The sequence below is a fragment of the Vanessa cardui genome, chromosome 13 (assembly GCF_905220365.1).
Source record: "Vanessa cardui chromosome 13, ilVanCard2.1, whole genome shotgun sequence".
In the NCBI taxonomy this organism is placed as follows: Eukaryota; Metazoa; Arthropoda; class Insecta; order Lepidoptera; family Nymphalidae; genus Vanessa; species Vanessa cardui.
Genome location: NC_061135.1, coordinates 13,640,967 through 13,713,055, shown reverse-complemented (window position 1 = coordinate 13,713,055; position 72,089 = coordinate 13,640,967). Strand labels below are relative to the sequence as shown.

Here is a 72,089-nt window from a genome sequence, read left to right as displayed (position 1 = left end):
CATTAAAGCGCCTTAAATATTCATTCGTTTGCGTTCTATCGACTTCAAAAATGACTTTGAAATTATCTGTTGTTTCATTTTCTAGAGCAATATTGAAATATCTAACTTAATTAAGCGATGACTTCTCGATGATTTGTAGTATTGAACATCGTCGATTAATCTCTTTTTCTTTTTTTAAATTTGCAGAAACTGGGGATTTTCTTCAGATACTGGAAAAATGAACCAATCTGATGATATATTTGTCCTTAATTTTAAATGTAGACGCGAAATTATTGTATTGTTATTATTTGTTGCTCCAAAGATGTCACTTGAAAACATGAAATGTATTTTACAATATGCTGAAGGAAATATTTAAACTTCTTAGTAGTTCCACGGTGTTGGTAAAATAGGTTCTAGTGGATCAACCGGTTGTGATAAATAAAATTTGCCAATGGAGCAGTGTACTGTATATATACTAAATTCTATGAACCAATGATCACATCGGGATGCATCTTGTTATCAGAATCTTAAACGTTATTTATTGAGATTATTTGTTCTAGTTCTTGACTTAGTCTGTTTTAATCGTTGGTCATCTAGTCGTTGGACTCGCTCGTCAGGTTTTTCATTAGCACTTGATGAAGATGCTCTTGTTCGAAAATCTGAAACTTGATCATTACGTTGACTAACTGTTTCGGCAGCTCTCAGAGAAGAAATTCGGATTCTATTTGCTTCTAAACGTATTTTTGTTGGTGTGTTGTTTTAGTAGGTCTTTTGGTTCTATGACGCTGTACGTATCTTGTCGATGTTCCTATATTTTGTTTCTTCGTGGCATTTTAAATAATTTGAAGACTATAGCTCTAGTTTTCTATTTATACAAATAAGTTATTGTTTTGGTTATTTGTCTTACGTTTGCATTTTAAACTAAAGATTCATTGTTATTTAAGTTATGAGTATACTTACCAATTATAAAATAGCTAATCACTTTTTCCCGTACATGTAATTTATTATTATCTCATTTTAAAATGAAAATTATAATTGTTATGATTATTTTATGTTTATTGATATATGAAGGAAATTAAGTTCCCTGTTTTGCTTTTTGAATTGATTTCATTTTTTTATTTCATTATTTTTTATCGGTTCACCAAATACAAATACTTGTACGTACTCATTTTCATGACAATCGGTTGAACGGTGTAGAAGTCTTTTTATCGCAGCGCCATCTCGTGGTGAGTTACATCAATGGGGATAGCATAATCACTTCCTATTTCAAAAAGCACATATGCATAACAATTTTCATAATGATCGGTCAAATAGTTTCTGAGTCTATAGATACAACAGCAGCAGACACACAAACGCATCCTTTTTTAAATATATAAATAACCTATAATTTGCGCAATCACGTGTTTCTTACTTTATACCAATTTTGTAAAGATCGGTTCTGCCGTTCTCAAGTTATAGCGGGACATACAGAAAGACAAAAATTAAAAAAATTGTAAAACTGATATCAGGCAGTCATAAAATGAATACTTATGACGAAATTCGACAAATAAATTGAGTGTACAGACAGACTCTAGAGATTTGTATAGTAGTATAGATATAGATGAGTATTAATACGCGTGATGCCATAGATTCACTTACTATTCAAACTGAAATAGCAGAAAGACTAAGTATTGTTACAAGGTGGTAGAATAAGTTATAAGTGGGTTTTACCTATCTAGACTGTATTTGAATAAAGTATAATAAAATATGGGCAATTGAAATTAACTTGAATGACTAATACTTATGGAACTAATTTCTTGTTCTAATATTAAAAGATGCAATGGTAATAAATTTTATTATTAACAGTATTTTTTCCCAGGAATATATATAATATTCGTGTTATGACTTTTATTCTGTAATATTGCATATACCTTACTATTAATTTTCTCTTTTTAAATGACCTTGGCATTCGGACGGTCAAAATCCTTCGTGTTCTCTTATTGTCTAGTCTACTCCAGCCATTTTAAAGTTTTGCTCTTGTACTTTATTAATTATCATGGTGAAACACCCTTTGAACGAGAACTGCATTTAAAAAGGTGTTCTGAAGGTATCAAAGATATTCGTGGAATACAAACAGTTCTCGGTCTCTTCGGTTTCTGGGGGTCTATGCAATAAAACAACCCGAGTCACCAAATTTCAAAGCCCTAACTTTAATAGTTTACGCTCGGCGATGATCAATCAGTCAGTCAGACTGTATAGATAGATTTATTAAAAAAACACGAAATCTTACAATAATAGGATAAGAAGAAGACACAATCTTAAAAAATAATTGTTTATTTTAAGTATATAAATAATGTTTAAATATTTTCAATAACATAATTCAATAATTATAAAGGAATAAACTTTAAATACGTGTTGCTCTTAATCTAGCCCAATTCAAATGTTTATTCAGGGCGACACTTTGAATTCTGCCTCCACAATTAACATTCTCAGGCCAATCACACAAATTTTTGTAAGGATTGTAAAGAAGATCAACGGGGCAGTCCATTGCTACAGGTTCGTTGTTGACACACATGTAGAACTGTTTGCAGTTTTCGTGTGCAATCAAAACTCCGTCAGAACCATCCTGACCGCAAATTAAAGGGGCTTCACCGGGGTTGCAGTTGCAAGGTCCATCATTGTCGTTCTCGCCGTCATCGCCACCTTGATCACCAGCGTCACCGCCGGCATCATTGTCATTTTCATTACATTCTGGAATCAGTCTGTCTCCACAATCAACATTTTCGGGCCAATCGCATATTCTCCTGTAAGGATTGTAGAGAAGGTTGCCGGGACAGTTCAATGTAATGGGTTCGCCATTAGAACATTTGTAGAATTGGGTGCAGTTTTCGTGTGCAATCAAAACTCCGTCAGAACCATCCTGACCGCAAATAGCAGGTGCTTCACCGGGATTGCAGTTACAAGCTCCATCATTGTCATCCTCGCCGTCATCGCCACCTTCACTACCACCATCACCGCCGGCTTCACCTCCACCGTTGTCGTTATCGTTGTCGTTTTCATTACATTCAGGAATGACTCTATCTCCACAATCAACATTTTCTGGCCAATCACATATTCTCCTATAAGGGTTGAAGAGAAGGTTGCCGGGGCAGCTTAGCGCAACTGGTTTGCCATTGGCACATAGGTAGAACTGGTTGCAGTTTTCGTGTGCGACTAACACTCCATCAGAACCATCCTGACTGCAAATAGCAGGTGCTTCACCGGGGTTGCAGTTGCAAGTTCCATCATTGTCATCCTCGCCGTCATCGCCACCTTCACTACCACCATCACCGCCGGCATCACCTCCACCGTTGTCGTTATCGTTATCATTTTCATCAACTTCTGGAATGACTCTATCTCCACAGTCAACATTTTCTGGCCAGTCACATATTCTCCTGTAAGGGTTGAAGAGAAGGTTGCCGGGGCAGCTTAGTGTAACTGGTTTGCCGTTGAAGCATTTGTAGAATTGGTTGCAGTTTTCGTGTGCTACTAATACACCGTCAGAACCATCCTGACCGCATATCGCAGGTGCTTCACCGGGGTTGCAGTTGCAAGTTCCGTCATTGTCATCCTCGCCATCATCGCCACCTTCACTACCACCATCACCGCCGACATCACCTCCACCATTGTCGTTATCGTTATCATCTTCATCAACTTCTGGAATGACTCTATCTCCACAGTCAACATTTTCTGGCCAGTCACATATTCTCCTGTAAGGGTTGAAGAGAAGGTTGCCAGGGCAGCTTAGTGTAACTGGTTTGCCGTTGAAGCATTTGTAGAATTGGTTGCAGTTTTCGTGTGCTACTAATACACCGTCAGAACCATCCTGACCGCATATCGCAGGTGCTTCACCGGGGTTGCAGTTGCAAGTTCCGTCATTGTCATCCTCGCCGTCATCGCCACCTTCACTACCACCATCACCGCCGACATCACCTCCATCATTGTCGTTATCGTTATCATCTTCATCAACTTCTGGAATGACTCTATCTCCACAGTCAACATTTTCTGGCCAGTCACATATTCTCCTGTAAGGGTTGAAGAGAAGGTTGCCAGGGCAGCTTAGTGTAACTGGTTTGCCGTTGAAGCATTTGTAGAATTGGTTGCAGTTTTCGTGTGCTACTAATACACCGTCAGAACCATCCTGACCGCATATCGCAGGTGCTTCACCGGGGTTGCAGTTGCAAGTTCCATCATTGTCATCCTCGCCGTCATCGCCACCTTCACTACCACCATCACCGCCGGCATCACCTCCACCGTTGTCGTTATCGTTATCATTTTCATCAACTTCTGGAATGACTCTGTCTCCGCACTCAACATTTTCTGGCCAATCACATATTCTCCTGTAAGGGTTGAAGAGAAGGTTGCCGGGGCAGCTTAGCGTAACTGGTTTGCCATTGGCACATAGGTAGAACTGGTTGCAGTTTTCGTGTGCGACTAACACTCCGTCAGAACCATCCTGCCCGCAAATAGTAGGTGCTTCACCGGGGTTGCAGTTGCAAGTTCCATCATTGTCATCCTCGCCGTCATCGCCACCTTCACTACCACCATCACCGCCGGCATCACCTCCACCGTTGTCGTTATCGTTATCATTTTCATCAACTTCTGGAATGACTCTATCACCACAGTCAACATTTTCTGGCCAGTCACATATTCTCCTGTAAGGGTTGAAGAGAAGGTTGCCGGGGCAGCTTAGTGTAACTGGTTTGCCGTTGAAGCATTTATAGAATTGGTTGCAGTTTTCGTGTGCTACTAATACACCGTCAGAACCATCCTGACCGCATATCGCAGGTGCTTCACCGGGATTGCAGTTGCAAGTTCCGTCATTGTCATCCTCGCCGTCTTCACCACCTTCACTACCACCATCACCGCCGGCATCACCTCCACCGTTGTCGTTATCGTTATCATTTTCATCAACTTCTGGAATGACTCTATCACCACAGTCAACATTTTCTGGCCAGTCACATATTCTCCTGTAAGGGTTGAAGAGAAGGTTGCCGGGGCAGCTTAGTGTAACTGGTTTGCCGTTAAAGCATTTATAGAATTGGTTGCAGTTTTCGTGTGCTACTAATACACCGTCAGAACCATCCTGACCGCATATCGCAGGTGCTTCACCGGGATTGCAGTTGCAAGTTCCGTCATTGTCATCCTCGCCGTCTTCACCACCTTCACTACCACCATCACCGCCGGCATCACCTCCACCGTTGTCGTTATCGTTATCATTTTCATCAACTTCTGGAATGACTCTATCACCACAGTCCACATTTTCTGGCCAGTCACATATTCTCCTGTAAGGGTTGAAGAGAAGGTTGCCGGGGCAGCTTAGTGTAACGGGTTTGCCGTTGAAGCATTTGTAGAATTGGTTGCAGTTTTCGTGTGCGACTAACACTCCGTCAGAACCATCCTGACCGCAAATAGTAGGTGCTTCACCGGGGTTGCAGTTGCAAGTTCCATCATTGTTATCCTCGCCGTCGTCGCCACCTTCACTACCACCATCACCGCCAGCATCACCTCCACCGTTGTCGTTATCGTTATCATTTTCATCAACTTCTGGAATGACTCTGTCTCCACAATCAACATTTTCTGGCCAATCACATATTCTCCTGTAAGGGTTGAAGAGAAGGTTGCCGGGGCAGCTTAGTGTAACGGGTTTGCCGTTGAAGCATTTGTAGAATTGGTTGCAGTTTTCGTGTGCAACTAACACTCCGTCAGAACCATCCTGACCGCAAATAGCAGGTGCTTCACCGGGGTTGCAGTTGCAAGTTCCATCATTGTCATCCTCGCCGTCATCGCCACCTTCACTACCACCATCACCGCCGGCATCACCTCCACCGTTGTCGTTATCGTTATCATTTTCATCAACTTCTGGAATGACTCTATCACCACAGTCAACATTGTCGGGCCAATCGCATTCTCTTTTGTGCGGATTGTAAAGAAGGTTGCCAGGACAGCTTATTGTAACGGGTTGGCCATTGAAGCATTTGTAGAACTGGTTACAATTTTCATGAGCAACTAAAACTCCATCAGAGCCATCTTGGTCACAAATGGAAGGTGCCTCGCCTGGGTTGCAGTTGCAAGAACCATTGTTATCATCACTATCTTCATTATCGTTTCCACCTTCATTTTCGGTCTCACCACAGTCGTCATCTTCTTCCTCGTCTGGGATAACCCTATCACCACAATCTACTGTTTCAGACCAATCACATTCTTGCTTTTCGACATCAAAAAAGAGGTTTGAAGCACACTTCTTATCGACAAGCTCTCCGTGGGTGCATTGGTAGAATCTGTTACAATTTTCGTGTGGATAGAGTTTTTCAATCGTGTGGTCTATCGGGCAGCCATTCTCATTTAGCTCAACGTCATTACCTTGAGCTAAACTGATTGCGCAGACCAGCAATAAGGCTGCGACTGAAAGTAAAAAAATATAAAATTCACTAACCACGTTTTTAATCAATCATATATTGAATGCTCTTACAAGCTTATGTCTAAAATATATTAGACGCCTTTATTATGTATGCATAAAAGTATTTGGAAACACTGCAGCCTTATACTCCAACTTCACTTCCAAAGAAAGTAAACCTCACAACCCATACATATAGAAAACTAAGAGACGTATTACACAGATTCAACGTTAATAAAAAAACTTTATTTAATTTTTGAAAGTAATAATAATTTAAACAAAAATTCATACCTTTCATATTTTTTTATAATCACTTTTAACTTCCTATTAACACAGGTGCACTTATCCTGACAAATAACAACTGCATCTAAAACACCGACGCCGGTGGTTTATATATGAAAACATAATCTTATTGCTTCTATTAATCATGAACGATTTCTTAGAATATCATAAATTGATATTATCGGATATATTAAAATCTTATATGCAATTCTTTGATATGTATAGATAATAATCTCTTTTCGCAATCACTTATCTGAAAAATCTGAGTGTTAATGACAGCTACCTCATTTTCATTTGAAATAATCGGCTACCTTTTTAGGGTTCCGTTACAGTTACATCCTCAGTAAGGCATACGGTGTCGTGCTAATTTTCCATCCAAATATACATTCAGCAGTCGGCCCTATTTCAGAACGATAAATTTCAATCAGCCCTATTCCCATTGGAGGCATCTGTTGCTATAAGCTACTGTCAGTCTACAAGCTCTGGAATATGATGACGTTGTAATCGTCTCACATTCTGATCCCAGTTAAGTTTGCGAGCGTGTCCGTTATAGGCGACCGAATAACCGCTCTTTGTATTTTGTTACCAAACTCCGAATTCCCTCTTCGATTGCTCTCATTTCAATCGTGAACTTCATAGTTTACAATTAAAAAAAAAACGTTAAAATAATATTTGTTTCGGTGCTGGTTTAGAGGTGAAAATATATTAAGTAAAATGTAGGACGAAATTATAGGTTGTGGTCATTCGTCATTGTAGTTGGTGTCATTATGGCACCTAAAATCTACAACAATCTAAGACTCTGAATATAACATGTTTCACCGTTTACTTTTTAGAAAACTTCTGCAACTAATTTAATTAATTACGTCTGATTTTTTAAGAAATTAAATTGTTATTACATTTTTTTTTAATTACAGACAGCAACAATAATGATATCATGGTTTTTCTTTTTATTATTTAGTGATTGTATTTATTATTGCGACTTAATAGTAATTCATTTGTTATTATCGTTGCTTTGTTTGGATACTTTTAATATGCTTTTATATTCAAAGTATCTAAATGATGTGATGCGTGTACGTTTATTCAGACTAGATGAAAACCCGGCTTTACTTGCGAAAATTAATATAACTAAACAAATACGGTTTATCATTTATTAATTACTTTAATATTATTTTAATTTAGATAAATTTCCATTGAGTTTCCCGTACCCTTGCACGAAATTATTATTTAGAACATACCTACTGAACGCACCCGTAAACATCAAACATGGCCGCCCGTTGTAATTCATGTCATTGATTTTTATCTATTTAATATCGAAATATCTCGATTATTCGAATTTTGCGGATATGTGTTGCCGACTAAAGAATCATTGTTTTTTTTACTCCTGTAAATTGTGGATAGCTTCGATCGGGTCTATCATAGACCTATACGATATTGTTAATATAGACATAGTTACTTTTATTTAGCTAAAGGAATGATCGGCATACCTTTGGGTGACAGATAATTGTGGCTACAATGAATTGAACGGATATTGATTATTTTTTTTTATATTTGATGATTCGTGTAACTATCTAATATTTTGATATCTGATACGCATCTTTGATATAATTTTAGTCGATCTGCATATCAGGCCCCCGACCAGTCCTATCTTATATGCACTTTAACGTGTCCTGTGGAGTTGGCTAGTCTTGCTTGAGTTTATAATATGAGATAAAATAAAATATTATTAAAATATTAGTGGTTGTAGATTCGAATTTGTTTGTTTAAATTGTGTTATATTTTTAATAATTGTTGGGTCATGACGAGATCACCAAAAATAAGAAATTTCGCATAACTACGCGTCGCGTCGACGAAGACGTTCGCTATTAAAGAATATTACAAAATTTTTAGATCAATAAATAAATAGTAAATGGGAGTGGTGTCTCTATGTATAAATATTACCCGTTAGAAATCAAAGCGGGCGGCTAATTCACGAAATAACGTTTGTGTTTTTTTTTTGAAATTATAAGTTGTCTAAAAGTTTTTTGTTAAATCTATCTTTAGAGGAATAAAAAAAAAACTGAATATTTGGAATACTAATTTAATATCAGGATGATGAATATAACTATGTGATAAATAAACGTTTAGAATTTATGTAACATTGTTTTAGATAAAGATAAAGCGGTATCATTTTGATTGCGTGAAAAATACAATTAACGACCGTATATTTGAGTTAATTACTTATATATTTGATTACAAATTAACGATAGACTACTTTTATACATGATTTTGTATCTAATCAACATATCCTATGTTATGAAGTTTGAATTTTCTCTTAGTAACAATTTTATAGTTTGTTTTTAAATCTATATTTAAAAAATAAATGATACAATGTTATAAACATATGCAGTTTAAATAGTGTTTCGCCAATGATTTATTTGGTGGTAAGATTTTGCATAGTACCACTTTGTGCAAGCCCATCTCAGTTGGTACAATGCAATCATCAGATATTCTACCACCAAACAGGTGACCAATGCAGGTAAGGTAAACAATAACACCTCGCCTCATTGCCTCCACTGGTGACAGGAGGGCTGGTTCGTTTTTTGCCCAGAGGATCGGAATTGCGATTCAACGGGGAAATGGTGCTAGCATTCTTGCCACCATTCCACTCGGTCAAGATTTATACAGTAACTAGTTTTAGTTCATATTTGTATATATTTAAGCATTTAATGTTGTTAACAATAATTGATATAAGGTATAAGAAACTTTACATTTTTGCGTTCAAGTTTGGTAGCGTATTGGCGATGTATTTTTAATATTTCTTCAAATGTATATAGGCTGTCAGATTTGCTCGTCCGCCTACCGAATTTATATTTAAAAATAAAACTACTCTATCCCAATATTTCAACACACAAGACCTATATCAAATTGGGTATTATGGTCCATATTCGGCCAAAGTTACTGAAATTGTTTACTGTATAAATAACATAATATTCCATGGTTCAGTGAGCACAGCTATTGGTAAGTGCACTCTGCGCTCGTCTCTGTGCTTTATAATATAATTTTACAGTAGGCTGGTCCTCTAACATTGATCATCGTCACCAAAATTTGGCACAAGTCAATATTGTGTGTTGCTTAAAATTTCTAACATCATCATATTATTTTGAACGAGGAAAATATTTTCCAAGAAAAATAAATTTTATTTTGATATTCCGATAACTCAAAAATTATCAGTAATTCCCCTTTGCACCTAAAATTTTTATTTTATATACACATGATCTAATAGTTTTATTTATTTATATGTATGTTACATATTTTTTGAGATACAGGCAGTCCTCGTCAGGCAGTACTTAGGTCGTGTCGACTTGCGTCCAACAATGTTTTGACACTATTCCTCAATCGTACGTGAATTGTTTCGATTTCCGGCATAGGAGAAATAGAGATTCACTTGTCGCGAGGTCAAAGTGTCATAGCAAGAAGAGAGAAACGAAGCAATCTAATATGTCTCGACTTACATCGTTTCGATTTACGTCGCGTATTACGAGAACCTAACATGCCGTAAGTACGAGGACTGCCTGTATTCAATAGGCAGTTGTTTAAATATTGATACTTCGGTCGATTTTCAGTTCTAGTACCTTCCCTCTCTTAAATGTAGCATAGAAAAAAACTCCAGACGCCGGAATAAGGAAGAAAGTGTAGAATGTTGAATAGACCTCCCATGTCTAATAAAGGAGTTCTTAAGAAAACTCCATGTTAATTGTTTAGACATGTTGTCAATTGTTTAGTTATGTTATGATAACCATGTGTGTTAGATCTTGTAATCTGGTTAGCTATATTAAATGTAGTATAGAAATACTTTTTGATAGTATTTACCCACTTATCTTATGCCACCATTCCACGCGGATATTTGTATATATATATTTAAGCATTTAATGTTGTTAATTCTTATGTTAATAAAAATTTCTTATCTTATTGTGTTATATTTGTAAGCGAATATTTGTTATAATATTCCTAATAGTTCTATTGTTAAATCAGGGAAAGGAATATAGATTACATATATAAAGAGGAATATGTTGTATTACTTTGTAAATAAAATAATAAATTAAATAAAAGTTTTAATTGTATTGTTGTATTTTTTACCAGCATGAATTAACATAATATATTTTTATGAAAAAAGTATGTTCAAAGTACAGTCATAAAAATTAAAACAACAAAGTTTAAAAACCATTCTAATATAAATGTTGCAACATTACAAACACTTTTACAAATATAGGTATATACATATTTATATCTATACTAAAATTGTTATTACATAAGTAAATTTTCAGTCTGGTATTCATAACAGAGCAAGCTTGAACTCCAAGGAAAAGGACATAGGCTTATTTAGCGTTAACAATCTTAGACTAAATAATAATAAAACTAAAATTGTGAAATTTAGTACACCAAATGTACAAAATGTAAAAGCCGATGTACTCATCAACGGCGAATCGATGGATCCAATTGATTCTGAGCTGAGTTTCTTGGCCTTACTGTTGATGCCAAGTTGCAATGGGGCCCCCATAAATAAAATATATGAGACAAACAAAAAAAAACAACCGCTGAGTTTCTTCCGCCGGTTCTTCTCAGGTCAGGGTATTTTCTTTTCCGAACCGGTGGTAATGTTTCAATTGACCATCAATAAGAAAGTGTAATGCTTCTATATTTAATAAAGTTATTTGAGTTTTGACTTTGCGTCTAACACCTGACGACAAGTATCTAAAATGTGAACGCAGCCGCTAGAGATAACTAGTTTCATATAAGGAGGAAATAATTTAATAATTTCATTGATAGCCCTTTTTTATTGTTATATTTATCATACTATTCTCATGTAAGTGAATCTGTCTTTTTAAGAATAAATTCTTAAACCTAATTTCGATGCCTCAAATGAGTATAAAACTGAAACTCAAACCTCTTTCATTCGATATGGGTGCATTACACTTACTTATTGATAGTCAAATAAAATACTACCACCAGCTTGAAATATAAATATCCAGACCGATGAAGAACCGGCGGAAGAAACTCAGGGGGTTTTTTGCGTAATTTATTATTTACATATAATTCGTCAGCTCATTCACTTTTAATTCTTTTTGTTTTATTAAATGTTACCCAATAAATATATCAAGATTGCAAGTACATTAACACTTTTGTAAGTACATTAACATTATAAAATTAATAATAATTAATTACAAAGAATATTCTACATACATCTATCGAGAATTGCTTAATAGCCTTAGCCGATGACAGAAAATATTTTATTTTTAATCGAGTATTATCATCACTTTCCAATTATATAAAATGAAATGTTATCTGTCACTTCATAAATAAATAAAAAATAAATTTTATTTTTACTGCTGACCGCCCGCTCAACGTTGACCAACGACCATAAACAATATGTATTTATAGATATATTGTTACAAATATTAATAATTCCTTATACGGTCAACACACCAATATAACCTACTGCCTAATGTTACACTTCAAAGAATATAATAATTTCAACTAAGTCTAATCATTCATCATCAGGCTGCAAAAAATCATTAATTATCTTTTCAAATTTGTAAAAATTGCCTTTTGTAAAAACTACTGTCACAACAAAAATGTTTTATCTTTTAAAACAATCTATAATATATTTTATTTATGTTTCTCTGTGTTAAAGGCACATTTCCGCATATGGTCCGAAAATCCGTTAGTATATATCCGAGTTCGAACCCGCATTTTTCAGTTTGTGACCAACCAGATCCAAACAATATTTGTCACTTGTCATTTAATTACATCTTTATGCGTGTAGTGATAATATTTATTTTTAAGTTGAAATAATCTTTAAATAATATCACAAAAACAGCTAATTATAGCTTCAGATAGTCTACATCGATTACAAAGTACAAATTTAGGAATTTAGGAAAATTTTTCTCAGGTCAATTCAGTGTTTTCAAAGGCGTAGACTTTAGTCGTAGCTTAAGGGACACATTTGTTTATGAATCACGCATAATTAAGTATCATACTTCTTCTAATTTATAAGCCTTTCATTATTTTTAGTCCCTTAAATAAAGAATAGTATTCCATTCATGTCAGATGTAATGTAATATGTAAAATTTGTGAGTTTATGTTTGATAGCATACCTTAGGAATGAAACGATCGCCTCCTGGCTATTTATCAACCGCCTTCAAAAAGAAAGAGGTTATCAATTCGAATTCGTCTGTATTTTTTATTTTACTTTTTTTTTATATATTTGTTACTTCATAACTTTTTACTGGGTGGACCGATTTTGATTTAATATTTAATTTTTTTTTTTTGTTTGAAAGGTAGTTCTCCCCGTGTGGTCCCATTTTAATTTAGTCCAGTTCTAATGATGTTATCTATATATATATATATACATACAGCCACAGGCACGCGCCTCAATAATCAAAAGAAAGAAGCGATACCGTGTCCCTTGATTGACCCAGTTTTCATTATTATCGTATAAAAGGTAATATAATTCTCGTATTGTTTTTTGATAGATATAATATTGTAGGGTTGGCTGACACCGACTCCAAATATAGCAATAATTATAAATACATTATATAATCGTAAATCGACTTTTAAATAGTCTAATATTTTTCATTTCATCTTACTTAGGAGAAGTCTAAAAAATATGTTAAATACGCAATTATTTTTATTACTTTTTAGTGCATATTCATTTGTTTTAAAATAGTGTTTTGTTTGAAGTCGGTTTTTCTTTTTGTTAAAATTTTTATTTATCTATATTAAATATGTGTAAACAATAAAAGTTTCTTTCCGCCGGTTCTCCTCAGATGGTAGTGTTTAATTTGAGTATCAATAGATATGTAAGTGTATTGATTCTATATTGAATATAAGTGTTTAAGGTTGAATAGATTTGTACAATGCGATAGACAATAAGACTATATTTTGCGTGATATATATTTGGGCTCATTTATCCATTCATGATTTTTGTTACGAGAATGTCACAGGCTACAGGTATTAATTAATTTCTTGGTGGTAGGGCATTGTGCAAGCCCGTCTGGGTAGGTACTACCCACTCATCAGTTATTCTACCGCCAAATAACAGTACTCAGTATTTTTGTGTTCCGGTTTGAAGGGTGAGTGAGCCAGTGTAACTACAGGCACAAGGGGCGTAACATCTCAGTTCCCAGAGTTGGTGGCACATTGACGATGTAAGGAATAGTTAATATTTCTTACAGCGTTATTGTCTATGGGTGATGGTGAGCACTTATCATCAGGTGGCCCATATGCTCGTCCGCTAACTTATACCATAAAAAAAGGTCAGAGATCTTTTTGCCATTCTCATAGCGACGTGTGGTCTTTCAACCTATCCAAATGATCCTACACAAGGCGTTATATTCTATACAATACTATGTATGTATTAGAGTCGTATGATTGTTTACAAAGAGGTATTTACTACGCATTAATCAGCTTTATCTGATTTTAAAAAATAACATATGTATATCTGTTGCGTAAATTTTAATACTTATCATAACAATTTAATGGAAATGTGAACGTTCACGTCTGGTTTTAAACTATTATGACTAATGTTTTTCGTAATATTTTTTTGTTTCATAGATGACACACAATGCTATTAAATGAAGTTCAATATTTTTTTAGATATGATATCAATTGATAATCAGATTGCTTATTGATATTTACTCTAATGACATTGGATCATATCAATTAACATGCATGAAAAGAAACAATGGTTTAACTAATAAAATAATTATAACAAATAAAATATTTTACTTAAATATCTCTTTAATTAAATTCTTGCACTCTACAAGCAGAATCATTTAAATCGATTTACGATCGTAGTTGATATCGATATCATAAACACAAAAGGCGGTTTGATAACCTCTTTATTTTATAAGTTAGCTGTAAAAACTGTGTAAAAGGATATTTGTTATATTAAGGAAAAACTTAATCAAATTACTAAATTTAGTAAAGTCTATACACAGTTACTTCTTGATAATCATTCATTAAAATTAACACCTTCTAAGAAAAGAAAGACAAGCAAATGAAAACATTGATATTATTTATAAAGGTCGTTTATGTCAACGATAAAATGAGTTGGTCCTAAAATACTTCCTTGGGGTACACCTAATGACAATTATGACGTAGTATCTTCAAGTATATTTTCTTTAAATAAATCGTAACATCCCTCAATCTCTATTTGTAAATTGTAAGCTTGACCAAATCTATGAATCGTTGTAGATATTATATCCATCTAGCAAACATTCCAAAAACTCAATGAGTCCACTAAGGGCATTTTATTTATTCATTTTAATTAATTTGCCGACATGCGATTTTATTAAATATAAACCTAGGATTATTCGAATAATAGTGTCATTAGCTATGCAGTAGTACATTACAGTAAATCATATTATATACTTTTGGTTGGAATCACGACGGACGGATCAATCACGAGTCAGTGAAATACAGGAACAAGAAACTATAAAACAAGGTTCAAAGGAGGAGACATATTTCCTGAAATAAAAACAACGCTTCTCTTGCGAGTAAATAACTACAGGATTTAACTTTTGCATTTTGTCGCTACCAGTATTTTGAATGCATTATTTATATATAATGACATTACTGAATGCAAAGGGAATAAACAATTAATTATCTTTAACAACTGCAAGTGTGACGTCAGAAATCGGTAAAGAACCGTCGATTATATCTTTCCCATTATACTTTTATTTGTGTAAGTGATTATAATGTATATTGAGTGTAAGATAGTTTGCAGATATATATCTCTTTCAAGGTTCTTCAAGCAACAATGTGAAGAGGAAATTAAATTTTGGATATTCTTAGACTTACAATAGTACGTATCTAATCATTCGTTGCTAACATAACATATTATATTGAATTGTTGTATAGAAAATTGACTGATGTCTAGATGGTATCACATTAAATGTACTTTTTCTTTTTTTAACATATATAGCTTCCTATTCATTACCATTTTGCAATACAAGAATGACACAGATGGCCACACTATTAACTCAGAATAATCATTAAGATGTGACTATGAAGGGATGGTCTTTTAACATGCTCGGTTCTCTATGAATTTCTTTAAAGCGTTCATGCTTTGAACTAAAATAACTTTCGGTTTATATTTATATATATAGATAATATTATCAAATAACTAGACTAGTAAGACTACCTAGGACCAAGAGAAATATTTAACGTCTAAAACCGATGTACTATTTTAAAAAGAGCATTGTTCACATCAGAGAATTGATCCATCCATCAATTTGTCCTTGAGGGTAATTGTAACTGGAGCCCTAGGAGGTCTCTTCATTTACATCAGCCCTCTGAATCCGACAGATACGAAATCCGACAACTCAGTCCAGTGTAAATATTCTGCTCTCTGCGAAACATCCCAAAATGTGATAAGAAGCGCTCTTAGTATTTTTTGAAGCACTTGATTGGTGGACGAGCATATAGGCCACCTGATGATAAGTGGTCACCACCGCCCATAGACAATGGCGCTATAAGAAACGTTAACCATTTCTTGCATCGCCAATGTGCCACTAACCTTAGGAACTAAGATGTTTTGTCCTTTGAACCTGTTGTTACATTGTTTCAGTCACCCTTCAAACCGGAACTCAACAATACCAAGTACTGTTATTTGGCGGCAATATATCTGATGAGTGGGTGGTACTTACACAGACGGGCTTGCACAAAGCCCTACCATAAAGTTTGTTCAAAGGATATGTCAAATAAGTAGTAGTAACATTAGCAACAACTCTTTCTTTCGACCACATATGAACAGGTTTATAAACAAAATAATATATACTCTAATGCGTGACAACATAGTTCAGTTTCTTTAGATTCAATTAACTTCAAAGGACGTAACTTTTAGTACTATACAATACTTATTTTATTTTTATTAAGTTATTATTATTACTTTTAACATTACTATACAATACTTAGCTTCAAATATTCTTTGAAATTTTAACCGTTTGATCTGTGCGACCAGCGATCATAACCATGACGTATAGGAATGCTTATCAACGCATTTTCGATCAGTAATTAGCATTCGGTACACTAAAGAGATAATGGAATGTGTTGATAGACATCTAATCAAAATAATAAGTATTTATATTATGTATTCTGAAAAAAATAATCTGATATATAAAAAACTTTCCATATTTTTTCATGAAGTAGCACTAAACTATTAAAAAATTTTCCTCGAAACTTCACGATTATTCAAAAGATTTGTAGGAATTTCGTAACGTGTGACAGGTTCGGTTCGGTTTTGATTTCAAATAATTGTAGACTGTGTCACACGTCTTGTCGCAAAATGATAAAAACCTTTTTAAATGAAATTTAATGTCAAATAATATACATATAGAACGACACAAATTAGATGTAGCATCGGAAAATGCAATGGAATGAAAATAAAACCGATTACTGCCGATTTACACGACCAATAGAAACAGCTCCCTATCGCGCCATTCGACGCTATTCGTCGCTATAGATTCACGCGTCAAAGAAAACAAGTGCATATAAATCGACGCGTCAAATTGACGAATATATTAGGTCATATGATAATACAAGTTATTACGATTGTGCAAAGATCATATTTGCATGAGAAATAAACATTGATAATTTGGGATAGCGTACTCAATTCGGATGTGATCGGTTTTACGAATTTCGCCGATGCGACATCTAAGTTGTGTCGTACTATACGTTCCATTACAATTGGAGTTTGTCGATGATCATTTACTTTATTTTATTTGCGTTTTTAATTTTTGTCTTATACAGTCATAGTACTGCTCTCTTTTATTTATTTTTTTCGGTAAATAATATGAAATCTTTGAAAATTGCAACAATTAATTAATTGCAATCAAGAATTGTCTTTACTTCAAAATGCGATCATAATCGATTTTCTATGAGTAGCTTTCGTCAAATAAATTAATGGAATAACAAATAATAATATAATAAGATATGTATTACTTTGACAGCGAATTAAATCTTGCAAACAGAAGGACTTCATCGCCAAGTTTCAGACTCCGCAAATAAATCCTTCTTAATTTGGCAAGGTATCCGTTTAATTAATAAAATTCCGCAGACATTTTTAACTTTGCCGTTCCGTAAATTCAAATCGTTTTAAAAAATACATTGGTAGAAAAAGGATATTATTCGATACAAGATTTTATAGATGATAAAAAAGCGTGGAGTCAATACCTGTTGAGTTCCAAGCAGGATATATAAATTTAAATAATTGTATTTAACTAACATGACTTTGTATTTTTTAAATGTTAAAAAAGAGTAACTACTGAAAGTCTTGCCGGTTCTTCACGGTTAAATCTACTTTCCAAACCGGTGGTAGCTTCACTTAATTGTAAAATGACGATTCAAAAGTGCTTGTAAAAGCCTACTTGAATAAAGTGTATTTTGATTTGATTAAAATACTTAAGGGCTAAGTATTAATACAATTCTCCCAAACATTAATCGACATGTCTTTGCTAAGTGAAGGCTTCTATTATCCAGTCTCAAAGCTCCATCAAATCTTAAAGCCATGATAGAAAGAGACGTAGTCTATTGCGAAACTTCATCAACAGAAGTGTTAAATAAATCACTATCTAGGGTAGGCTGTGATTCTTTGAAATAGAAATCTTTTAAGATTTTTTTTAGACATGCTAATGCGGGGCTACGGAATGAACTAGAAAATTCCGAATTCAAGACTAACGCGATGTCTGTATATATCTTGTTATATATATATCATATTATATGTACATATTTTTCCAACAACCCGTATTATAATCATATATTGCCACAAATGCAGACAATCATATTGTTATCTTTCTTCAACATAATTGTCATCAATAGATATAATAAAATTGGAGTGTGTGTTTGTGTCTATGAGTCGAGATGGCCCAGTGGTTAGAACGCGTGCATCTTAACCGATGATTGCGGATTCAAACCCAGGCAAGCACCGCTGTTTCATGTACTTAATTTGTCTTTATAATTCATCTCGTGCTCAGCGGTGAAGAGAAACATCGTGAGGAAACCTGTATATGACAAATTTCATATAAACTCTGCCACATGTATATTCCACCAACCCGCATTGGAACAGCGTGGTGGAATTTATTCCAAAAACCTTCTCCTCAAAAGGAGAGGAGGCCTTTAGCCCAGCAGTGGAATTTACAGGCTGTTGTTGTTGTGTGTTTGTAATATTAAAATAGCCCTTTTTTTACTCAATGCAATACGTATGTGTACCCGGTAGATATGCCAAGATAACATTTTTTTACAATTTTCGTCTGTCTGTCTGTTTGTTCCGGGTAATCTCTGGAACGGCTGGACCGATTTTGACGGGACTTTCACTGGCAGATAACTGATATTATAAGGAGTAACCTAGGCTACAGTAATATTTCTTTTATTGTTACTTTAAACGCGTACAAGGTCGCGGGCACAGCTTGTTTCGATATAAAACCGATTTATTGGGCTTTTGATTTTGTTACAAGAAAACAACATATATGTAAACACCGATAACAAACACTAATGACTCTGATTAAAAACTTAGCTTCACGGCCAATGTTCTGATTTATTATTATTTGATTAATCTATAAATATAATCAAATATTTTTGCAGCGTAAAAACTCATATTTTGAATTTGACGACTTATTCCCAATTAATCATTCGTTTTTTATCGAAATGAATAATGAACTGCTTGGGGGTAAGGAAGAGTCGAGATGGCCCAGTGGTTAGAACGCGTGCATCTTACCCGTGATTGCGGGTTCAAACCCAGGCAAGCACCGCTGATTCATGTGCTTAATTTGTCTTTATAATTCATCTCGTGCTCAGCGGTGAAGGAAAACATCGTGAGGAAACCTGCATGAGACAAATTTCATACAAATTCTGCCACATTTGTATTCCACCAACCCGCATTGGAACAGCGTGGTGGAATATGTTCCAAACCTTCTTCTCAAAGGGAGAGGAGGCCTTTAGCCCAGCAGTGGGAATTTACAGGCTGTTGTTGGGGGGTAAGACGATTCGTTTGCCGCTATGTTGGTCATGCCGTTTGCTCTGACCGTCTCCACTCTCTACTGACTACTTCGCAGACTTGTGTTCGCATGGGACGTATACTACTTCGTTGCATCTGTATACACTATGTATATACTCACGATCCCATGTTTTATTTATTGTTCTATGTATCACATCTGCTAGTCACATTTTATATGATATGATTTCTAGCTAGGTCTGAACTTTAACACACCTTTTTTTAACCAGGAGGAAATGCGTTGCTCAGTCGTGTGACCAGGACGGTTATGTGGGACTCAACCAGGGCCACGAGGGCCCCGTGGGAGGGCTTAATGCCCAGTCCTACCCACTAAAACCATCCTCGGGTTTCCACCATGCCGCCGACTAGTGAGAAAACGGAATCGCCCAGAGCATGCAATTGCGAACCCACCAGCGGCAGCCGCCATGTGCTTATGTGAAGACCTCCCCCCCCCCTCCACCACTGGAGGGGGGGGGACATTAACGAAGTTGACTGGCTGGGCGTCAAAGAAGTCGACGCCCAGCCAGTTGGCCAGTTGCCCAGGGAGCACCACTAGGAGGTGACTGACATGCACCCGAACTTTAATAAACAAAGGAAGCCTTAAAAAACCATTACTGAGTGAGAATATTAAATTCTACAATTCCATCCAATCAATATAAAATAATTCATTAACAATAAAATGTTACTAATACAAAGTACTTGGACTTTGAGATCATATCATACTATCTTTCAGATCGTAATTGCGATAAATTATTATTTACTTTATCATTCTCATAATTATTATAAAGAAGTGCGTTTTATTTGTTTGTTCGTATTATTTGGATTCACACAAAATCAACTTGTGCTATAAAAGTATGGTTAACAATAATGACGGCCGCTCTGGCCGCCCCTATTGTTGTATTTAGCAAACAGGCACATTTTTCTTCTTTTCCCAAATTTGGTGGCACAATTTTGGAATGTTTCTTACACGGCCAATTTACTTGGATGGTGGTAACTATTTACCCCCGTGGTTCATTTGTCAGTATTGGTACCTATTACAGATAAATTACAAGAGCTGAGAATACTGGGCGATAGACTTTATGGGCGATAGAATTTTGATAAGTATAATATTATCGGAAAGTAGACGAACGTCAGTAAGTGAGGTAATGTAATGTGCATTGCTATCCGTGTTATTATCTACCCGTTTCGATTAATAATACGTGATTATACTCATATCCCTAAAAATAGCGCAGTCGAAAACTACGAAATCGATTGGCAAAATACTTCGAAATAATACAAAATTCAAAGGAAGCAGGCTAATTTAGGTTGTCCCGATTTTTAGAAGAACGGGATGTTTTATGTATATATACTGTCACGAAAAATGTACGAAATGTACTCTTTATAGCAGAGATGGCCCAGTGGTTAGAACGCGTGCATCTTAACCGATGATTGCGGGTTCAAATCCAGGCAAGCACCGCTGATTTATGTGCTTAATTTGTCTTTACAATTCATCTCGTGCTCAGCGGTGAAGGAAAACATCGTGTGGAAACCTGAATGTGACAAATTTCGTAGAAATTCTGCCACATGTGTATTCCACCAACCCGCATTGGAACAGCGTGGTGGAATATGTTCCAAACCTTCTCCTTAAAGGGAGAGGATGCGTTTAGCCCAGCAGTGGGAATTTACAGGTTGTTGTTGTACTCTTTATTAACAGCGAAGAGTTATTTTGAACTCAAAATACTTAATTTTTAATGGTGGTTGATATAATGATGATTATTTTCATGTGTTGCGTGTTTGTGATTGATGATGATTGGTATTTGTATGATTTCAACTATGTTTGTTCAACTTGCGTGTCCCAACATGAATAAGTTTTATGGGACGATTGGTTTCGTAATCAAGGTTACAATGTCGAGTACATAAGGGGCGAAACAAAACGATTCCAAAAGTACACACAAACAATTATTTTATAATAAAAGGTTTTACAATAATTTATCCCGTATTATTCGATTGTTTTTTAACAAAACCAAAATTTACATATGCTCTTGTGACGAACGTCACTTAAACATCAATCACCGAACTTTATCCTATTAATGTTAATATTGCATCAGAAGCAAGTGGCGTAGGCGTCATTGCGATCGTATCTCATATAACAACACGAGGCGAAAGATTATAATAGCACGATTATTGTAAACGCTAACGAAATAAGTGCTACCTACTGTGTATGATGACGTCGGCAGCAAAATCTGCAGTATTTTTGGTAGGAGGATAATATTATAAAATAAATTAAAATCCCTTTATCCCAGGCTAAAAATCTAAGTCAATCTGACTTCCAGTAATCCCTCTCAAGCCTATGAAGTTCGATTGTACAAATCCAGATTCAAAGATGACATTCAATGTATAAAAATATCACTGTCACTTACTTCAGGTATATGACAGCCAATAAAACTAGCCTTGATATATCGTCATCATCCTCCTGACCTTATCCCAATTTTTTTGGTGTCGACCCAGCATGCCTTCTTCCACAATTCTCTGCCTGACTTCATCTCACAAGTAACAATCTCTCCAGCCACATCGTCTTTCACACAATCCATCCATAGCTTCTTTAGTCGTCCTCTTCCACATTACCCCTCCCGGTCCACGGTCAGGACCTGGCGTTGATATATCGACCTTATTTTGTAACACATAATTTAGTTTCATTTATTTTTATATTGTCAAGAAAATGGCTGATATTTAACGAGAAACAACACCTTTACTAATACTATGTTAGATGACCTTGAAAATCTAGTATATTTTTTTATTACTAATGAAGTGTACACTCGCTAATATACAAGACGAATAGTTGGAGTCACATTTTGGATCTCAATAGCAAATGTAATAATTAATTTCTATTCAAATGGCAGGTTAATATTTATTACTAATTACATATACTATTTATAAGCAAATGAAATGACATATATAACAAAATAACTGCTTCGATAAAATAATCTTAAGTAGCCAATCCCAAAATAATATTAAAAAAAATAAAATCGATCAAAGATATTATATAAGATATGTGTACAAGGAATGCCAATAATCTGTTTTTTTAAAATCGATTACTTGAAGATAAAATCACACTTTTGCTGCAACAAAAAAAATTATAGGAAACTGGAATTATGTCATCAGACATGAATATGTGTGTATAATATAATACTCGTTGATATAATCTCATATTTTTAATGCATTCGTATCTTTAAAAAAAGTGTAGAAAGAAATAAGGATACTGGCCGCCTGTAAGGAGAATGCGCTAATGAGAAGGAGCTGATTCCAACACGTTGATCCAACGCTGGTAGGATACACACGTAGAATTAAATTATACACACAAACTTCCTCATAAAGATTTCGTTCACCGCCGAGCTGAAATATAAACATATATAAAGTTATTGTTTCATTTAATAGTAGTCATAATTGTAAAGGTATTAAGTAGATTAGAAAATAATATTAATGACATACATAAATTCAAGATAGAATTGATTACCTGGAAGAAATCAATGTGAATGATTGAATACTTTATTGTTCTCAGTGGGTCCGAAGTATGAAATCTTCATCGGCATAGTTTTAAAAATATATTAATTATCTATCTTTACGGCTTTTGGTTTTTTAAGTATCTTGGTTAATGTATGTCGGCATTTCCGTTATTGCTTATGGCTGTTTTCAAGAACCTATTTCAATATCAATAACGTTGCAGTATCTGGATAGAGCCAGTGTTCTCGTTGGTAGGCCTTGTGCAAGCTCGTCTGGGTAGGTACCACCCACTCATCAGATATTCTACCGCTAAACAACAGTACGCAGTATTGGAGGAGGCGTATAGTATCTCACTATCAAATCGTCAGATATTCTAACGACACACTCAGTAATGCTTTATTTCGGTTTGACGGGTGAGCTAGTGTAACTACAGGCACAAGGATCATAACATCTTAATTCCCAAGTTATGGTTAACATCCTAATACCTAAGTTGTGGCGCATTGGTGATGTTATGAATAGTTAGTATACCTCACAGCAATATGATCTATGGGGGTTGGTTATCAAATATTATCAGGTGGCCGATTTTCTCGTCCGTCATCCAATATTATAAAAAAGTCAAATCCAATCTTTTACCGTTCTTTATTTTCTATAACCTATTGATGGTATTTCCTTCTAAACTGGCTGTCCTTCATAGGAGGACAGATAGCTTCAAGCGATGTTGTACAAATACAACGTACAAATCTTACTTACCGCTATTTGAATAAAAGTTTCAAGTTACTCTTGAATAGAAGAAACGATCTCTGGTAATGTCATTAAATTTTGTCATTGATTTTCGTGAATGGCTACTCGACGATTATTAGCTGTGCCAAAATTAGCCTGGTACAAATGGTTGAATTTTTTTATTAAAATTAATGTATTCACGTCGGTATGGCGGGCTAAGTCACACCCGAGAAGTATGGCATTACGCCACCGCTTACTTCTTTTTTTTCGACTATCTGAAAATACAAGCATTTTTGTGGAACAAATCGTTCGACACTCGTTATTTTTCCGACGCGTTCGATTAATGCCCACGCGATTGGGCCGCCGCCGGAGCGAACGATACGACCATGATTTTCCTTTTTGCCTTTACGTGATTAGACCCCTAAATAACCGCCAAACTGGTACACCAAATATAAAATGACCAAATATTTTGTTATTATCATCTCCCGGTCTCAAAGTCGCTGTAATGTCTATTAATTATGGAATATTGCAGCAGTGATGCCAAGGATATGGAATTATTTCAAATCTTAGATCTGATGCAGTCGGTGACATCAGTACCGATATCAGACAAGTATATGCCGCGTATGTATTATAATACTAAATTAAATGATTACGAATTACGAATTTGTATATAGATATAGAATGAACAAACTGCACGCATGAATGTTTAAAGAATTTGAAAAATTTATTCAACCTTATTTGAGTGTATCATCTTATAAGATTCTTTTTCTTATTAATAATACGGTGGTGGTGGTTTCTTGATGGTAGGGCTTTGTGCAAGCCCGCCTGGGTAGGTAACACCCACTCATCAGATATTCTACCGCTAAACAACAGTACGCAGTATTGGAGGAGGCGATGTGACATTATTTAAGTATTTTTTATTCCATTGAACGCTTTTTCTCGATTACCAAGCCTCGTCAGCTTTTATTTGCCGAGCGACGTCATTTCACACGGTCTCAACTATACGTTGCAATGTGTAGAGTCCTTTCTGAAAACTCACTCAACTCAAATTGACAACAGCTCGGAGAATGGTGCCTAGTTACCAGAAACGACGCACACGATGTTACAATAAGTACAATTCTCACAGTTCATTGACAATTATTAAAAAAACTTTTTACATTTATATAAAGCTATGGAAAAACTTCAAATTTAGCTGAACTAATTTATACTACCACTTGACACTTAAATTTTAATTTCAAAAAAAGGTTCATCGTTTTGAAGCCAAATGTTTATGAGTGACTTGCAATTTACCATTTGAAATTGCAAGTCACACACACTTAGCACTATTGTGCTAAGTGTGTGTGACTTGGACATTAAAAGGTCTTTTTACTAGATATACTGAACACTGATCTCCAATCAGAGTGCGCACACGTGCATATGAATTCTAGGAGGCGTTCTTAGTATATGATAATTTGTATACTACATGAAATTTATGATTATTTATTGCCTATATTTCACTAAATGAAATTTAAAAAAGTCCTTTCATATGTTTCGAAAATCCTAAAAAAAAATTTGTATAAAAGCGAACTTCCGCGGGCGACCCACTAGTTACATTAAAGTACAAATATATAAGGAATATTTTTGTACCAAACACAAACTCAAGCTCAAATTACTTTATTCAACGTTGAAGCATTGCACTTTCTTATTGACGGTCAAATTAAACCACCGGTTCTGGAACAGGAACACCCTGAGAAGAACCAAACAAGAAACTCATCAGGTCTTTTTTTGCCAAATTAATTAGATACATATTGTATATGAATAGAAACAGCCAGGAGGCCTTCGTTTCATTCCCAAGGTGTGCTATCAAACATAAACTCACTAATTATACAATTGTAACCTTTCGCACACAAGCGTTCCTTAGCATTTTTTTAAATTTGGCAACCGAAGCATTTTGATCTCTTTCTGGGATCCTGTTGTAGAATTGTCCCACAAAAGAGTTACTGACTCTATGCAGTCAAGTAGCAAGAGTAACGAGATTGTGTTTGTTCCTTGTACCAGTTGTGCCAATGTTTTAAGAATCACATTTTCTAATAATATCATTTATATTTTTCCGTACATACAAAACATTACAGTATATATATTGAGAAACAACAGTTAATATGTTGATTTCTTTAAATTCACACATTTATACAGATCATGTTATAATAATATTCTCTTCATCATATAGTTCTGGCAGTACGATTTAATGTTTTGGTGTCTATTTTGTTAGAGTCAAAAAGCAAAGTAGAAACTGTCAGAACATTTTTTCGTATGAAGTTCGTTAAAATGCCATGCTTACCATTTATTTAAACGAAACGCACCATTTATGAGTATAACTCGTTGAAATTTAAAATAAGTTATTTTTGTATTTGAGATAATAATCAAATTAAAAATAAAACAAGTCTTGTTGTGACATTGGGTCCTGGTTATCGTATAACGAAACGTTCGAAGAAAAATATAGATAGGTGATCTATCGATGATGGAAAAGTGATTTATTGATGGTTAAAGATAGATAACACTTCGGTTGTGACACACGAGTTAAAAATACATAAATCGATAAAATCGGGGATAGCGATCTATCATTATCTTAGATACATTATCTTCGGTACATCCTGTAAAGAGGAGGAGGAAATCTGGTCTGGTCTGAAGCAAATTCGCATATCAAGTCTCTCTTGCTTGTGTTTTTTTTTTTAATAATTTGCTTATCACATAGAAATACCGATTAATTGAATTATTAAGCCAAATAGGAAATTTGTTGCTGTTTAATATTTCTTTGACGAAACAGTTACTTTCTAATAATACAAACCTAAATTTGAACCTATTACTTCGGGATCTGAGGCCTCGTAGCCAGCCGTAGCAAGAGACTACTAAATCACGACCACTGGAGACTAGACCAACGAGTCAACTATTAGCCAATATGCAGTCAGATAGCAATTGCAGTTTCTATATTATACTTAAATAAAAATACGATATTTTTTAAATAATAATGTTTATCATAAAATATGATATGTATATATACCCAACAGCCTTTAAGTTTTTTAGAGTTTTGGTTCTTTTTCTACGACAATACTCCTATGCGGATTGATGGATACACATTTTTCATAAGTACAAAAAAAAATCCCTGTGTTTGAATCCACAATCATCGGTTAAGAATGTGTACAACTGGAGGCTCAGTTCTCGGCTCATTTAGTCTTTTAAATACTCAACGTTTTCTTCATAGAATAATTTACGATACTTTGCCTTAGGTACTGATATTTTAAAACACATTTGCTAATTAATTATACTTTATGTCTCCGAGATGGTCATAAAAGGCATTAATTAATGCTCATTATTTAATTAATTACGAGTAATTTAATAAATCTTTCTGAGTGCGGCAACTATAATCATATAAAAGAGGTAACATTTAAAATTGGCATTATAGAGGATATTAAAATTATTTTATTTTCCAAATTTATTTTTACGATCGGAATATGGATTTTTTATGAACCTCAAAAAATCGGCAACAATTTTTCTTTAAGCGACTGTAATTAAATTTAAGATACAAACCCCTGATAAACTTTGGGTCCCTTTTTATTTTTGTCACACTTTATTATTTGCTGATAACACCTTTATATTCTTTAAAGTGAACAAACAAAAAAAATCATTATGACTATGTAAGCAATGCATTATTGCTATATAATTGTTTAACAACAAATAATAATTTCGGATGCCAAAAAAATATAATTTGTTGTTAATCATTAAACTAATATTTGCAAATAGAAATGATACCCAACTATTTGTCATGATTACTTTCATTATTCAAAATTTGTTTGAGTACGAAACGTATAATTATCTTTTAATAACTAACTAGTTATTATAACTAGTTTTAGTTCATATTTGTATATATTTAAGCATTTAATGTTGTTAATTCTTATGTTAATAAAATATTTAATTTTATCTTAAAACACTTGTTTATTTTGTTAATATTAAAAAATTAAAAAAAAAATAACTTCTGAGTTTCCTGCCCATGGCCGCCGTAAGCGGGGGTGCGACGCGTGCACTGCACGCGGGCGGCACGTCCAGGGGGTGGCAAATTGAGCAATACATCACGTATCTAATTCAAGTCATTATTATAATTCCCACAAATCCTTAAGTAAAATAAATTATTCAAAGCATCGAAAAATATCGCACTCAGTAAAGTTAAAAGTCCGTCGTCTGTTATCCTATGAAAAACAATACTGTCGAAGTTAGGAGAATCCCCTTTAGCTTCCTTATCAATCGGTAGATTAGGTATCCGTTACTTGTAGTAGGGCGTTGTCGTAGGGCGGCTTGAAGGGTATCACGCCGTAAGTTATATTGGTGGTCGCTCGAAATAGCAGAGCTACGGGCACCGTTAAACCGGGCGCGGAGGGCATACGTTCGCTGTCGCAGGCGCAACGTGCTCAACGCAAACTTAGAGGTACACCTGTGGGCTGCACATCGTCAGTTGAAAAAAGAGTTAGAAAAGGCGTTAAGTAAACAGAGAGCAAAGGGGCGCCCTATCGTGGTATGCGAGGGAAGCTCCGAACATACGGCGCTCCTGTTACGGAATAACTACCGCCAGATCTCCTGCGACTGATCGGGGAGCTATTTCCAGGGAAAAGGGCGGGTCTTCAGGGTGTTTTAAACACCCTGAAGACCCGGACAATTGAGGCGGTGGTCCAAGGGAACGTAGTCCTAACGGTATCACCGGACGTGGCGAACGACTTCAATAGTCTTCCTTTCTTTTTTTCTTAATTTAATTTACGGCATCCACGGGCTCATAGGCCTATGCCTTTTTTATATTTTACATTTATACACTTTGGCGTTTTATACTTTATATTTTTACTTAACATCAGCAGATATTCGCTAGACTTCAAGCTCGCCTTCTTCCTTTCGAGACCATAGGACCATTTCGATATCACGAGTTGCCTTCCTATCACAGAAGGCCGTTGGGGCATACCTCCAGGATCAGGTGATCCTTTGGGAGGGGGCGATGGACGACTTGTCCGGCGTCTGAAGTTAGTTTGACTGGCTCCTGCGGGCACCGACCTCGCCCGGGATGGGTGTGTTGTGTCACGGTGACGGGGCGAACCTTTCAGATGGCGACCCTAAAGTCGCAGTGTCGCTCACGGTGGATCGAATCGAGATGCTGGTCTTGATGGTTTCTCTAACTAAAACGGAGGGCCTCCTAATCCACGGTCCTTGCTGAGGTCTCCTCGAGGAGCTTCTACCGCCAAGAGACGGCAATTAAGGTGCAGACACATGTGAAGGATCAGGGCCTCATCCTGGATGGAGCTTCGTGCAACATTTTGTCCAACTCAGCTTAAAGCTCATCATTGCCAACGTAGGAGGACCTCCTAAATCAAACACCTTGCCTGCGTGCGCTCTATGGCATTGTATTTTTTATTTATTGTAAATAAATAAATCTAATCCAATCCAGCCCATTTCCGGTCACTGCTGGATATGGACATATCCAGTCCTCTCCAATTGCACGCCACTGAGATCGTTCTTGGGCTCCTCGCATCCAGCGTCTTGCGTAAGTCATCACTACACCGTGCCCGAGGACGTCCTACACTACGTTTGCCGAGACGCAGTCTCCACTCTAGAACACGTTTTCCCCAACGGTTATCGGTTCTGCGACAAATATGGCCCGCCCACTGCCACTTCAGCTTATTAATCCGGTGGGCTATGTCGATGACTTTGGTTCTCTGGCGGGTCGCCTCATGTCTTCTGATGCGATCCCGCAGAGAAACGCCGAGCATAGCCCTTGCCATAGCACGCTGAGCGACTTTAAACTGGTGGACCAGCCTTGCCGTGAGTGTCCACGTTTCGGCTCCGTATGTCATGACGGGTAGGACGCACTGGTTGAAGACTTTCGTCTTAAGGCACTGTGGGATCGACGCTGTAAAGATTCGACGTAATTTTCCAAACGCTGCCCAACCCAGCTGAATTCTTCACCTCGTCCTCAAGGTTGTTTCTACCTAATCGCAAAATCTGCCCATGGTAGATATATTTTTGAACAACTTCGAGGACGGTACCGTGTATCGCAATCGGTTCCGGTAGAACATGTTCATTGAACATGACATTGGTTTTATCCAAGTTCATCTGTAGGCTGATACGCATAGAAGAATCAGCAAGCGTCTGCAAATCTTACGTGAGAGATGTATTCGCCATTGATGTTGATGCCATGTCCTTTCCAGTTCAACGTCTTGAACATATCCTCCATTGAATTAGTAAACAATTTGGGGGAAATAACGTCCCCTCGTCTCACACCTTGATGCAATGGTATGGGATTTGTTTGCTGATTCTGTACTTGGACGGAAAATACACCTATTTGGTTGGACTTCCTTAATGCTCGTAACAAGGTTCTTATCTTACGGGACCGGAAAGGAAGGAACAGCAAGGAACAGTGCCGCTGACCCGCTTCGCCGAAGAAGACCAGTAGAAGGTGTCTTCGCTATGGATGTCTTCTCCTCCCGCCATAAGTGTTCCGGGGTTAAGGGTTTCTGTACCCTGAGAACTCCCTAGGAAGTGGAACTCCGCAGGACGTCACGGTAGTATGCACAAAAGATTTCGTAACATCCTCCAAAAAGACAGAGTGGATCGCTAACGTTGGTTTTTTAGCAGGTATACACCCCGCCCCCCACCTCATGTGGAGGAATAGTGGTATGCGTTTTTGCAGCGAAAAAAAGGGCGGCATAATAGGTATTGCACGCGGGCGACAAAACAGCTAGCGGCGGGCCTGTTCCTGCCGGTTCTTCTCGGTAGAATCTACTTTCCGAACCGGTGGTAGCTTCACTTAATTGTAAAATGACGATTCAAAAGTGGTTGTAAAAGCCTACTTGAATATAGTTTATTTTAATTTGATTTGATTTTTAACTTATTCACACTAAGTTTTCGATTTTACAACGTTGATTCTTCCTGAGTTTGGATACTACAATATGAGACATACAAATACAGACATAAATAGATATGTTATCTATAATATATTTTATGCCTAAACTAGAAACCCGCCCCGGCTTCGGCTGTTTGCAATGCTGTCACCAACTATTCTCTATTATATTGTGCATGTCCATGTCTTATACATATAAATGTTCCTCTTGAATCAATCAATCTATTAAAAAAACCGTATCAAATTCTTTGTGTTTACAGACATAAGCATACATAGGGACAGACAGCGGTAAATGACATTCTTTTATACATAATATTTTATAATGAAGATTAAAACTCATTTTAAAAAGTTAAAAATTTGTAAACTGTGCAGGATCTTATAAATAAGAGCTAAACACAACAAAATAAATATAATTATACATATAAAGCATAAAAAAGGCATTGATCACTGTATACTCTGTTTGCGTACAGTTAATTATTTGTTGAAAAAATTTTAGCGCCTGGCGTTTTTTTAATGCAAATAGTTATTTATGTAAAATTGCTTCAAACATAAGTAACTAAAAACTTGATTATGGATGCAATATAAAAGCAAAAAAAACCTAATGTATCTTTTGAGCATGAAATAACGTTACTTTGATTGTATAGCTTCAATCCGACTATCCATCATTTTTTATTCCGTAATATGCATGAGTGGGACTAGAAAAGTAAATGCTAAACAAATGATGCATAAATAACACGCGCTTTAAAGTACTAAAGTCTTGTTAACACTAAAAAGATATTTTTTTGTTTAGGAACCTGTATACTATGGGAGATTTTCTAGGTCGTGTAATCATATTTTATTATGCAAAAAATATGAAGTTGGCTTGGTTGAGTTGGCAGACAAGCCTATGGGCCACCTGAGGGTAAGTTGTTACCACCGCCCATAGAGAATGGCGCTGTAAGATACGTTAATCATTCCTTCCATCGCCAATGCGCCACCAACCTTGTAAACTAAATATTATGTCCCTTGTTGATGTACTTATACTGGCACACTTACCCTTCAAACCGGATCACGGTAATACCAAGTACTGTTGTTTGGCCGTAGAATATCTGATTAGTGGGTGGTACTTACTACAAAGAATACAAAAGATGCAAAGTAATCCAATATCTCTGTGATCAAGTAGGTCCTAAACAGTTCGATCGTCGACAATTCGAGCTACTCTACGTTCGATACCATCAAATGGTAGACGCTGGTGTTAGTGTGCTCGTGCCCAATTATTGACTGCGGAAATATTAACGCCAAGTATTCCGATACTGGCTGTGGTAGCAATGGTAATGTTGTCCAATTTGAGATACGACAAATGGTGACTTTCAGCGATTAAAGCGCAATTTTTTTATCTTTCCTAGTTTAAACTGGCCCCATTCCGCGACTTTGGATTTTTGGGTTGGATTGTTGACTTTTTTTTTAATTTAAGTACATCCACGGCTCACTGTTGCCCTTGCCTTTTTTTTAAATTAAACTTTAATACATTTGGCGTTTTATGTCTTAGAACTCTCGCCCACATCTACTTTTTGTAGAGATGCTGTCGCCCGTTTACTAAACGCACGACAGCATCACTACTAACGCGGGTTAGTCGTATTTGGAACGCGATACCGGATCGTGACTGTATCGATTCTGTATCGCTACAAAAGGGCCTCGTGGGTGATAGGCCTTACATTTTTATTGAACATCATCAGATCTTCGCTGGACTTTAAGTGAGCCGTCTTCTTAAAAGGCGAAGCTTACGCTGTATTTTTTTTATTTATGATATATAATATTTTTATGATATATAATAATATAATTCATCTCGTGCTCGGCGGTGTAGGAAAACATCGTGAGGAAACATATGTATTCCACAAACCAGCATTAGAACAGCGTGGTGAAATATGTTTCAAACTTTCGCCTTAAAGGGATGTTGGACCAATGGTCCAACATAAGGAAATTTACAGGTTGTTGTTGTAAAATCTAGTCATTTCTCTAACTTAATGTTCTAGCTTAGACATAATATTTGACAGAACGCCCGAAAGGTACTAAGTATGTCTACGTTAGAGTAGTGTCTATTCCAGGGGAACCTGTAGTTATATTAAGTATACATATGTTTTAAATACTAACCAAAAAAGACTAAGTTAAGGTAGAGTAAAATGAAAATGGAGAACTCAGATTAAAAAACATAAAGCTTGAAAATGATTAATTTTTTTAATAGGTGTGAATAATTTAATTAATAATAAATAAATATGATAGCTTCGTGGGGAAAATTTAAGTGTCAGAAGAATGTCAGCCTCACAAAATCTTAATCGACAAACCGTATGGAAATGTGATGGAATAAGCATTGAATGTTCCCATAAAAAGTGAAGGCTTTAAATTCGAACAAACAATTGAGTCTGTTACATTTTAACCCAGTACGGTTTTTATATATTTTATTGTGATTTAACATTTTGAATAAACATTTAATTACCTTCAACATCTTATTGGCAACTTTTAAATTAATATGCTTTTAGTTTTGTTCTGCTTTTTAACCTCCGCTGTCCTCCTCGGGGACATCTGAAAAAGAGCACGCTTCTAACACTCGTATAAGCTTAACCCCTAACCTAACGCTACTTATCGCTGATGTATTTAGGTCATAATTTGTATGTAATAAATATTCTCACGCTTATACTACCTGCTCTATCAAAAATATCATGTTGTGCCAGCATACATTGCACAAACGGAAATTAAATTGTAATTGTTTGTAGCGTTAATGTTTTTAACGCTACAAACAATGATGAGTAATAATAAAGAAATTCTACAAAGTAGCTATGTAAGAAATGGCTTTGAAAACTATTCAATATCGCAATACAAATAATTACTTACTTTAGTACGCTATACGTGAAACGGAACGTATTTGCACATACGTCAAACGCAGGCGGGAGGACCGAGGCGGAGGGTACGAGCGAGGCCACGACGTCACTCGCCCACGTCACTCGGCAGCGCGACCGGCCTCATACAATCTCATTCAGTTAGCTAGTGATAAACGCGCCCTGACGACGTCTCGTCCGTCATGCTGCGCGCTTGACTTGCCGCCGAAAACCTACAGCTGCCTAATGCATCTTTGCCTGTCACCAATAAATCACAAGTGAGTTGTGGTAGCAGTGCCAGTGATACGCTATCGCCGAGCTCACCGAGCTGACGATCGTCGACGACTAATGACCTCGACGGTGTGTTACAGATGTCAGCCGTCACCGCACGAGGAGCGGCGGTTTTATCACATCTTAGAAAATGACTGAAGGTCCTCCGTATCGACATGAGAAGCCGGTGAGTGCTCGCATAATAATATCGCGTGCCGTCCGACCGGCCGTCCCAGTGACGAGCGCGACTACATAGCTTGTGAACGCATGTTTGGGAACTACATGTGATCGACCGACGTTCCTCAGTGGGTATGCATTGAAACGCTTGTGTTTTCTATATCGTTATCAATTCACGTCAGAGCTTATTATCAAACATTTTAATCTGGAATTCATCTTTCAAACAGTTGACTGCATCTTTGAATTAATTAAATATAATGTAATTTATTATGTTATACGGAGTTTTTTTAATGAGTAGAGTGTCAGTGATCTTTCCCGCGCACTTAATGTAACTGGTTTTTGTGAACTCATATAACGAAAGATTTACCATTCGTACATAATACAACTGCCATTCAAATATATTTAAATAAGTGTTTACTGTATATTTAGATATTTTCCTTATCGCTTACGCATATAACTTTAAATTTACGTTTCGTAAGGAAATAATAAATAAATGGTTTTTTTTCTTTATCTTTTTATTGACAAGATTATACCGCTAATGTACATATTTCGTTATTGATTTACTTCTAAAATAACATGGTCCACCATTTTATTAATCAGCTAGTAATGGTAATAATAATAAGTATTACCATTAGTATTACATTAATTGTCATGTAAAGTTTTCAATTATTTTATTATCGTGTTTAAATTTTATTTTAATAATAAAATGTTTGAGTATGTATGTGATCATGAAACGTCATGAAAAACACATCGCATTCTTATATAATAATATTATATACTAAAACCTCTGCAACGCACTGCATCATAAGTTTCACACGTATTATAGCAGTTTAGTTCAGTTCAGCAATACAAAAAAATCTCATATTTTGTTAGTATAGATCATTAGATGATTTTTTATCGTTATTTGGCAAAATAATTTACAAATATTACGTTAACGATAAACATCAAAGTAGTTCTACGTTGGACATCACTAATGCCTAACATTTTATATAATACATGTGTAGATATCGATTGTAATAAAATAGAAAGATAAACTAATTACCTTTAAGCATATTGTTATAATCATGATTAGCTTGCCCCATTTTTTTCATAAACATTACATAATAGATATGCCAGATTAGCTTCGAAGACAACCCTTTTGCTGGCAACACCCCTATTTATGGAGTCATGGATGTATATCACGATAAATCTTAGGCTGTTTTTAAGCAGCCCTTGCTATTAGTTTAAATTGATTTATGCACCCTTACACTTGATTTATCTAATATATACAAAGGTTCGAATAAAACTCGTAAACCAAAATCATCATGACGCTTTATAATATTTATATTCTGTAAGCATGACGATAATTCTCGGCTAGTTTGTTTCATATTCAAGTGCTTGAACAGACATATAATTATCAAGGCGTAGCCATTACACTTGATACCGAGCAAGAATTTTAATTTAATTGCGATGATTTAAAAAAAGAACTCAAATAGACCTGGAATGTTATGTAGCTCTGTAACCATAGCCAAAACTATCGGATATCCGAAGCTAAATCTCCCCGTAACTTTACCCCATAAAAAATAATATTTATTGTGATTTGGTTTTTCCATTACGCTAAATTTAAAGCAAGCAGCTAATTGTATTTTAAACTTATCAGTTATTTTTCTGTGATTATACGTAATACTAAACAATAACCTACAAATAAATTCAATACAATATCTTCTTTTTTCATTTTTACAATTAAACCTAATATCCGAAATCAAAACTATCCAAAATAATTTCGTATCAACCAGTCAATCAAATCGGTAAAATATTACTCCTACATCCATATCCAGATTCGAAATGACATATCCATAAACATTCCTGAAACAGAATATAAAAAGAAAAACTATATTCGTTAGAATAAGCCAATAAAACCCATCACATAAGAAAGTCAAAATTACTAACGGTTCATGCATCCTTATTAGTCAAAAGCTGAGCGTAATCTCTGAATTAAACTGTGTGTTCCAAATATACATTTCAAAACATATTTAATAATTGAAAAAGGGTCATCATAATATCTTGATATTAAGTAAAACTTGGAAATGACAAAAAAACATTTTTTTTTTTAAATATTGTTCTCAATTACAGACCGACCTTCGGCCGAACGGTCGAAACTTGTCATAATGCAAGATGATTTAGTTTTTGATTTGGACAAATTATAATAGTTAGGTCGTCTACTGACATTTTTGTAAGTTACCTCACTTCACATTACAATTCGAAATAACGTTACAAAAAATGTCAACGTCGACCACACTGTAGCGACGTTTTATGAATGAGATGCACTTATCTCCCCATCGCGTGTAAATGTGTATAAAACAATTTACACGAGTAGAATCACTGGGCACATCTATTACAATGTAAGTTCGAACATTTCGCTCTTTAAAATTGTCCTTACTTGATGGGGCAGTTTGTTAAAGGTCAATAACCCTCATTAGTATAAGTGTAATATTAACCAAGAGGATAACTTCGTTTATTTGATTTTATGTAGTAGCTACCTGAATTTGCGGCTTTACCAGCGCCAAATTTATAAACCAGACTGAAACAATCTTTGTACCTTATTACATCTTAATCGATTCAACGATTTAAAAGTGAAAAGTTAACATACAGAGTTACTTTCGCACTTATACAGATTAAATTTAATAAGTTAACATGTATCAAAGACTAGCTATGCCCACGACCTTAATATTACATATTACGCGTTTCAATTTAACAAAAAAAAAATATAATTATAACCTAAGTTACTTCTTATTATATTAGTTATCTGCCAGAGAAAGACCCGTCAAATTTAGTTCTGCTGTTCCAAAGATTAGTCGGAACAAACAGAGAGTCGCATAAATATTGTAAAAAATGACATTTTGGTATATGTACCGTGTATACCACATATGCATTGAGTAAAAAAGGGCTATTTTAATATTACAAATAGACACTCCAATTTTAGTGTGTACTTATAGATTTCAGCTCTACATATGCTCTTACTTAACTTATATTTTCTTTGGGCCAAATGCCTATAAAATAGCACGTAATCAATATACTAGAGTAATGTGATTTACTATAAACTGGAGAGAGAGGGTTTGTATCTGACTCGAAGCCAAGTTTCCGAATGTGTAGCTGCAGTTATATCTGATTAGTAATAACTTCGCCGAGCCATGCGCCAAAAACTTGGGAAAACTCCAATAACAATTTTTCCTACTGTTTTTAAAATTTTTCAATGTAAGCAGAGTCCTGCTCCTAAGCAAAATGTGCGCAGTGTAGGATTAACTTATATTATTAGTTATTTTAATAAACAAATAAAAAGAAACATGATTTTCAATTTTTTTTTCAGTTTATTTCAAGTTTCAAGTAGCAAGTTTCAAGTTTCTGTGACTACGGACTTTCAAGAAAAAAAATTTATTCACTATCCCTTGGGAATTCCGAAATATCATAAAAAAAACTTTTTAGTTGTGTTATAACCTACTTGCGTGCTAAGTTTGAAACCCTTACTAATTATAGTTACGGAGATAGAGATACTTTGGTTCGAAAATACAAATACCATTTATTTCCTATACCGTGGGAATTTTGAAAAATCCCTTCTTAGTGCACCCCCAGGATACTCAAGATATACGTCTGCCAATTTCAAGTCTCTAGGTCCAGTGGTTTAAGTTGTCTGTCAGTCACTCAGTCGCTCAGTAACGGAAGAGTTTTATATATAAAAAATATAGCCTAGATGTAATATAACCTAGATGTTATGTTTTGCAAATATTCACAGCTATAATATATTTAATCACAATAATTAAGTCGTGGTAGAAATTCTTCAGTTATTTTACCAAACTTGGTTTTTAATCGATTTAAAGATTCATTTTGGTGTTGCAATTGTGTTCTGGTATTAAAAGGGAAACACTGATTTATAATTGGAGGAAGGGTTTCGCGGAGAAGCCTACTTGAATAAAAAATATTTTGATTTTCACTTAAACCGTATTTGATATTTACTTGCACAGACAATAGTGTGATCTATATTATGATCGAATTTTTGATCTATAGTATGATGTAATTTGTCCAAAACGAAAACATTTTGACCACAAGCGATATGGTTTTAATTTACATTTTTTTAATTTATATCATAACATACTTTAAGATATATAATAATTGTTTATAATAAAAATTACTATATTTGAATGTTTTAAAGTAATTCTACCTTAGAGATCCGCTTGGCCTTAGAAATAACATACCTATTGTTTATTTAACCCCGTCATAGAGTTCATACAACATAGTTATTCTATACGACATAATTATTTGCATAATATGCAAATATATCAAATTTACATATTATGTCGCATTACACATGAAAAAAAATATATAACATTTTATAATTAAATTTGTATATTTTATTAAAACAATAATTTAAAATAGAAGTATAAATAGACCAATGTAATCCGTTAAATCAACAGATATAACTTTTCTATAAAATATATTGGCGTATAAAAACAACTACTACAAACAAATTAAAAATAAAAATCTCCTTTCGAAATAAACGCAGTAGCTGTTTAGCCTTGGTGTTTTATGTAACGCGACGACAAACATTTGACGACTAAATTTTAAGCGGTAACGTGAAACTACAAACTACAATACTTATATATTTAGCACACAGAAGTGAAATAGATTAAAAGAAGACAAGAATATAAGTCACTTTAAACAATTTACTAATAAACAAACAATAGTTATAAATCGAATGTATCCAAACTAAATCACCAAATCATACATATTGAAGTAAATTAAATACTTACTCAGTTGAGCTTACAAATCCAAAATGGAACACAAATAACACTTTTAATTAGTTAGAAGTCGAGCCAAAATCGACCTTATAGACCAATAGACCTAAAAAAAAAGTAATTCTGGCTTAATTTAGTTTCGCCGGCTTTTGTTTTTTTTATTTCTTTTTGTTGTAGCCAGTTGTAAGGATAAAGGAATGTCCTAAATAAATTGCTAATATCACAAGCTGAAAAGTTTGTTTTTAACGCGTAAACCAGAAAATAATAATTATTTAATATCATTAATCTTCAAGAAGGTTATTCAAAACCTCGATAAGACCCACAGGGACGGAGCAACGGGAAAACCGTCTGACTGATTTCCATACAGCTTCAATTAGATGGCATTGACGACCTTTTTTGTCTGAATTTTAATTTTTTTTAGGTAGAATCAACCATTATAGTAACAATGCATTTGTATTTAAGATAAAATTCATAATTTTCCGTAAAAAAATATTATACGAAAGTACGTGATACTAGAACCTCAGAACCAGAAGAAAGAATCAATCGTCCATATGCTTAACAATTAATTAGTAGTAGAGTTACTATTAATTTCACCATAAGATAAGTTTTCAGGGTTAGTATGCCGCTGCTTTTCCACTTATATATTATTTCAAATCTGCGTAGTGTTGGATTTCTAATACTAAACATGATCAGAATATTTATTAGGATAGTAATTATTAACATTGATATATTAACTAAACATAAATAAATTTAAATTATAAATAGCTACTATACAATTCATGACTGCATGGCTATAATATATTATAACAATCAGAAGTGGTAATTTATTAAAAAAAAACAATCTACCTTACTAATCACTCTAAATTTATTTATTATTTATTTAAATAGAAAATTTAGCAATAACCTTATTTACACTAATACGAGTAAAATAACTTATAGTATTATATTCAGCTTGAACCACAATTAACATAGTTTGGACGAATAGTCTTCCTGTCTTCAGATGTTTTTACAAGTAATCGAAAAAAAGACCTACTACGTCAGGTCTAAAAGCAAAGGATAATATATAATTTTAAATTAGATATGTGTTGGTAAGAACAGAAGCTTTATTTATTTTATCATTAGGGAACAGCACCATCGAAGACACCTATTTTGGTATAATGACTCTGTAAGACCAATATATTATTCATGGTGTTACAACTCTCGTAATAACCATATAGTAAAGTAGAGTAAAGTAACAGCCTGTAAATTTCCCACTGCTGGGCTAATGGCCTACTCTCCCATTAAGGAGAGGGTTTGGAACATATTCCACCAAACTGTTCCAATACGGGTTGGTGAAATGCACATGTGGTAGAATTTCGATCAAATTAGACACATGCAGGTTTCCTCACGATGTTTTCCTTCACCGCTGAGCACGAGATGAATTATAAACACAAATTAAGCACATATACATATATATAGTGGTTCTTGCCTGGGTTTGAACCCGAAAACATCGGTTAAGATGCACGTGTTCTAACCATTGGGCCATCTCGGCTCTCTAACTATATCCTATTTCAATTTATATACAATCTTTTGACAATTTTCTAGTTATCATATAATTTTCAAAGGATCCATATAATTATTTTAAATAAAATAATTTTTTCTAAGTATAATAAATAAAATTTGAATACGAATTTGATTACTTACGTAACGAAATGCAAAACGTTTTTCATTTCGTCACGTGATAGAAGTTCCATATATTTATTATTAGTTTATATTTAATTAAGTGATAAAAATACATCGAACCGGTTTACGATGTATCGCTAAAAGTAAAAATATTTTTTGATTAATGTATAATTAACGAACCAATATTAGATTTAAACTTACATTCTAAACGTACTTGGTGGTCTCTGTGCAAGCCCGTCTGGGTAGGTACCACCCACTCATCAGTTATTCTACCGCCAAAAAACAGTACTCAGTATTGTTGTGTTCCGGTTTGAGTGAGCCAGTGTAACTACAGGCACAAGGGACGTAACATCTTAGTTCCCAAGGTTAGTGACACATTGACGATGTAAGGAATAGTTAATATTTCTTACAGCGTCATTGCCTATGGGTGATGGTGACCACTTACCATCAGGTGACCCATATGCTCGTCCGCCAAATGGATTTGAATGTTCTTCCAAGAACGTATTTTAATACAGATTCATTTTGCCAATGTTTACTCACGCGGTTTCGATTTACTGTTGACCGTCTCGCGAAGTTTTAAGAATACTCAAAATTGATTATTTAACTTTATATAACGCTTATTTTACAGAAATTCGATCGCTTGATATGTCATATGATTTTATTGTATTAAATGATATCGAATATTAACACATTGTGTAACACAATTAAGACACTTTCATTCTTAGCTTTCCTTATTAAAATAAATATATAATAATATATGTATACTTCTTGTTGCTATTGCATTTATTAATGATTTTTTTAACCATAGAGATAATTAAACTTCAATTATTTGTAATTATAGAAGCATAACATTTATAATTGTCAAAAATCTATGAATATCACTGGATGGTTCAGTAAGTTCTGAGACAAACCGGCGAAAGGAATTCGTTGTCATATCAACTTAATGCAATGTTTTTATTTATATTGGAGGTGCCTGTAGATAATCGTACCAATTCCAAGATGTGTTATAATCTAAAACAATGATTACTTTTATAATATCCATTAACACAGACGGTACATAAAGTAAATTGATCTCTGGTTGACTCTTTTTAAAATTAAATAAAACTCTATTTCTTTACAAACTATTTGAACAACAAACTTCTTACATTATCAATTTTTTCGGTTTCGTCGGTAGTAAGATTCTTATTTTTTAATCTTTAGACATAGAACTACGAGTATAGAGTCTTTGCCGAAAAACTGTCATAATAATTACGTATCAAGTAAATAATAGTTAAGATAGATTTATAAATTTAGTAACGACATAATTAGAAGCAATTTATTAAATACCATATTATTTTTGTATGTTTCTTAATTATAGCCAGTTATAAACCAAACCATCTCCTTAATGGGCTAAGGCCTTAGCCCAGCAGTGGGTAATTTTCAGGCTGTTACTTTACTTTACTTTAATATTAAAACAGATTTTCTAATGGTAACAACAATATTTTTTACAATTAACATTCACTTAATTAATTATTACTTGTATAATATTATCTCTTAATAAACTCTTATAAAATAGAAAAACTATGTCTGGTAGAACCTCCTTTATTCAAATGCCAGTAAAATGTCAAAATAGTCTTCTATTTTAATGTAAAATGTCACATCACAAAATAATCAACTAATTTAAAGTGTATCACTTGTTATACTAACGCAAAATTTGAAGCACAGAAAACGAGTTATATAAACACTTTTAAGTTGTACGTGTACTTACGACTTTTTGTAATATACTAGAGACTGTATAAATAAGGTTCTGGTGTATAACTCGATAATGGACTTTGTACGAACGAGACAGTGGTAAGATTACTGTATCTACTAATAGATATTTAATAGTCAGTCTGTTGACTTGTCTAAAATACAACACAATGCAATAGCTACGGAAATCCATAAGTACGTCGAAAAAGTAATTTGATAGCTACACTAAATCTATTTACTGTAGTTGTTGCAAAACACTTATATCGATAATATTTATTTTACAATTCGTTTAAAAAGGCATTAAAGTTCGTTCGTTTGCAAAATGTTTAAAATAAAATTTCCTTTGTTGAATTGAACGTTATACACAAATAAAATAACCATTTATATAATTAAGAACGTTTAAATTTAAATATATTTATAAGATCAGAAAAAAAATTATAGCGGATATAAGAACCAAGGCTGGTAATAAACACGACGAAAACAATAGGAAACGAAGGTAACACATATTAATAAAATGTTGGGATTAAATCTTGAACGGGTGAACTGTAACCAAAAATAAGCTAAATGTGTTCTTCTGAAAAAGACAGAATGCTTTAAGTCCAGAAGTAGTAAGTAGCACTCACAGACTACCGTAATGTATTCATTAATGATGATCGCGAATTCAAAGTATCCGTTCGTCAATATTCCAAGTCTGAGCGAAGGCCACTGTAATAAAGAAGACATTTTTGATTCCGCCAAGATTATCTTGTCTCTATTCGGATATGCAGTCGGCACGATTTCATCCAGAGAATTTCGAGTTCAGACATAGGGCAAGCACCATTGATTTAAGATGCTTTTCTTGGTGGTAGGGCTATGTGCAAGCCCGTCTGGGTAGGTACCACCCACACGTCAGTTATTCTACCGCCAAATAACACTGCTCAGTATTTTTGTGTTTAGGTTTGAAGGGTGAGTGAGCCAGTGTAACTGCAGGCACAAGACATAACATCTTGGTTCCCAAGGTTGGTGGCACATTGACGATCTAAGGAGTAGTTAACATTTCTCACAGCGCCATTGTCTATGGGTGATGGTGACCACTTACCATCAGGTGGGCCATATTCTCGTCCGCCAACCTATACCATAAAAAAAATAAAAATAGTTTATAATACATCTCGTACAAGGAGGTGGAGGAAAACATCGTAGGGAACTTGCACGTGACGGGTGATCTGACACGTGTATTGTCATTATCTGCCACATTGGAGTGATGTGCTAAACTAACTGCTTATCTTCTGACATTACAAACTCATCCAATGTAAGTCAGCGAATGAAACACAATATAGCACATGATAATACAGTAAATATTATTGAAGTTTTCATCCAGATTTGATTGTTCTGATCTTTGATTAAATCCAATATTTTATAAAATATGCCAGGACAGATAACGCATTATATAAGAGAAATAATTTTTTTATCGCAACAGTACAATATGAACATTACCCGAAGAAATATAACGAGGAAAACAAAGTATATTAGAATATAAAAACACTAAGTACACATATAGTGTAAAGAAACATGGACTTAGTCACCATTGAAACGATACTGAATAAAATAATTAATGCATTGTTACTTAGCTAAACAAGTGAGTGGCTGGCCGGTAGATAATTTTACCGTGACCTTAAATAAGTCTAGGATATAATTATGCTTTAAGGTACGTTAAAAACGATAGAGAAGCAGAAAAAAACATTCGTATTAAAAAAATTCAAGATTTTTTTAACTAAGCACTTTTAGCCCATTAAAAAGTGAAAAAAATAATGATAAACAAAATCTGTGTTATAGTAATCAAAATATGCATTTATGTGTATATATAACGTGTACTTTAAATAGTTCTTGATTAATATATATTTATGTATAAAACAACACTATACAACTTTACTAAATATATCCAAATTTAGTTTATTTAAATATAGATTCGTTGATATTCAAAGCGGCAGTCATTCGCGAATCTATAATGAATATCATAGATTATTCAAGATCTCGACCAAAGATTTCGTCAAATCAATGTCAGAGTTTAATATTTGTCTTTTCTCCTCCTGGGCTTAGAATAGAAAATTTATAATAGATAATGGAATGGAAAGAGGAGCTGTCTCTTTTAAGCTTAACACTCTAAACTTCAATTAAATCCATCTTTTTAAAACCCAGTAATAAAAAGCAATTTGGGAGACGGGGTGTTTGGAGTTACACAGTAAGATCGCTGCGAAGGAAATTGCGAGATCCTATTGATTTAACGAGTAAACGAGAGCTCGAGACGTACTGTGCTCCGCTTTGCCATGCAGGAGCTCTAATCTCACACCTACCCCCCCCCCCCCCCATTCCTCAAAACCAAACATGTTGCCACTGCTGGATTAAAGCGTTCTCTTATTTTGATGGTTTAGAGCTTTAACCTGCCGTTGCTCCAATGCCGGGGTTTGACAGACTTGTAATTTTTTTTACTTCCTAGCGTTTATATATCGTATCTTAAGATTTCTTCGTGACTTTATTTCTCCAAGGCGGTTATTCTAAGAGATTAGCCAACTGCGTAGATAATACTATAGTACACAAGTGTGTCTGCGCACATTTGGGACGTAAGTCATTTGCCAATTTCAAGACACCGGGCTGCAATTGGGATTTTTTTGATGTACAAGCGCGACCCGGGGCTTAAACCTGTGTTTCGCATCTGTGGCCTTATGACTGTTGTTAGTTAAACCACTAGACCAACGAAAGTCTTTAATTATAGAGATATCATTCCATCTATTCGTATACCAATTAAACTTTCTCAGTAAGCATGCGCTGGCTCGTCGAACCATAGAATATACCTATTGGTGCTTATTAATACACACAATTGAATACTCATTGATATAATTTGTCGACTTTATAGTTGCGCCTAGCTATTAAGATTTTATTCACTGCCAAGGCCGTCACGGGTGACGCAACAATAGCCGGCCGTGCTTTTTGGCACCATTCACTCTAGCACTTTTTTTGTTTAACAACTGACCATAGACAATTTGATTAAGATACCTTTTAGATTTTAAATTAAATTAATATCAACTTTGGATAGTTTAGAACACGATAGATCTTCCTACTTTGCAAATGTTTTAATAGATTTCACCCAACACAACTAAAAAAAAACATTTTTGATTTATGAATCTATATGCAGTTTATTTCAACTACAAGAGCAGTAAATAGGTAAGGAGGTTAATTTTTCGCGTTATAATTTTTCGGGTTTATGAATAATCTATGACATGATTTATGGTTTTGCGAAAAATGGCGTTTGGAATGTCGCTAAGTTGTTATCGGAACCTTGAAAGAAAAAATAAATTGTTTATAACTATCACATAAAAGCGAATAAATATTGTTGTATACATTTTTGGCATTGACAAAACGATTAGCTGATAACGCACATTTTTTATAGATGTCCACTATCGAAGACTAAGACGTGGTGCTAATTTATTCGATATAAATGATCGATATCTTCCGTTATATCGTTTCCTAGTTTGAACAGGAAAACAGAAACATTCTATAAACTTGTACCTAGCAACATTAAACGTCAAAATATTCTAACGCCAAACAGCAATAGTAATTATTGTTTTGTTTTTTTTTTGATTAAAAGAAACCACTGTTCATTTATCATCCCAAGGTCATTTATCCTTTTTCTCAAGTTGGTAGTATTGACGATTTAAGGGATGGTTCATATTTCTTACTGTCTCTATAGACTAATTGATGGCAACAGATGCTGATCACTTACCATTAGTTGACCCAAGTGTGTGATAAGGCATTTTAAATTAAAAAAATGCTATGAAATGTAATCTAATTAAAATAAAAAAAGGTATATAACAGTGGGTCTTGCGTAATCAATTTGAAGTGTGATCGTTGTGAAGTGTAGATACTACTGAACTAGTTATAAAATATAGTATTTACTCTACAGTAGGGATGTAATTTAAAAAGTTTTGCCGTGCATAAGACTCAACGACTAATACTAAAATGGGGGAACATTTCTATTGTCTATGTAATTATTTATTCAATAAAATCACTTGTTAGATTGTACCTATAGATTAGCAACGAGTAAACACTTTACTATATAATTATATGACTATTTATTTCCATTACAAGCGATCGAAGTTATTTTATATAGTTTTTGACGTAATGAATACTAAAGTACTATGATAATAATAAGTATTATTAATGATTACATTATTCCCCTGAAGTTTTATGCCAGTACAAAAATTAGTTGCTCCTGTCTACGCACATTCATCGGTCATTATAAATAACTAAAAAATCTAATGCTATTCTGACGTACCATATATAATTGATGCAGTGCTTACATTTAGGTCTAGTGACTTAGGTATTTAATACAGATTAAAAAATCGTGAGTGACTATGTATAATTTGTATTTATAATTCATCTCGTGGTCGGCGGTGAAGGAAAACATCGTGAGGAGACCTGCACGTGTCAAATTTCTTAGAAATTATGCCACATGTGTATTCTACCAACCCGTATGGAACAGCGTGGTGAAATATGTTCCAAAACCTCCTCAAGAGGAGAGGAGGCCTTAACCCAGCAGTGGGAAATTTACAGGCTGTTGTGGTTTTTGAGTATGGCAATATTGAGACGGTGCGTGTTGCAGATGTGTGTGCGCATATGGCTCGAGGTGGGCCACGCTTGCGAGCCGCGGCGGTCGGTGACGGGGCGCGCGCTGGCGCTGGACTGGCGCGTGTGGGTGCGCGGCGCGCGCGGCGACATCAGCGCCTTCGTGCACAAGGTTGTGTTCAAGTTGCACCCGCCGAGCGCCTTCGTGTATCCCAAACGAGGTAATTCTCATAAAAATGCACTCAGTATGACATATATAATGCCGTTATCTAGCTTAATTATGAGCTATGAGCAAAAAACGCGGTAAAAATGTATGTAACCTATCGATAATAAAACCATATAATTATTTCCAAAACTAATTCAAGATATCAAAAATGGCACATATATGACGATAAATATATTTTTTCTTATTAATATGCGAGCAAAAGTTGGAAGTTTGAAATCGATCAGATGTCATTTAACAGCATTCTAGTTATACCGCGGCATTATACACGATCGCTAAATTAAAACCTGCTTCTTACATCACTAAAACATATACTTACCTTTAAATTTCTTTCTAAACTTGAGAAGGAGATTGATTTACCTACACATGATTCTGTCAAAATTAAATTAGTTTATTTAAATATTGTGAACAACAGAATTACCAGAAGATTCATACAAATCCAAGCTGTTTCTTACGCTAAAGTCTCGTCTGTATTTTCGTTTCAATTCCAACCGAAGGAGTAAAAATAAACAAACCATAGAGTTAGGTTTACGTTTGTTTTGCTAATAGTACGACGTCATGCACTAAAAACAATGCTTATGGTTATTGATTGATGTATTTCTATTTATAATACAACACCATTCCGCTCAATGTATTTTACTTTAATTTTACTTCCAAATTTCCGATAACACTTTCAGTGTCATCCATCATACCAATTATTCATGAATATATGATGAATTCAACGGATAATTAGCCTTATGCGCAACTGATAAAAATCAAAATAAACTTTATGTAAATATACTTTTAGGGGCATTATTGATTACTCATTTTACTAAAAGCGTATTTAACGCAAAGCTTCCACCGGTTCACAATGTAGATTATATCGAAACAACTGGCAAGATACTCAGTAGGTAGTACTAATCATAATTGTCATATTAATTCAATGTCAAGATCGTATATCTACTTGTGTTTAGTCCCTCTTTAATTGCAATTAGCTTTACAACAACAGCAGCCTGTAAATTCCCACTGCTGGGCTAAAGGCCTCCTCTCCCTTTGAGGAGAAGGTTTGGAACATATTCCACCACGCTGTTCCAATGCGGGTTGGTGGAATATACATTTGGCAGAATTTCTATGAAATTTGTCACATGCAGGTTTCCTCACGATGTTTTCCTTCACCGCCGAGCACGAGATGAATTATAAAGACATATTAAGCACATGAATCAGCGGTGCTTGCCTGGGTTTGCAAACTCAAACTCAAACTCAAATTCCTTTATTCAATATAAAAGCATTACACTTACTTATTGATTGTCAAATAAACACTACCACCGGTTCGGAAAAAGGAACACCCTGACCTGAGAAGAACCGGCGAAAGAAACTCAGCGGGTCTTTTTTTTCTGTTATTTTTTTTTTGTCAAATTTATAAGGTACATAGTAGTATATGATTAGAAATAGCCAGGAGGCGATCGTTTCATACCCAAGGTGTGCTATCAAACATAAACTCGCTAATTGTATAGTAACCTTTTGCACACAAGCGTTCCTTAACAATTTTTTTAAATTTGGCAACAGAAGCATTTTGAACGCTTTCTGGGATCCTGTTGTAGAAGCGTATACATTGCCCCACAAAAGAGTTACTGACTCTATGCAGTCGAGTAACAGGAGTAACAAGATTGTGTTTGTTCCTTGTACCAATGTTATGAGAATCACATTTTCTCATAAAAACATTAATATTTTTCCGTACATACAAAACATTACAAAATATGTATTGAGAAGCAACAGTCAATATCTTAATTTCTTTAAATCTATGCCTTAATGAATGCACCCGCAATCATCGGTTAAGATGCACGCGTTCTAACCACTGGGCCATCTCGACTCTGAATAAGCTTTATTATTCATGAAAATGGTTATTGTTGGAAAATATAATCAACTTGGAACCTTTTTTAGACGTTTTACTTAAATCATTATAATGTAACCTTCATTACAGTACGAAGCATCAATTCTAAAAAAACCCCGGGCATAAAATGTTATTTTATTTAATTTTCTCGTCTATACTTACAACAATACTTTTTTTTTAATATTTATGTATATAGCTTTGATTTTGTCAATTCGTCTTTTAACGTAGCCTTTTTATGACGGTCTTTTTTCTACTCGTGCAAAGTCGATTCTCGCAGCTTATAGTGAAATAAAAACTATTTTTTACACTTTATTATGCAAAAACATTTCATTCGAGGTTATATTCTTATTCAAGATCATTGCTATTTGATAAATGCAGTATTTGATCAAGGTATTAGTACTGTGTACAGTGACTATATTACAATGTAAATTTCTTATAAATATGTTAAATAATATATCAAATGTATGGAAGAACTTATCTTTTTATCTAATCGTAATTAGTAGCCGTCGTTTGAAGCTACAATAGCTCGTCAATAAGTTATTTCGCAAACAGCGGCTTAGTAGGTTATAGACCAAAATAATTGAACCGATTATTCACTACTAGAAGTAGCCCGCGGCTTCGGTCGCGTTTTAGAGTTATTTTATTTGTTGTCATGTGTCAGAAATATATCCTTTCTTAGAGTTCAAGTTTGCTTAATACTAAATTTCATCAAATTCGGTTCAGCGGTTTGGTCGGTAAAGAGCGACAGACAGACAAAGTTACTTTCATATTTATAATATTAATATATATATGTATTATGAAATAATTTAAAGTGTTCGCTTTTTCGCCTCCCAAAAGCGACGCACAATATCTACATGTTTGTAAACGTTAAAAATGGTTACATATTAAAGCAAACTCATTATTGTTATCACGTGTACGATAGTCGGTAACCAAGCACAGTGCAAACAGGACCGCACTAGTTCACCGTCTCGCACTGAGCTCATCTGTTTATCGTTTTTCAGTTCTTCAAGAACCACCGTATGAAATTCAAGAGTCGGGTTGCGCTTCGATCAATATACCAATCCAAGTTTACCTGAAGTTTACGAAGAAACCAAAGAAAATCTGTCTCAGATACAGTCTCCACATCGAAAACAACAACAAGGCGAGCTCGGAAACGAGGTCCGTCTACTACGACTTCGAGAACCCCTCGGAAACCCTGTGCAGCGCCTTGATGAAGGGCGGAGGCGAAATAATCGGCAGAACGGGCGCCGCGGACAACTCGAACAAATTAGTCGTCCTCTTCTCTGACAGTCGGTCGAGGGAGCAGAGAGCGATGAAAGTGAAGCGCTACAAGTTCATTGAGCCGGTGCGCTGCAAACACGGAACGAAGAACGCGCCGAAGTCATACATTCTCGACGAGATTTGCTCGAAATGCGGCGAACCGATAAACGCCGACTTCAGAAAACAATTACACGCAGTGGCCATGACCGAGGATGAGATAAACCGCGTGTCGCAGTTGTACATATCGTACAGCAGTTACGAGAAATCAGTGAACGCGTTGATACTGCCGCCGCTCTCCGACCCCATCTACAGGGTGCCCGAGCTGCCGGCGTCGCTCCGCGGCGCGCTCACCAGCGTGGAGGCGGACTACGCGATGCAATAAGTGCCTTCCATTTGGTCATTCTTCAAATTATAGACCCATGAAACGGACTGCGTCTTTTGACCAGCGACTTTGTTCGGTAAATGGGCTGTCAGTCGTACTAAAGTATCGTTTCCACGTAAGACTTAGGGTTGCCTTAAAATTGAAAAGAAGATATATTTTTTATTGTTGCTTAGTTTTATGTTGTTGCGTGTTCGGGAGTTAAGTAAGTGTTTATTATTAACTTTATTTTAGCGCTTTGTTTTTACAAGCATTTTTACGCTATACTTCAAAATTTTCAAGGCTCAATCGAGGGCAATAGTGTGGTTTTTTGTGTAGGTTAAGCTTTTGCAGGGTATACCCTTAAATTAAATTTACCGCCAAACAGTACTAATAAAGTTTTACTGTTTGGCATTTTCTGGTTTAAAGATAGAGCAAGTATAAATACGTGCGCCAGAGACATAATATCGTGATCCCATAGATTTCGGTACATTATCTCACATTGGCAATGTTGCCCTTTACGGTGAATGTGTGTGTGTGTGGTGTGAATGTGACCACGTGACCTGCGAAGTACCGATGATTTCTTCATTAAAAAAAATTCAAACGATACTCTGAGCTACAAAAATAATGCAGATTGAATTGCGTGGATCGCACTGTTGCTTATATTAATAAAATTATCTGGATACTAAAATGTGCCATGAGACTGTTATCTGTTCATATAATATGTATCGTAAGAAGTTATTTTAAACATAATTTATTATACATCTTAATGTAATCTTAGTAAATAATTGAGAATATTTTTATACAACATATTTTATTATATTTATAAGAATTGTTTTAAAATACAACTTATTGATTATTAGAGAGATATAGAATATTTAAATCGTTATAAAATGACTTAAATAAATGTGCTGTGAACAAGATCTCAAATGTCAATGTTGTCATAAAATAAATAGTTTTATTAGAATTAAGATTATATCGTTATAGTGATATATTTCTATTGTTGCTATAAATTAATATTTATGTAATTTGTAAAGTGATACTAATCGTACCTATTGCATATTCAGATGTTCTAACTATTTATTTACTTTTTATTATTTAAATTACATTTTACTTAACTATGAACGAAATATAATAAAGCAATTAATTTAACGGAATATACTCAAATATAATACTGAATGTTTATGGACATTAAATGTAGTTACATATTACACTGCTTCAGAATCGAAACTATTAAATATAAAAATTTTGATTAAAATAAGTATAATGTTACCACTTAAATATTTTAAAAATGTTTTGACACAAGGTGCTTCAATTATTTAATATTAATAAAATGTCTATTTAATAATATAGCTTAATATTGTAGGAATTTATTATTTTTCCTGATATCTAATCTTATTCCTAAAGAAAAAAATGTGATAAAAGGAATTTACTTAACTTTAAGAATTATAATTTTTATTCCTTATTATAATGTATCTTTGTTAAAATGTACTAGTTAAGCGAAGTCAAAAGACCTAAATAATAACATTAATTCTATAAAAAGAGCAAATTTATTTTAATAAATATCTTATGACAAATCCCTGTTCAATCATTTTGTGTTACATTACCAGCTTGTCAAAACATAGTCCATTTTCAACAAATGTCAAAACAATACAAGAATTCCATATATTACTACTTATTGTATTATAACGGTAATTATTTACATGTTTATTTTATTTTCCATGATTACTATAAAAACGTATAGAGTATTTAAAAGATGGTCAGTAACTCATTTTTAGTTCGATTTAATAGTTAAAAGTTCCCGGTAAATATAATTATTTTAATATTTTAGATAGCTTCATACAAACTAAAAAATATATGGAAGTTATAGGGATATCCTAATTATTAGTCATTAAGCCATAGAACAATCTGCTATTTGACTTCATAGACTACATTTTATTCAAAAAAATATAGTAGATGTTGCAAATGTAAGTATTACGTCCTGAAATTAAAACTTAATTAATAGAAAATATTAAAACTTTTTGTTAAAATAACTTTCGCGTTAACTTATTTTCCGTAGCAATTTCCTGATGATAGGAAAATGCTAGTGTTTCAAACCTAAATGCAAACACATAAGACCATTAATCCTAGTCCTAAAGAGAGGCTTGAGTAGCAATAACAAAAACAAATTAAAAATTCGCAGCCAAGAACTTTTTTATGATAATAACATTGTGCATATAAATTCTAAGTTGTGTAGTACTTGTTCACAAATAAGTGCTCAAAAACAACCTTCGGCTATGTGTTCTATTTTTAGAATTTATTTTAAATAAGAAATATTTTTAGAGCAGCTGAGGATCTTCATAACACTTCGAAATATCACATGTCTACACTCTACATGTAACTATTTCCTATTAGAACATTGTCTAATGGGAATATTTTAATGTCTAAGAACAATTTTCAACAATGACAAATAGCGTAATAAATAAACGCCTTAAAAAAAAACAATAAAAAGTACTTTTAGTAATTGAATTGTGACCCACTATATCGACCAAACGTAGACAGACCCAACGTGTACTCGTAGCTTTAGAAATTAGTTTTGACGGCAAAGATACGTATTCATTGTTGCTGTCAGACAATTGACATTGACTCGTTAGCAATACTGAAAACCTAAAGTCCGTCAAAGTCAGCTGAATCAAGATCAAACTTCATTTATGTTATTGATGTAAATTATTATACCTTTGTTAGTTTTGAAATTCTAGCACATTCCATAATTAAATTGGATGAAAGTCTGAGGCATTCCATTGTGAAATATAGTAAAAACGAAAAAACAAGATGGTGTGCGTCCCATGTTTTATCATCCCAGTTCTGTTGTTTTTATGGCACAAATTCATTCAACCATATGTACTACGTTTTTGGAACCCGTGGGGTGTTAAAGACGCGGACGGCAATGTGAAGACGGAATTTCCTTTTAAATGTGAAGGTGGGGTCTGTGCTTTTAGTCGAAAACAAGCTGACAAAAACGACACTGAAGAAATAATGCAGAAAGATGCTGGGGAAATGCCACAAAAGATAGACGGAAGATTAAAATCAGAATAAACAAGATATCTTGTTTATAGTCGAGTTATTTATTTCATAACCTCATGTGCTGTGCGATCTCTACGCAAAACTAGTATTTTCTAATAAATCCAATTATACCAAATGCACTTTTATTTACTAAACAATATATATTTATAGATTTAATTCTAATTTGTTAATATGTAAATGACCAAAAACCTTGTATGAGATTGCAGTATTTTACTATGGAAAAGATAAATGTTTGATTAAATAAAGGCAATATAAAATTCCTATTAAATCTCAAGGACAAAACAAGAGAAGTCTAGTAATATATGTATGGTTGCTAGTATTACATATTTCATATACAATAAGTTATGTTCAATTGCGTATATATAATCCAACAAGGTAATTTTAATTGATGGTTACTGAATTTTTAGGAGGTATATCATCAGAGTCTACTTGCTGTACCAGACTTACAGATGTTAGCATTAACTTTGTGTGAGTAGTTTATTTAAATGTGTGTTATATGTGTAGTTGTCATTCAACATAAATAAGCAGGTTAGTACAAATAAAACAACATTTAATGGAATATTTACTCTATTTTACATAACCAAGGCTATTGAAAATTTAAATAACAAATGTTTGAGATGGGTCAAAATTTAGTAGCAGTCATTATGTGAAATAAAATTTGCTTACAGGATACAAACAATATTTTTAGTCTAGCGACTATTAGGCATTCCCTTAAAATAAAATAAGCACATTATTAATTATTACAAATGATAAAAAAAGGCTGCCACGGGCTTCAAATGCCCTTGCTACTGTGCAATTTAAAATAAGTATACTTTAAAGGAGATATTGATTAGTATGTGAAGTTCTTCAAAGATAACTAAACTAGCTCATTTTAAATGATTATTTAAGACATATTTTCACTAGATATCCACTTCACATTATCACCATTGGCGCCAAAGATTACTTTTAAACTTGCTTGAATTAATTAATGCTGAACTTATTATACTGGAACTATGAATAATACTTAAGTATATTACATATTTATGGAATATAAGTTTATTGAAGTTATAAAGTTTGTTTAAAATTGGTAAGACCTAGTTGATCAGATTTATTAAAATTGGCATCCAACCAGATTTCATCATTATACAGTTGATGATTTCTAATTCTTAAAATCTAAATAACCTGTTCATTCTTAGTGTCTAAAATTATCAACTTACATAGTAAATAACTAATATGGAGCATCCACAAAAACAATGTAACTTCGGTAATTTAGAAATGTCAATTAAAAAAATAAAACTTTATTTTTGACAATGCTCCATATTATTATAATAGTAGAAATGCTGAAAGCATTTACACGATAAATGGCATTCAATCAATGACAATCAAATTAACTGAAACAATTAATATGTCCATAAACTATGATGATAACTAGCACTTATTTAACATTCTTCAACTCTACTTCGAATACTAAGCTTGAGTTTGGAGGAATAACTGGTGGTGATCCCTTAGCACCATACCTGAAAAATGAATATATATTTATAAAAAAGAGTAATAAATATACATATATTGTTACCAGTGGATAGTGGAATACCTACAACAAAAAGTTCATAATACTTCTTTTTTATTTAAATTTGTACGTAGGTAATTTTAGGTCGCACACATAAAATTATAGAGTACTTACGCCATTGCTGGTGGACAAACAATCTTCCTCTTTCCTCCGACTTTCATGCCAGCTACACCAACATCCCATCCAGAAATAACTTCCTTAGCACCAAGTTTGAACTTGAAACCAGGTCCTTTCTGGCAGTTGTCGAACATCTTGTTGTTTTGCTTCAGGCGACCCTCGTAATACACCTGTGGTAATATTAATTACATTGTATAAGCTCAACAATTAATTACAAACAGAGAATCTTAATTGCAACTTACAATAAAATTTGTTAAAATAACTGAGACTGACAAAAAAATAAAGTGAACCTATAATAAATCTATTATTTGGTGGAAACAAATATCTATAAACAAGATATTATTAAAATTTGATTTAAATCAATAAATTTTATTTAAATAAATAAACACAATCATCTTACCATGACAACTTTGCCAGGTTTTGCGACTGCTCCAGTGCCCACTTTCAAGTCTTCAATAAAGACTCCGCCGCTGAGTGATTTCTTTTCTTTTTTGTCACCTTCTTGAGCATCCTTTTTGGCTTCTGGTTTCTTCTTCTCTGCCTTTTGTGGCTGCTCAGCAGGCTTCTCTTTCTATATGATAAAAGTTTAAGTTCAAAATATCTTGCACAACCACTAAGGTAGCATTATGGTACCTGACCGACTGACTGACTGACTGACTGACTGACTGATAACAATCACAATTTGACATGGGCTGAATCTACTTTACTCTGCTAGTAAGTACACAGCGAAAAAACAAATTATATTTAAAACTAATTATATACTCGTTTTATACATAACATAATTAACATAATTGTGATTTGTCAATAAGTGGTAAATATACCTTGGTTTTCTCAACTCCATTTACTTGAGGTTCTTTCTGCTTCTGCATTTTCTTCTTCAGACGACGTTTCTGTGACTTGGTGAGCTTAGACACGTCAACGGTGCTGTCATCCTTGCTGGTATCGAGAGTTGTGTCTGCTTTCTCAGAGGATTCATCTTCATTTTCGTCATCATCATCTTCCTCTTCCTCATCAGACTCTTCATCACTAAACATAAAACAACATTTTTATACAGGTAATTATATCATTAGTATTATTGCAGAAAATACTATAAACAATATACTAATGGGGACTGGTAAAAACTTAGCATTGATATAGTTATGAATGTCCAAATATAGAATATACCATAGACATAAATAGATCGTCGTCGTCTATTTATATCTATGGTAGTAGTAATAGTACTATTTACAAGGGACTACATGCCAGTGTAATAACAATTATGACACATCACATCACACATATCACAATTTATCAGATGAACCATGAGTAAGTTAGCCTTCCTACTCAATCAACAAACTTATTCTTTTTTTTTATGGAATAGTTATCGACCTATTCCATAAAAATCTGATGGTAAATGGTCACCTCCCCCCATCGAGCTTGGCACTGTAGGAAATATTCATCATTTCTCACCTCATATATATATCACCAACGTTGGAAACAAAGATATTATGTCCCTTGGTCTTATCGTTACTCTGAATTACATTGCATGCTGCAATACAACAATACTAGGTTATTTAAAATCGGCATTGCACCAAGTATTGCTGTTTGAACAGACAGACAGAACAATATATCATGAGTGGGTGTTACATACTGAAACGAGCTTACATTTAGTTCCATCCAAATCTTCCACGAGTTCTACAAAACAGTTACATATTTTTAAAAATTATTATGAAATATATTTTTATCCTTACCTGTCAGTTGCTTCGGTGGATGTATTCACTTTGAATGACTCATCATTGTCATCGGTATCAATGTCCTCCCCATCGAGGAACTTTTGTAGTTGATCTTCACCATCTTCATCCTCGTCAGAGCTCTCGGCAGCAGCAGCTTTCTTGCCTGCTTTTTTGTCTTGCTGTTAAAGAAAATACTATTATAGTCTACATAAAATAAGGAGGTGAGGTGGAAAAAAATGTAACGTTCACTCTTCTGCGTGGCACTCACATATCTCTTTTAAAACCAAAAAGATATGTTTGAGAATTAATAAGCAAGTGAAATTTTTGTATGTTAAATAAAGATATATTGACTCATTGGGTTGGTTATATAGCATAAAATATAAAAAAATATTTAATATTTATACTAGCTCAAATAAGTAACAATTGCAAAGTATGTAGCATACAAATAAAATACTTTATTTATATTATTTATAAAAGACGCCAAATTAACTTAGACTAAGGTCGCCAGCAAATAGTGCTTTCGCAGTTATTCAGGATTCATATTTCAAACAAACTTATGTCACACCTTGGCTTTCTTGTTAGCAGTTCCTTCATTGCTATTCTCCAGTTTCCTCTTGTTCTTGGCGGGAACCAGAGCTGGTGCCTCCTCTTCTTCTTCTTCTTCCTCTTCCTCGTCTGAAGGTTCCTCCTCAAATTCAGGATCCAGGTAACCGGTCAAGTGAACATTGCATTTACCTACAATTGAAAGAAGTATTTAAAAATTGAGGTTATTAACCAAATTTTGTGTTTTAACGATATTAACATAAGTGTAGTCCTACTAAAATATATTAAAATAAGATTATTATAAGAACTTACCATTTGTCAAGAATGAAATAGAATCTCCAGCCTTAAAGTACAGGTCGAGTGGTACTTGAATGGTCTTGTTCTTCTGTAATGTGCACACGAGGAAGTTTTTACCATCCACCACAATCATCACCTGGCAGGGATCATTGTCGCCGGTGGAAATGTCCATAGCAGCTTGCGATATGTGAAACGGCTTCTCCACAACTTGGGAGTACCGCTTATTCGGTTCCATTATTAATCCTAAACATAATAAATTCCTCTTTATTACCACAACCCATTTCAGATTTAAAGTTATAATCAGAGGAAGTTAAGTTTAATATGATATATGAAACACATTCAACATGTGTTGACGGCATTTTGAGTCCCACACGTTGCGAGGTGGTACTACAACGATATAACGAATCCCAACCGAAATTGGTGTATAAAATGATACCGTTCTTCTGAAATGTCTATTTAACATTACGTTTAATAAGTTTTAGTAACAACATTTGTTTAAATTAACAAACACGTGGTGGTATATGGTTACCGGTTACTTACCCCAAAACATCTTGAAATTTTAATATATGTATGAAAAAGAAGAAAATATATAATAACAATCAAGGTAAATACTAAAACAAGGTAATTTAACCGAAAATAATGGATTATCGATCCAACTACTATAGCGCGGCAAATTTACACTACCGCGTCGGAACTCGGATTCTTCGTCAAATCCACACCACCATAAAATTAAAATTAAAGATAATGAACGACAAATTGATGACAGCGCCACTAACTCGGGATTCGGAAGTTCGATATTTTCATAGACAATAAAAATATTTAAATGGAATAAATAGGTATGTATATTGGTAAACTGTATGTATTTTTATATTTTTTTTAGAATTTGAAGATATTTTCTGTCTCTTCGATATAAATTTTGTATACAAAATTGTAAAATTGGCCAATTATAACAAAGATTCTTAATACTTCACTTCTTCTTAAATTAAAGGCTTCATTTACCAATGAAGACGATAAAATATGAATAGAAAATAAAGAAGTATCTTTAATTTATTATTTGATAATACAATTTATCGGCTCTTAGTAATACTGTAATGCGGTAAAATAACAATCGAAATTCAAAATAAGGAAAAAAATGAAATAATACAATTGAATAATATGTAAAGGGTTTATTATATCAATAAAAATAAAATAAATTAAAATAGCAATTTATAGTTTAGATTACTGTTATAATTATATATACCAGTATCGGATTGATTTTCCCACTGCACTTGCATCGGTATTTGTATAATATAGATTTTGTATCTGTACAAATCCTATAAACAATTTATAATCTGTACACTACAAAGTTTTTCTTTTCTGTTAACTGTCAAACGGCGGATACATAGTTTTCACAATGGTAAGAATAATTTTATTTCTAAAATCGGTTTATATCTAAAGAATCATGGTACTGTATTATTATTCACCCACAAAATTTACGTATAATATTGAATTGTACCCGCAAACAGTTATATTTACAGTATTGTTTTTATCTTCCAGGGTCGTGTTAGAACTAAGACCGTAAAAAAAGCAGCAAAAATCATCATCGAGAAGTACTATACAAGATTAACTCTTGATTTTGATACCAACAAGAGAATATGTGAGGAAATTGCTATTATTCCCACCAAGCCTCTCCGTAACAAAATCGCTGGGTAAGTAATTTTAACTTTTCAGGTTATGTGTGACAATTTTAATAACTTTTATTAATGTTTATATTAAAACTAAAGTCCTATATTTATAATCGTAAAACTAAAATTAATGATCATTTTAATTATAAATATATAACTCATACTTGTTGTTATTACTGAAATTTAATTGCATTTGCACAAATTAAAACAATTGTGTTTACAATTTGTTTTGTATCATTTGAGGGAGATAATTTTTAGATATTTAGATATTTAAAAGTAATTATGACATCTATGACAAAAGTGAAAGTATGTGTCATTTAAAACACTAAATTTTTTTCTTAATATTTAATTCATTTTAAATTTGTTGTTGCAATCTTTAATATTTATATTAAGCCTTATAAGACAAATCTTAAGTGAATAATTTATTTTTAGGTTTGCTACCCATTTAATGAGACGTCTCAGACATTCCCAAGTCCGTGGTATCTCAATCAAACTGCAGGAGGAGGAACGTGAAAGACGTGACAACTATGTTCCAGAAGTGTCTGCTTTGGAACATGACATCATTGAGGTGGACCCTGACACTAAGGACATGTTGAAAATGCTTGACTTCAACAACATCAATGGTCTCCAACTCACCCAGCCTGCAACGCAGGGTGGTTACAGTGGCAGACGTAATTAAGGATAATAAATTTTAAACCTATCTGGAATTGTTTTATTTGCAGCTTTGAATAAGATACATATAATTGTAGAAAAACAATAAAAAAATGCCGTCCAATATATTTAATTATAATTGAGATATTTTCTTTAATCATTGGTTTGATTATTTTATTTGAGCTTTAGTCAAATCTGTGAGAATGAACTAAATTATAATGTACATACTAGTGACTTCATGAATTTAAGTGAATAAGCTTTAAAATAAAGTATGATCTTGAATACAATTGTTTAAAGTAAGTTTTTATGAGATTAAGGCTTATGAGGAACAAGCTTAAAAAAGTACCAAATATAGATAGAAATGTTTTTGTGAATTTTGCTATTCTTATAAGAAGGCTGGCTAACTCAGCAGATAGATACATTATGTTGACTAACAGATTCCCTATAGTCCTTCGCCCAAAATCCGACACGATAGGAGAGTTAAGGGCGTAGGACAAATGATTTTAACTTAATAGTAAAACTACAACTATTACTTCACGGAGCATGGGTGTTCAAACTTCCAAAATTAACTCCAGACTATAACTAAAATATTATCGTTACTGAACAATTTTTGTCAGCCCAACCTGGGTTTTAACCCCGAACTTCAGGTTTTGCGGCTTTATGAACTTGCTACTAAAGCAACGAGGCAGTCAAATGTTAAAGGTTATTGACCTAGAATGTAATAAAAAATTACAAGTGAAATAGGGTATTTTTTGTCAATTTTTTATATTATGGGTAAATATATTGAAATCCATTATAGATTTGATAATTCGGATGTTTGTTATTCAATCACGTAAAAACGGCTGGACGGATTAGGATGATATTCGAAATAAATATGGATTTATGTTCCGTGGCCCATCCCATACTTATGTCCGAAAAGAGACACTTCACCCACGGATGAAGCCACGTCTGTAAGCTAGTTAAAATACTATCGTTTTCATAAAAATAGTAAGTGTATTTTAACTGTAACAGTAAAAATATATTTAATACGAAAAGAAGAAAATACACGAAAATTAAAACGTGAAATATTTCAATCGGTGCGCGTATCCGAACGTAGCGATTGTTGTTTGCGGTGTTTCGTTTGCTTGATGTTTTCTTGCTCATTCGCTCCTACTCTATGTGTGAAATGGATAAATTGCTCTCGTTCGCGTTCGGGAGTACCATTTTGTGAATCCTATTTTATGTGCAAAAGGACTTACTTGGATTTCTATGAATTAAAGAACTTATTTTATTGAGTTATTTTTATATTCTAATTATTATGAATAATGGAATGTACCCATTTATTAGATAACGTTAACTTGGATAGCGATCTTTTCGGTGAGGAGACTGTGATCACAAAGGACTTTAATTGTTCAGGTAAAATGCGCATTTATTTTAATAAAATATTGTATTTGCCGGTTAAAATTAGCTCTTGTAAAAATACGCTACATCAAATCCATAACGGGAGGTTAGTTTGAAAAATCAATACAGCGAGCTAAAATAATCAGCTGTTCATAAGGCGCGGAGCGGGAGGGGGCGCGGCATGGGTGACCGTGAAGATGTGATTGCGATGCGTTAAATAATCTAATACAATGCGTTTCCTACCAATACGATTTAAGGTCTGAGCTTTATGGTTCGTAATATGGCCCGTTATGTAGTACTAATAATTTTTTTTTCATCTCACGTAACTTTTCGTATTTATTATTCGGTAGTCGACGCTACTAACCCCCTATTATACATTTGCAACGGAACATAATGACTCACGAAGCAAAACATTAACATTAAAGCTGGCATAGATTTAGTTTTGCGTAGTTGAACTAATCTCTGACATCATCAGCGATTTGCTTTCATATAGTTCTATTAAATCTGATCCTCCAGATGCATTTGTTTACTTTAGCAATACTAAATGTTAGTATTTGTAACGACTACCACACAGGAACCCAATTAGTAACATAAAACCACCTTGGATTTTATTACATACATTTGATTAAGTTAATTAGTAATTTTATCAATCACAAATCTTGAATACGATTGCCATTGTGATTTAAAATCATGTCTATGTTTTTCTTTTTTAATACAGAATGTGCGATCAAGGAGCAGAACTGGCTATGTTTGCAATGTGGTGTTGTCAACTGTGGCCGGTATGCCAACGGACATGCAAAACATCATGCAGAGTCACTTGACCATCAACTATGTATGAGCTGCGATGTGTACTCGGTTTACTGGTGAGATATAAATTCTTATTTGACTTAGTGAAAGAACTCAATAACATAAAACTGCTAGAAATATTCATAACACAGATAATATATCAACTTATTTGTCTATTATTTATATGTATAAATAATTTATTTATATATGTAATTATGGTCCTTAGAGTATATTGTTTTCTCAGTAAACCAAAGTTGTTTCCATTACAGTTTAGTGTTATATTTGTTAATATTTTGTTTTTCATATATGCATCATAATAGTGTAAATTTATTTCTCTTTCCAGTTACAAATGTGATGACTATGTTTCAAACGATGTAGATCTTCAAACTATAGACAAAATAAGGCAAAGTATTATGCATGTTAGGAATAATGAAGACGCTGAACCAAATAGCAACATAGAACAAATTGAAGATGTCAAAGACAATCAGAGGCCCAACAGTCCTGTATCGAATGAATTGGATTCAAGCGATAAGATTGGATTGTCCCCGAGTATCATTGAAGAAACCAGCATTGAAGTGACGCCGACTAGCTCATGTGATGTTCCAAGTTCAGAACCGAGTGTCTCCGATATGACAGAAAATAAAACATCAAAAACTGCAAAGGTATCAATATCAAAATTGTTTTATTGCTCTATATATTTTAAAAGTGATTAGCATTATCTAATATTATGATAATGATCTAGATTATTCATCATATATATATTTTTTCTGTGTTTATACAATGACATGACATTTTGAGCCTGATAATTGCTTACTACTTATTGAAGCATTTCCCCGCTAGTATAGGGGCCCCATATAAATAGTATAGCATAAAATTGATATAAACCAATTTGGTTTTTCTTTTGAAACATTCTCAACAGCTTGGAAGTTAGATGCACACAGTGCACCTGTGTTTGTAGACACACTTGTGCACTATATATGTAATATATTCTGTGTAGACAGGAGAGTTTGTGTTATTTATTACAACAAACAAACAACAACAGCCTGTAAATTCCCACTGCTGGGCTAAAGACCTCCTCCCTTTGAGGAGAAGGTTTGGAACATATTCCACTATGCTGTTCCAATGCGAATGGAAGAATTTCTATGAAATTTGTCACATGCAGGTTTCCTCACGATGTTTTCCTTCACCGCTGAGCACGAGATGAATTTAAAAGACAAATTAAGCACATGTATCAGCGGTGCTTGCCTGGGTTTGAACCCGCAATCATCGGTTAAGACGCACGCGTTCTAACCACTGGGCCATCTCGACTCATTACTCGACATAATCGACTTATTTATAAACTTACACTTTAAACCTGTCTGTGGTGATAGACCAATGTCAGTGAGATAGTTTTAGTTTTAGATGTTTGAAATAATTGATTGTTTATTTTAGAATGCGGAAGAACCAGTGCGTAGCTTGCGACCACGTTCACGGAAACGATCTCATTCCGAAGACAGTAGCTCAGCAGAGAATACAAGTCAACCTTCAAGGAGCAAAGAGAAGAAATCATCTCCTTGTAATGGAAAGAGTCAGAGAGAGAAGAAGATAGTAGGTTTAAAAAATTTAGGCAACACATGTTTTATGAATGCGGTGCTGCAGAGTCTTAATAATATACAGGAATTTAGTTGTTACTTCAGTCAGCTGCCATCGTTGGAAATGAAATCGAATGGACGTAAAGTGTACCATTCGAGGAGTTACACCCGTCAAGAGATGCATGACGTTGTGATGGCAGAGGAGCTCAGGAAGGTAAGAGTGAGCACTGTAAACTGCTTCATAAAGAGAGAAATATGAGAAACTTAATTCAAGATTCAGGAGGTCCAAATCTTAAAACTTCAGTTTTTTATTCTTCATAATAAATCTCCTACTGAGTCAGTACTGACAATTAAGATTATATTGTAAGAAAATCTGCATGTTTCTCTCAAAATTTTGCCACAATATGCCATCAATTTGCTTTATAATGCAATAAAGTATTTAAACGGGTATGTTCATGACCACAGGTACTTATAAACCTGAACACGGGCGGATGCGGGTCGAAGGGCGCTATATCTCCGGAGTGCCTGTTCCTGGTCATCTGGAAGGTGGTACCACGGTTTCGCGGCTACCAGCAACAAGACGCGCACGAATTTTTGCGGTATATGTTGGATAGGTGAGTCGATTAAATACCTTTTTTTTGTTATTTATTAAATTATTTTTTCCTTAATCAAATAGTGACGATCAGTGTAAAAAATTAATAATAATCTGAATTGAAGTTTCTACTGATAATATCTTTGTTATGAATGGTGATAATATTGTTGTTTTATACAACAATGTATAATTACGTTAGTTCCCTTTTGGGCTAGATGGTATTATGTAATATTGGTGGATGAGCAAATGGACTGCCTGATGGTGAGCGGTCACCAGTGCTGTTCAGAGTCGGATTTAAAGGTCTGCAGGCCCCCGGGCCACAAAGTAGTGGGGGCCCTAGACAAACAGAAGCGTGAACAACCTAATAATTATATTATCATGAATTAATTACTTTTTTATTTCAATCAGAATTGAAATATTTATTAAATACTATGATTTATTTACTTGTATCGTTAACTTTTAAAATATAAAATAATAACATTATCATAATTTGACTATATCTCGGTATTTGTTAACTTGCTGAAAACTGTGGCCCCCAGTGATGTCGAGGCCCCAGGGCAGTTGACCCGGTTGCCCTCCCCTAAATACGGCACAGGTGCCGTTAAGTATTCTCCTGCGCCCGCAGTCACTGGCTCACCCCCCCCCAAAGGATCCCACTAACAGCACCCCCTGTCCACAGATTGCACACGGAGCTGCAGCAGCTGCTGCCGGGAGAGCGGCCCGCCGCCTCCATCGTCACGGCCGTGTTCGGCGGCACGCTGCAGAGCGAGGTGCGTGCCCAACTGCATCACTATGACTCGTCCTCTAAGGACCTTTAAACTTATTGTATAGGGACACTAGTGTGTCAAATGTTAAAATGAGCTATATGGAAGGAGCAATATGACTTCATCAGCGAAACTTATCCAGTTGGAATAAATGTACTAGGAGTACTGAGATTATTGATTCAGATAATACCGTGGCCCAACTGTTAGTGTATTGTAGCCAAATATCACGGGTTCAAAGCTAGGCAAGTCTGAATTTTGATGAATTTAATCTGTGTTTCATTTCTTACTCGGCGGTAAAGGGAAGCTCTCTGAAACAATCAAAATCATAACAATTCTATTTATAAATCCTTAGAAAACAAGGACGAGACATTTAGAGGTTCTTAATCCTACGTAAGCTTAGCGTGTAGGTTAGGTTATATGTACCACGTGGTACAGTTAATACTGCATAAGGGCGAATATCATTAATCACATAAACTGCCGACGGCGCGGATGCTATGGCGGCCAATAATGGCATAAGTATGGGAAAGTAATATTTAGCCAGAGAAAAAAAATGTGTCATGTAATTTGAAACGAATTAAACTTGAGTACCAAGGAAGCACTTTTTTATGCCTAAAACTTGACAACCAACCGTTAAAACGATATCCAAAACTAGTATTATTTTGTATTAGTATTTAATACCATATTTGCTGAGAAATTAATGCGGCAAAGCTAAATTCGCCATAATCCACGTTTCAAGTGCTGATACATGGCCCTTATAAATCAGAAGGATATAAAGTAAACAAGTAAGCTTATCAGTAATGAAATAAGTTGAATATAGCTATCGGTTTATTTATTTTCAGGTCCGCTGTCTGGCTTGTGGGACAGAGAGTAAGAAATTTGACCCATTCCTAGACCTGTCTCTGGAGTTGCCCGAGTCAGGTAGACACGAGACTCCCGTGGCACTTACTGACTGTCTTTCAAGCTTTGTTCAGGTATATTTTATTTGTTATTTTTTATCTTTCTATTAAAAATAATATATTTTTATAAAAACTATGGCTTTTGAAATAACACAAAATATATAGTAATAATAATCATAAAAATTGAATTTGTTACTTCTTAAGTAATTTTATAAATTGGTTGTAAAATATCTTATCTATTTCAGGTTGAAGAGTTAGCCGATACAGAGCGTTACTTCTGCAGTAGTTGTAAATGTAAACAGAAATCAACCAAGCAGTTTTGGATACGGAGATTACCCAATGTTCTATGTTTACACCTTAAGAGATTCCGGTGGCACAATTACTTTAGGCAAGTTTCACTGACCTCTGAGTAAAGATAACAAAATTGCTCAATTAATATTGTCCATCACACCCTATTAAAATTATAATTTCTATAGCAATGGATACACATATATATTATACGTCAGTGATGACGTCATTATCGAATTTAGCCATTGCGGCCATTTTATATGGAGATTAGCTATCAGCGTCGAAGATATATTCATACAATGCGCAAACATAGTTACCTAAATTATCATTACTCCTTCTTGCTTTGCCCATTTATATGCTGAACATGTTTACATATAAATTGAAAAGATAAATATTGAAATAAATGAATGAATGAATGAATTCCAATCGTAGGACAAAAGTGGACACGAGCATATCGTTCCCGCTGAGCTCGCTCGACATGTCGCGCTTCGTGCTGGCCAACGTGCCCGACACGCGGCGCTCGGGCCGCGGCAGCTTCCTCTACGACCTGGCCGCCGTCATCGTGCACCACGGCTCCGGGTACCACCACACCACTACCTAACACCCACTCACATGCTCTCACCATACTTACATTTAATTAAGCGCGTCCATAAAACATAACGCAATAATGCCTGTCAACTATCTATGTGGTTATGGGGTATTGACGTCCTACCTTAATTATACCCAAGGAGCATATTTCTTGCGATTTCATAATACCACGCTGATGATAAATTTATACAGAACAAATGAGGACAAGCGATTGTTTTTGATATATTAAAGAAGATTCACAAGTTTACTTATAATATAATGATATGATTTGAATATAATTTATAACATATTATAGCACTCAGGAATAATGTAGCTTTCTACCAGTGAGACAAAAATTTAAATTCGGATACCATAGCTCAATTATACAAAAAAAAAAAAACAGTTTGTCCTCTAGTGTTGTCTTAAATTTTCGCGATTATTACACATTTGAATAAAACTTATTATATAATATAATAAAAGTTATACCGGATTTGAATCGCGTATATTAATTATTTTTGGCATCCCGACGTTTCGAGCACTTTACAGCGTTCGTGGTCACGGGTAGACTACCCGATGTCTCCCCGTGATGCCAAAAATAATTAATATACGCGATTCAAATCCGGTATAACTAGTTTTATTCAAATTTGTCCTCTTCTTCCTCCTCTTTTGGTGTCGTACTGACATGCGTGTGTCATTGCAGCGCCGGCTCGGGGCACTACACGGCGTTCGCCATCAACGAGGAGCAGTGGTTCCACTTCAACGACCAGACGGTGCGCGCGACGGACGCCAGCGCCGTGGCGGCGTGCAAGCCCTACATCCTGTTCTACATCCGCCGCGAGTTCGCGCTGCCCTCCGCCTCGTGACCGCCCGCCGCGCCCTAACGCGCCCTACCGCGCCCTAACGCGCCCTACCGCGCCCTACCGCGCCCTACCGCGCCCCAACGCGCCCCAACGCGCCTACCTGGGTTTCCTGATTACGTTGGCATTTCTAACGGAGCGGTGCTCACGTCGGCTAAACTTCCAATTGGAAAACCGTTCGAAACATAAAACCCTGTGGAACGAAACTTGCGTACCTTTTTCGTTTGTCAACGTACACGAACGCTAATTTCCGTTTGGAATGCACCAGTTCTAACATTCTAATGTAACTTTATAGTGGAAAGAAACGCACGTGGGCTCCTATCTAATGGAATTCCAAATGCATATTCGTAAAATATAAACCAAGTCAGGAAACCTTTCATTCGCAATCCGCCTCAGTGTGATTCGAAACGTGTATCTATAAACGTGTATCGTTTTGTCTCCCGTACAGTAACATTCGTAAGAGGATGGCCGTTGGAAATCTTAAATCTTAATAATCCTGACACAGCCGTTATTCGTCGCTAACGATTATAGAATGGTGTGATTTCGAATTTACGCTCATAGCTATGGCATGTTCAGACTAGTGAAATTACTGTGCAGCTCATACTTTTTAGTCTTCGGCCAGTAAATATGTATTAGACGCATTATTATATATTAAATTCAATCTCGTTTGGCATGATCTTGGCACTCGTATTTATATATTATACTATTCGATTTTTGAATATGAATTAAGAATATTGGAAAAGTTTCGCTTATTAAAAATCATATATTCTGTGACATCTGAAAAGTTCTACTCATATCAATAATTAAAACTCAGGAAATTGGGACTGATCAGTCTTCTTTCGAGTCTTCATCATAAAACGTGACACTGGCAGAATGATTCTCGCCTTGTCATCACAGAAGTGAAAAAAGTAAGGTGAATAGGGATAGAATTCTAGCAAAAAAAAGTTTCCTCACGATGTTTTCTTCGCCATTGAGCATGAGATGAATTTTGAACAAAAAATAATCACAGATAACTAAGCTGATCTGAATTTGAACCTGCGATCTTTTAGGATCTACGTTTCCGATTTACTTTATTTACACCCATCTCGGCTCTCTATTAACATAACTATCCTATTATTTATTTTCACGGCTGTTTTTTTTTTACGTAATTTATTTGACATAAAGTCATAATTAATACTGATTATAAGGGCTGGTCTCTTTCCGGTTTTAAAATATTCTTATTAGATGTCATAAATATAATTGACATAATAATAAAATAGTTGTTGATGAATTATAAATATTTAAGCTAATTGAATATACAGAATACATGTAAAGTTAACATTGATCCAATAACAAGGGGAGTGACCTAATTTTCTCGTAATATAACATTTAAATAATGAACTAGATATCTTACGGTGTCATCTATGATGTTCTTGCAGCAGAGCACTGGGCTTAGCCGTGCTAGTTGCATGTCTGACCTGCTTAGCTGTTTCATTAAACAGCACAGATAATATTGATATTATATGACAATCATGCGATACATGCGTGTGCTCGCAGCGATGAAGTTTAGGTAACATCCATGTGACTCAGACTCTGAAAACTGCTCCTCGCTAGTTAAGTTCAGATCGCTTTGTTGACTATATAATGTTATGTTACTTTAAAATAGAGGTCATTCACCTTTACACGTTTGTTCATACTGAGCACTTTACACAATGAATACAGTTCGCTTCATTTATTTGTTCAATTTTTAAATACGAATATTTGTAAAGCATGTCATTTTTACATTCCTAAGAAATATCTGTTTCTTTTTTTTTTTTAAATGTATTCACAGCGTTATACGCAGCGTTTGAAAGCTCGTTAACTATATTGTGATAAGAAAATGTGTGTAAATAGAATGTTTTGATGATTTGTGTCGTGAAGTGGTCTCTTTTGCAAGTACCTAATTGTTTAACAACAGGTTTATTTTAATTACTTCAATTACTGGAAGTTAATAGTGATTGAATTTAATAAATTCGCCAACTTAATTTACTTTGTTTTATTTTATAAAATACCTTTATTTACAGCAAAGTATGAATTTAAGAACACGTTTAAAACATGACTTGTCTTCATCAACATCAGATTCAAAAGAAAGATGTAAAGATGGTATGTTAGAAGCTGTTGGATTAGTTCGACTACGATTAGCTAGTTTTGAAGTAACTTTAACAGATTCATTAGCGTTACTTTCTCCATTCGAAAGGTTCTTGGTGCCTCTACTATCAACTGTACTGTCTATAGTATTTAAATCACAATCATATACGTCTGTTATTTTATCATTGCTGTCACCCGTCCAGTTTCCTTCCAATTTCTCGACAGGATCTGATGTTACTTTTGTACGAGACTTTATTGGAGTATCCAGTTTTATTTCGACCTTTTCTAGTTCAGTTGCATTTAGTTCGTCGTTTACATCTTCGCTTATCGTAATTGTAACATTAGTATTATTTAAGTTTAAATCATTCTCCGTGTTTTCTAGACTTGATATGTGGCTCGCTGTATGCTCATGTACGGTTATCTTAGGTTCGCAATAGACATTTTGCTGGTAGCTTTCTAATTTGTTATCTATTAAGTCAGCTATTTTACTTCTTCTTCTTTCTCTCTGTGATAAAGTGCTTAATTTAGATTTTGTGTTTTTAGGTGTTGCTCGATCACATTTACTCTCGCCTGATCCGTCTTCTAACCAACTGTTCATTGATTTTCGCAAAAAGCTGCTGTAATTTGAACTGGTTTCGGTAATATCTGACAAAGATTGTTTATTCGGTTCTGCTACTTCCGTCAGGGTGGGCAACGGTGACGAAGGTAGGTTTAATTTGGGGATGAAATTGAATATAGGCGTAGGAACTCGACTCCTGTTTTTAGTTAAATCATCGTCATCTGTGGTAGTGGAATTGTTTGAATTGCTTGTGGAACTTGATTGTTCATTGTCGTTTTCTATGGAAATGTTTTTAGAAAACAACCATTTATATTGTTCTTCCTTGCAAATATCACTGCACTCGAAAATTTTATACGAATTGTTACAATTCCATATAACGCCGTCATACAGTGTATCCTCAAACTCAATGACTTCAATATCATCACTTTGCTCAGTATCTAATGATGAATTAGAATTGATATTATTATTAATAATTGTTAAACATTTAATTTTATTGTATAACGATCTTTCGTCTTCGTCATCCATACCACAATGGCTATTAAAAGTTTGATTTAAATATTCATTATCCTCGCTATTACTATTATCAAATATATAATCTCCATGTTCCAAGCGTCTCATTTCTCTTGTATTTATATCATTTTGTACTTTATCATTATTACGATTGTGTGAATTTTGTTGTTCGGATTCAGTTTCATCAGAATGTATTTCGATTATTTGAACGGTTGGTTTCCTTTCATTTGCATTTAATGGCACATGATCTATTAGATTCGGATTACCAATATTACGATTTATAACTAAAAACAAATGTGAACTTATAAACACACTGTTGTTTTCAAGTATATTTAATTATTTAGTGGTACTTTAAGCCGTTGCAGCTCACTACTGGTGAATATATTGTCTAATAACTACGATGTGAAAGATATCAGGTAGCCAATAGCTTTTGGCCAGGCCCACCATAGGGTGGCTCATTTACTTGTCAGTTCAGATTCAAAATAAATTAATTAAGGAGTCATTTACCTATCTATTACAAACAGTACAGGTTTAACAAATAGTTTTGGTTTTGGGTGAAATAATAACTTGTCAGAGAATAAGATCAGATTTGGTAACATAGTGTTCGAACACACTTTATACCTATTTATTTACAATTCAAAATGGATTAAAAAAAACTTACGCTCATATGGATTTATAATGAAACTACTAAATAAGTTATTTGAAGTATACGTTCGTTTCATTTTACATTATAATTGTTACATAAATCACAATATACAATCAAATAAATTAAAATCAACTTTATATTACTTTTGACAGCGAACAAGATTTAAGTAAAGTAATCAGTTTATTTTTAAAATGTTAACGTCAGCGAAACGTCATTCACTATTCAGAAATTAGTCTTGAATTAACCGATTTCTTGTTGAAATTTGCACATATTATAACGTAGATCACAGATAATAGATATTACTATATAATCCTATTTATTTGTTTATTATTATCTGTAATAAATCCTATGATAACAACACTATTGAATGAATGACACAATAAATAACGC

At 34.3% G+C, this 72,089-nt stretch overlaps 7 protein-coding genes across 10 annotated transcripts; 4 read left to right on the top strand and 3 right to left on the bottom strand.

The window, feature by feature from the left end:
* Nucleotides 1-2,207: 2,207 nt before the first annotated feature.
* Nucleotides 2,208-6,793, bottom strand: LOC124534975. Its single transcript, XM_047111007.1, has 2 exons — nucleotides 6,686-6,793; nucleotides 2,208-6,402 (listed from the first exon to the last, which is right to left on the bottom strand). The coding sequence occupies exons 1-2, from the start codon at nucleotides 6,690-6,692 to the stop codon at nucleotides 2,363-2,365; spliced, it is 4,047 nt and encodes a 1,348-aa protein (XP_046966963.1). The 5' UTR covers nucleotides 6,693-6,793; the 3' UTR covers nucleotides 2,208-2,362.
* A 26,994-nt stretch (nucleotides 6,794-33,787) lies between these two features.
* Nucleotides 33,788-52,161, top strand: LOC124534687 (protein ENL-like). Of its 2 annotated transcripts, XM_047110667.1 has the most exons (4): nucleotides 33,788-33,946; nucleotides 34,040-34,125; nucleotides 46,911-47,094; nucleotides 49,968-52,161. In XM_047110667.1, exons 2-4 carry the CDS (start codon nucleotides 34,090-34,092, stop codon nucleotides 50,606-50,608), a joined length of 861 nt encoding a protein of 286 aa, XP_046966623.1. In that variant the 5' UTR covers nucleotides 33,788-33,946; nucleotides 34,040-34,089; the 3' UTR covers nucleotides 50,609-52,161. The 2 variants fall into 2 exon arrangements, with proteins under 2 accessions (XP_046966623.1, XP_046966624.1); XM_047110668.1 differs by lacking the exon at nucleotides 33,788-33,946 and having other exon boundaries at nucleotides 34,040-34,247.
* Nucleotides 52,162-53,200: 1,039 nt separating this feature from the next.
* Nucleotides 53,201-53,762, top strand: LOC124534634 (UPF0729 protein AAEL015238). Its single transcript, XM_047110578.1, has one exon. The coding sequence runs from the start codon at nucleotides 53,396-53,398 to the stop codon at nucleotides 53,657-53,659; it is 264 nt and encodes an 87-aa protein (XP_046966534.1). The 5' UTR covers nucleotides 53,201-53,395; the 3' UTR covers nucleotides 53,660-53,762.
* A 434-nt stretch (nucleotides 53,763-54,196) lies between these two features.
* On the bottom strand, nucleotides 54,197-58,649 carry LOC124534633 (46 kDa FK506-binding nuclear protein). The gene is made up of 8 exons (XM_047110576.1): nucleotides 58,403-58,649; nucleotides 57,878-58,105; nucleotides 57,588-57,757; nucleotides 57,041-57,201; nucleotides 56,132-56,336; nucleotides 55,711-55,881; nucleotides 55,308-55,480; nucleotides 54,197-55,143 (listed from the first exon to the last, which is right to left on the bottom strand). Exons 1-8 carry the CDS (start codon nucleotides 58,410-58,412, stop codon nucleotides 55,062-55,064), a joined length of 1,200 nt encoding a protein of 399 aa, XP_046966532.1. The 5' UTR covers nucleotides 58,413-58,649; the 3' UTR covers nucleotides 54,197-55,061.
* A 462-nt stretch (nucleotides 58,650-59,111) lies between these two features.
* On the top strand, nucleotides 59,112-60,226 carry LOC124534870 (40S ribosomal protein S17). The gene is made up of 3 exons (XM_047110913.1): nucleotides 59,112-59,258; nucleotides 59,399-59,550; nucleotides 59,959-60,226. Exons 1-3 carry the CDS (start codon nucleotides 59,256-59,258, stop codon nucleotides 60,203-60,205), a joined length of 402 nt encoding a protein of 133 aa, XP_046966869.1. The 5' UTR covers nucleotides 59,112-59,255; the 3' UTR covers nucleotides 60,206-60,226.
* A 1,079-nt stretch (nucleotides 60,227-61,305) lies between these two features.
* Nucleotides 61,306-69,881, top strand: LOC124534655 (ubiquitin carboxyl-terminal hydrolase 3-like). Of its 3 annotated transcripts, none has more exons than XM_047110618.1 (10): nucleotides 61,306-61,572; nucleotides 62,276-62,420; nucleotides 62,687-63,005; nucleotides 63,775-64,128; nucleotides 64,380-64,528; nucleotides 65,186-65,276; nucleotides 66,110-66,241; nucleotides 66,412-66,554; nucleotides 66,887-67,033; nucleotides 67,722-69,881. In XM_047110618.1, exons 1-10 carry the CDS (start codon nucleotides 61,482-61,484, stop codon nucleotides 67,882-67,884), a joined length of 1,734 nt encoding a protein of 577 aa, XP_046966574.1. In that variant the 5' UTR covers nucleotides 61,306-61,481; the 3' UTR covers nucleotides 67,885-69,881. The 3 variants fall into 3 exon arrangements, with proteins under 3 accessions (XP_046966574.1, XP_046966576.1, XP_046966575.1); XM_047110620.1 differs by lacking the exon at nucleotides 61,306-61,572 and adding an exon at nucleotides 61,719-61,814; XM_047110619.1 differs by lacking the exon at nucleotides 61,306-61,572 and adding an exon at nucleotides 61,726-61,828.
* Nucleotides 69,882-69,910: 29 nt separating this feature from the next.
* On the bottom strand, nucleotides 69,911-71,885 carry LOC124534963 (putative uncharacterized protein DDB_G0282133). Its single transcript, XM_047110998.1, has 2 exons — nucleotides 71,715-71,885; nucleotides 69,911-71,337 (listed from the first exon to the last, which is right to left on the bottom strand). The coding sequence occupies exons 1-2, from the start codon at nucleotides 71,773-71,775 to the stop codon at nucleotides 69,911-69,913; spliced, it is 1,488 nt and encodes a 495-aa protein (XP_046966954.1). The 5' UTR covers nucleotides 71,776-71,885.
* Between the last annotated feature and the right edge of the window lie 204 nt (nucleotides 71,886-72,089).

Excerpts from the sequence above, each read along its gene's own strand:
- LOC124534687 (XM_047110667.1), top strand. The coding sequence starts at position 34,090 with ATGACTGAAGGTCCTCCGTATCGACATGAGAAGCCG. Across the intron at positions 34,126-46,910 it reads CGTATCGACATGAGAAGCCG|ATGTGTGTGCGCATATGGCT; the intron begins GTGAGTGCTCGC and ends TGCGTGTTGCAG. Across the intron at positions 47,095-49,967 it reads CTTCGTGTATCCCAAACGAG|TTCTTCAAGAACCACCGTAT; the intron begins GTAATTCTCATA and ends ATCGTTTTTCAG.
- LOC124534870 (XM_047110913.1), top strand. Across the intron at positions 59,551-59,958 it reads CTCCGTAACAAAATCGCTGG|GTTTGCTACCCATTTAATGA; the intron begins GTAAGTAATTTT and ends ATTTATTTTTAG.
- LOC124534633 (XM_047110576.1), bottom strand. Across the intron at positions 57,758-57,877 it reads TATTTCATTCTTGACAAATG|GTAAATGCAATGTTCACTTG; the intron begins GTAAGTTCTTAT and ends TTTCAATTGTAG. Across the intron at positions 56,337-57,040 it reads TCCACCGAAGCAACTGACAG|TGATGAAGAGTCTGATGAGG; the intron begins GTAAGGATAAAA and ends TTTTATGTTTAG.
- LOC124534655 (XM_047110618.1), top strand. The coding sequence starts at position 61,482 with ATGGAATGTACCCATTTATTAGATAACGTTAACTTGGATAGCGATCTT. Across the intron at positions 64,529-65,185 it reads TTGCGGTATATGTTGGATAG|ATTGCACACGGAGCTGCAGC; the intron begins GTGAGTCGATTA and ends CCCTGTCCACAG. Across the intron at positions 66,242-66,411 it reads GTCTTTCAAGCTTTGTTCAG|GTTGAAGAGTTAGCCGATAC; the intron begins GTATATTTTATT and ends TATCTATTTCAG.
- LOC124534634 (XM_047110578.1), top strand. The coding sequence starts at position 53,396 with ATGGTGTGCGTCCCATGTTTTATCATCCCAGTTCTGTTGTTTTTATGG.
- LOC124534963 (XM_047110998.1), bottom strand. The coding sequence starts at position 71,775 with ATGAAACGAACGTATACTTCAAATAACTTATTTAGTAGTTTCATTATA. Across the intron at positions 71,338-71,714 it reads CATTATAAATCCATATGAGC|TTATAAATCGTAATATTGGT; the intron begins GTAAGTTTTTTT and ends ATTTGTTTTTAG.